The 60,948-nt window shown below is 40.7% G+C and overlaps 2 protein-coding genes across 12 annotated transcripts; one reads left to right on the forward strand and one right to left on the reverse strand.

The window, feature by feature from the left end:
- Positions 1-19,899: 19,899 nt before the first annotated feature.
- On the reverse strand, positions 19,900-29,037 carry OXSM (3-oxoacyl-ACP synthase, mitochondrial). Of its 9 annotated transcripts, none has more exons than XM_030007642.2 (3): positions 28,528-29,037; positions 23,283-24,300; positions 19,900-20,508 (listed from the first exon to the last, which is right to left on the reverse strand). In XM_030007642.2, exons 2-3 carry the CDS (start codon positions 24,263-24,265, stop codon positions 20,106-20,108), a joined length of 1,386 nt encoding a protein of 461 aa, XP_029863502.1. In that variant the 5' UTR covers positions 24,266-24,300; positions 28,528-29,037; the 3' UTR covers positions 19,900-20,105. The 9 variants fall into 9 exon arrangements, with proteins under 9 accessions (XP_029863502.1, XP_029863501.1, XP_029863506.1 ...); XM_030007641.2 differs by lacking the exon at positions 28,528-29,037 and adding an exon at positions 25,959-26,086; XM_030007646.2 differs by lacking the exon at positions 28,528-29,037 and adding an exon at positions 25,959-26,084 and having other exon boundaries at positions 23,283-24,253.
- Positions 29,038-29,061: 24 nt separating this feature from the next.
- Positions 29,062-60,395, forward strand: NGLY1 (N-glycanase 1). 3 transcript variants are annotated; one of them, XM_030007638.1, is made up of 12 exons: positions 29,062-29,291; positions 30,869-30,983; positions 33,122-33,364; positions 36,826-36,985; positions 42,691-42,913; positions 44,822-44,943; positions 45,364-45,509; positions 45,692-45,802; positions 51,321-51,485; positions 52,798-52,986; positions 56,340-56,517; positions 57,043-60,395. In XM_030007638.1, exons 1-12 carry the CDS (start codon positions 29,077-29,079, stop codon positions 57,216-57,218), a joined length of 2,043 nt encoding a protein of 680 aa, XP_029863498.1. In that variant the 5' UTR covers positions 29,062-29,076; the 3' UTR covers positions 57,219-60,395. The 3 variants fall into 3 exon arrangements, with proteins under 3 accessions (XP_029863498.1, XP_040978072.1, XP_040978071.1); XM_041122138.1 differs by lacking the exon at positions 29,062-29,291 and adding an exon at positions 30,241-30,440; XM_041122137.1 differs by lacking the exon at positions 29,062-29,291 and adding an exon at positions 30,261-30,372.
- Positions 60,396-60,948: the final 553 nt, after the last annotated feature.

The raw sequence follows: 60,948 nt of genomic DNA on the forward strand, positions 1-60,948 counted from the left end.
CAGGACTTGCAAGCATCCAGCCAGCACAGAACCATGAGAAATCTTTAAGTATCTTTTTTCATGTTTATTTGTGAATCAGAAGGAATCTCTCATAAAAGCACAGAGAGCTTGCTAGTAAATTTTGAGCAAAGCATGATAAGAGGTTGCTAGGCAAGAGAAGACAGAGTGGGATGGCAGTCATGCAACAAGGTCAAAGCAGCGTCCATTGAGCAAGAGAGATCTAAGGTCAGTTGCAGATATAGTCTGTTTCTAAGGAATGGCAATCGGAAAGGATAAGGGGACAGATTTTCTGCAATTCTTTGACCAATGCTTAGCCCCCAAATGTACCGAAGTAACCCAATGTTACATTCATGTGGCTTACCTAAAACTTAACTGGAAATAAACAAATATCAATTCATTAGTATGGGGTACATTGTAGGATCAGACATTATGCCTTAGTTTTATTTCCAAAATAAAATTCTTTTGCTTGAGAACATTATAAAATACTGACTTAATTAGAAATTGGAATTTCTCTTCCATTAGGAAATTCTGATCCATGAGCATTTGTTTCCATCTCAAGGCAGAATAACATGCTGAAGTACTTCCAATTTTTACTGAATGTGAAGTTGTCTCCTCCCTCCCTCCAAGTCTCAAGGTGTCAAAACATGTTGTCAGAACTCAAGCCAAAAATGCTTCTGTTGCACATAAAACCTCTGGTGAGATGAATCTGGCATCCCTCACAGCCTGGACCTTCCAACCGGACTGTATTTCCTGTGACTGCTGCGGTCATGACACTCCCTTGATGAACATAGCACCTGAACACAGGACAAAGCACTGCCTTGTTTTGTACAGAGAGAGAGAGGGCAGACTACAGCAGAGGAGGGACATGCCTTTACATAGTGTACTACAGCACTTCAGGCAGACAGACTGACAAATAGATTCAAAACATTTTCTCAGTGAAAAATCAATGTTTCAGCCTACCAACATTTTTCTATTGAATATTTTAGTTTTGTAGAAACCAAATGCCCGGTACTCAAATTTACAATCTTTCACCAATATTAGCATATACTTACTGTTTTTAATTAACCCAATGGTTCCAGCTAGTGCATAATAAGGCAAGTGCAACGTTACAAATAACAGTGTGGTAATGCCAGCGGATTTGAATGTAGTGAGAATTTTAGCAGTTTTATCAGGATTTTATCCACAGTTTGAAAAATCAAATAAAACACATCAAAAAAAATAAGAAGGGAAAAGGCACTATTGGAGATAGGGGTAACAATTCATCTGATTCTGTGTCATTTTTATAATGCTAGCTTTTGAGCTTCTGTGGCCTTATATTGATTTTCTCTGTTCTTTCTCTCCTTTTTCTTTTTAAGTTATGGAAAGTGAACACATTTAATATAAAACAGATTTTGCTTTATTTTTTCAGGTAAGCCTGTTAAAAGTAGAAAATACTTCATCTACTGCACAGAGAAAAAGCATAACATTAAGCATTTGACATTAAATCTTGGTAGATAAATATCGTCTCTATTTAATTATCTGTTCAAAATTGATAGAAAGGTAGCATCGGCTTTTGAAAATCTCAGCAGCAAAACTCCCACTGATATCAGTGGGTCTAGGATCTCACTCAAAAATTTTTTTACAACGAATCGGGGTTTTTTTTGTTGGGGTTTTTTTTTCCTTTTTGAACAAGCAACACCTTTGTACAATAATTGGCAGCTATTAGTGTCAGTTTGGCAGATACAAAGCTGCACGGGTCTGTGGGAAATTTATGCCTCCCAACATGCCATGCTAAATTTAAACCTGTTGCATAATATGCAGATTCATTGTTACGCATGTAACATGGCTAAGAATATCTAAAGTTCAAGGGAAGTTAATATGCATGCAGACTAAAAAAGAGGGTTTAAATGATTTGGGGTTTTACCACACGGAATAAAGCATTGATGACTGACTCCCTTTAGTAAAACTATCCATTCTTGCAATCACTTCACTGAACATACATTTCACTCACCTACCACAGTGGTAGAAAGCACCACTGACATTAAAAATGGAAAAACAGGATGAGAAAGACTTGCTTTTTGATTCTATTAAGCTGTCGTTTCAGTCCTAGCTCTGGGGGCACACTGCTCTGAAGTGATTCTGAGGAACTCTGAGGCCTGCTTTTTCCTCCAAAACTAAAAACTGGAAAACTTGTCTTCTTTTTTTTTTTTTTTAATGATACCTATAAGAAAAGGTCTCCTCTCCTGCTTGATCTTGAAGGCTGTGGAAAACCTTTCTTGTAATTCATCATTTTTACTTCTCGTCTGGACCTGAATGCAAGAAAATACAGCACAGGTAGACATTGTGTATATTATCTACATCTTTTCAGAAACTTAAAATTTCACCTTAATCTTAGATGAATGTTATAGCCAATTTTTATTACCAATCATTACAAAGAACATAAATAAAATAAGAAGGTTTGGTGAAGTTCCATTTCTTTGATCTTCATCTCTAGCACATATTCTAAAGTGAAAACTTCTGGAAATCTTGATAGATAAGAAAGGAGAATGGCTAAAAAACCATTGCCAATGTTTGGGGGGTTTGTTGGTTTGAGGGTATTTTGTCATTTTGCGAGGGTTTTTTTGTCATCTAACCATTATCAACAAAACTTTTCTGGAGTAATTTACTGGAGATGAGATAGTTCCTAACCTATAGCCTGATTCCAAGGTCATTGTTCATGTTCCTTTATCATCTTGAACTTGAGCCATCAAAATGCATTTAATATTAGCAGCCAAGACATCCTTTTAATGCACACAAAAATATTCCAGGCCCCCCATCCAAATATTATGCTTCACACAAACCATTTTCCACAGAACACATACTTTAAAATTTAGCCTCCTGATTTTCACTTTCGGACAAATACATATTTCCTTTTGCTCTGTCAAGTCAGCGTATCAGCAAGGCCACTGCACAGGATATTTATTCTCACTTTTTATCAGGTATCCCAGCCCTATGGAAACAACTCACTGGAAAGCATCCTTAGTCTGTGCTAATAGAAAAGAGCCCTGGTGACTACATCAAAGCATTTATTAGTATCACCAGTGTGACATGGTCTAAGACATGAGAAAATTCTTCCCATGCTCTGAACCATTCACCATGTTTCAGTGAGGTGTGATGCTGATGCAAGGCTATTAAGCCCTCTGAACTTTAGATGATATCAGTTTGGGATTAGTGGTCTCTTACTTGGCTTTTTGGTACTACCTGAGTCTGCCTGGATTAAACATAACACAGAATCACCAAGTAAAACAGTCAAGTTAAATATTTCTTTTTAAGGAAAAACAGAACCTGAAGATTTTCAAACAAAATTGATCCAAATAAGCTCAGTATTTCAACGGCAGAAAAAAAAAACAGAGAAGAAATATGAGTATTTTGAAAAAGCACTTGGAAAATTCTGGTGATTATTCTTTGTTGTTGTTATTAATTACTTCAAACCAGAGACGAGGTTGACAGGAAAAGCTCAAAGAATTAAGTCTGTGGCAGCATAGGTGGTGATTGGATCAAGATTAAAATAACCAGAGAGAAGGAAGGATAAGAGACAATTTGAAATATTGTGAATAGTTCCAAGCAAGAACTAAGCACTGGGGGGGATTCACCTGAAATGACGGTGTTTGTTCAGCATTATATAAATATTTCTAGGTTTTATGTCTTGCATACCATTATATTCTTGCCATGATTACTGTACCCATACTACTGAACAAGAAATTCTGACCAAAGGCAATTTCTGCAAGTGCATAGCAACACAGTCTAGGCATGGGCTGAGTTGGATCCCAAGAAATCAACATCTGCCAGCTGTTTGGGCCACAGCTTTGCAGGGGAAGCAGGCAAACCAAGGTGTATCAGCCCCTTGCTTAGCTAATCAGCTGCCAAATGCAACTTTGGCAACCTCAGAAATAACTATGCTAGGAAACCTGGTGAAATGGTGCCATTGTCCCATGTAGATAAGACCTGAAAAAGACCACACAGCTGCAGTCCAGGTGTAGAAAATCCAGTTAGGCACCCACTGAGGTGGCTTGAGCCTAACATGATGCGTCCAGAGAGGTTGAAGGGGTAATTAATACACTGCCAACATTTTTCATCAGAGTAAGGATTCCATAAGCTGCTTGGACAGAAGCAAAATCAACTGTGCCTTTTGCAAAATATTTCAGTTCTTGCTCTCAAGGCCTGGCACAATACAGCATTCAAGTTATTCTCTGCTAATATTTTTCTTCACTAGCTCCCTTTGCTTTGCCCAAGATACTTGACTTGCCTGTTGGTGTTCTTCCATCTGTCTGACCCACCTTTTAAATAGGTCAGTCAAGAAAAATTCTCTTTCAACAAGTCCCTTGTTAAAACACACCTTCCAGAAGGCAGTGAAAACTCTCTTAATCTCATGAAACAAGTGCTTATGAAAACAAGAAACACACAGCAAAATAGTGGAAATGTGACAAATGCAAGTCAAGGAATTCTTACTTTGTCATCTTCTGTTCCTACCCCCCGAGTCTTATATATGCTACGTTGTTTGTAGAATGAAATAACTAGTACTTCATGCCTACTGTGGAGCTATATTAATATTAGATGGGGATAGGATAACAATAACGATAGAGTACAAGGGCTATGACCAGAGACCAGGATAGTAAACACTGTTGATCTAATGCAATAATCACAGGCATTGAGGTTGGATTATTCTACTAATTAACTACAGTTTGCTAGTATCTGGTATATATTTTATATGCCTCTAATTCACTTAATGCTTTTTATAGCACTGCATTAGATAGTTCTAATAGCTTAGGATCTCTTCCACATGAAATATTTGTGACTATCATTTCTATAGGAAGAAATGCTCAGGGAAATAAGGAAAAATCCTCAGATAACAAGAGAAGAGGAGAAAGCACTAGCACTACAGAATAAGAGTTGTGGCACCAGTGAAAGTGTGCAGTGCCTTCATGACAACATACCATGCTCTGAAACAGTGAGATCAGGGCAGGGATACTGCTGGGGATTAACAACTATTTTGTATATGCTTCTCAAAATTGTACCTTTCGGTGCACAAGATAACAAATAGCATTACTTACCCTTTGCAACTGATGTTCTTTCCCTCCCTGACATATCCCATCAGAGGTCTTGAAAGTGCTCAACCAAACAAGACCTCCAAAGTTCTACCCTAGGAGAACATGTTGCTTGGAAATCAACTTATTGGTACCAAATTCAGACAAATTGAGTGGAGCCAGAGAGTCAGAGATTCCATTTCAAATTCTTTAACCATTCAATATGTAATAACAGAAGGAAAACATTTTGGGGGTAGGTGCAAAAGGTCTTACTCTTGACCAATATATGCCTCAATTTTGTATGGATTATGTGGAGATGGATCTATTGAAGCATTACTTTCTAAGTCTTGGTATTCTAAAGGAATGTGGCTGATCCAAGAGGAAGGATAAACACAGGAAAAGAGCAGTACAGGTTTATATTAACTATTGAATTTAGCAGAATTATTTTTGATTTGGACTTGGTAGAGCAGTTTTAAAGTCACAGATAAATTTGGAAAAATATATTTTTAAAATGGGTAGACATGTCTAGCTGTCTCATTGTTTAGCTGATCCCATATTTGTTCTAACTAGGAGTATTAAGCTACAAGATTAATTTTAAGCTTTAAAAAAACCACTCCTCTGAAAGAGGAGAAAACTAGTGTCATGTTGCAGTAGTCTCTTATATTACCTGGAGGGCTGAATGGTATAGACTGGTGGAATTGCTTCAAGACCAACTTTTAAAGTCTCATTCTACTTGCATCCTTCTGTGACTGTCCATGCAACTTTCAGCCTTTGTTCAGTACCTCCTCTTGTGTTTTCTCTCAGTAACAGCCTAGTTATCACAAAGCACAGAATTATTTGATTTTAAGAAAATGTATTGAAGACAAAAATCTATTATAAGCAAAAAGAAGATTAAATGAATTAAAAATTCCTCAGATACTACTATTAGGATGTCTATTTAATCAGTACTTTGTCCTGGTCCATGCATCTCAATCTCAATCTCCTCCACTTTCTTTGTTTGCCTGGCCTCCTGAATCAGAGCAGGCAAGTTAACACTGTTTCCTTCAGCAAGTATTCCTCACTTTGTATCTGGCAAATAATGTATTTAACTGCTCACTAATAAGCAAAGAGAAGAGAATCTATCACTAACATAATCTTGGAACCCTCAGTCTGTTATAGATAGTGTGTTTCTGTTTAAACAAATGCTGGAAATGAACTACTTATTTTTCTGTTTACTTGCTAACCCAAACCCTGTGTATTTCATAGTGATGGAAAAACCTACAGATGAGTAACTCTAATCCCAGAGACTCAATACAATGTATATTTCCAAGTCGTCTATAACTTTAGAGCCTAAACACCAGAAAAAACCAGAGGATCAAATAGCCTAAAGTGCACTTGGTGAGGAGCATCCAGCATTTTAAATTTCATTCTAACGCTCCAGAGCAGAATACAGAAAATTTGAAGGTCCTGCTGACATTTTCTTTGGAGAGTTGGAGAGTTAGTTACTTTGAAGAGTTAATAGCACACTTAGGGTCAATCGCTGTCTCATCTTCTGGAAAGCTCCTTGATCAGTACCAGTTACTTAGATCTTGGAAAAAGGAATACATGTTCAGCACCTAGCACAGCAGTCCTGACCTCCTTCTGGTCCTTTAGTGCTATCCCAAAATAAATTACATTCTTAATGAAATGCAGAAACTGATACGACTGCTAACATTTTCCTTAGATATGGTCTACCCATCAAAGACCTCAAGAGAATAACTGAACACAGGTTAGGGCTAAGACCAGCTCTTCTCGTGTTTACCAGGATTTTTCAAAATTGCAAATAACATGAAACTATTGCATTATTGTAACTGACCTTATCTACCTGTACAGTGAAGCCAGCCTCTTCTTGGCAAGAACGCGCTTGTCTCTCTCATTACATCTGCCATTTTTTATCATCAGCAACAGGTCCCATCAAACATCTAGTGATCATTAGCCAAAGGCCAGGAAACAAGCCAGGGGTCTACCACCAATGCAGGACGTACAGACAGCATCTCAGGAAGTGCTGGGGACTGGAGTAGAGAGAGACACACACATACTCACATCACATAGTTCAAGCCAAGCCTGTGCGCTGGGTCTGAGCTCAAACGGGCTTCTGGGCAGTGGGCAGAACTGGGTGGGGGTCCCAGCTGGGGGCACTCAGGGCAATCACAGCCTACAGGTGCCCACAGGGCCCTAACACATACATAAGCATATCCATACATGTTGAAAGTGGTGGTTAGAGCTTAGAGTTGATAAACAGCCATTCTTGTGTCCTGGATGTGTTGTTTCCTCTGTTAGCACAGAGGGGAGTGGTTTGGTTATGTGCTCCAGAAATCTGGGAGAAAAAAAAGAAAAACACAACAACTTTGATCTCTCAGCTGACTGTTGTTTTTTTTTTTTCTCTGAGAACTGCATGTCACTGTACAAACACACCTGCAGCAACAGGCAGGTTTCTGGGAGCGCTGGAGCTCTTGAGCAGACTGACAGCCTTATTCCCACTGAAGGCAGTGGTACTTTTCCAATTTAGTGAAGGCAGGGTTTGACCAAGGAAGTCAGGAAAGGACCTGAAAGCCTTCCTAGGTTGATCTCCCTAACATCCCTAGTGTGCAGGTGTTGAGCGGCACTGGCTGTTCAAACGGCACCAACTTAGACAAGTGTGAGTCAACCCAGGGATATGCATCCACTTAAATATGTTCCCATGTGATGCATGCTTCATGAACGGGGACTGCCATCGTCTATGGCCTCTCTGGGAGAAGGAACTCCCTCAGGGTGCTGCAGCACTTCGAGAGGTGGCGTCTCTGGGTCAGGCAATCCATGCTCTGGGTCGAGACCGCAGGGGCCATGGTCAGGCCCAAGCCTGGCTGCAACATGGCGGAGCTGCAGCTTTAGCAGGGCCAAGCGCTATGGCCTCAGCCAAAAGTAGCTCCCCCAGGCAGGGGTCCGTCCTGGAGCCTCTCCCCACAGTGGGACGGGGCAGCCCCAATACACTGGCTCTGAGCCGGCCCTGACACCCTGCAGCCAGGAGGGGACTGCTCTCGGGGCCTGGCACTTGCATTAAAGAAACCATGGAAGAAAGTATTTCTGTCTGCCATCAGAGCAGCTCTGGGATTCAGTCTCAAACACCTAAAGTATCTTTGGGGCCAAATTCCTGAATTTTTTGAGGTATATTTTACTTGGTCCATTAAAAACAAGCATAAGCAGTAGCAATGACTGTTTTGTTTGGGTTTTTTATTCTTTCCCTCTCTTTCCTATTTCCTCTAAACAAATATTATGCAATAAATGCTATCATTTGCCTATGAATGCAATTTAGGAATTTCTTTTGAAACAGTTCCCAGGAGACCCTTTCTTTCAGCCTTGTAGGCCACTCCATGCAGAACAGAGGTGCAGGGAGATGGAGCCAGAGGAGGAAAGGAACAAGAACAGAAACAACAGCTGAGTCACATTCAATATCTGGTTAAGTAGAGGAATTCTTAAGCCACCTCAGTTCGTTTGCAATTTACTGTAGGAAATAAGTAATCCTAAGACACTTATGAAGAAGGTCCAAAATAAGAAAGCTGAGTCACAACAAATATTGAGCTGTCCCCAACATATTCGTATTTTCAAACTTTATGATCCCTTCAGGGCTAGAGCCAACAGGGACCTCTCCTGCCTTCTCCATCTCACCAAAGAGATCCAGGTACTAAAGCATCTTAAACCAATTTCTTTTTCTTTAATCTCGTGATGCCTTCCTTCCAGCAAGTATGTATGGATATGCCGCTTAGGAAACACAGAATAATTTCCCCTCTTCGCAGCTCTGCCTGTGCTTCTCCTGCCTGATGCTGTAACATCATAGCTTTACAGAGCTGCTGACCCCTCCAAAGTCTGTGCACTTTAGCAAGTCAGTCCAAACTTGATTTTTATTCACACAGAGGAACTCAGATGAGCTTCATGAAGGGAAAAAAACAAAGGCTGGATGAAGTGTGTTTAGAGTCTTTCTTCCTTTCCCTGCTCAATTTCTCTGTAAGCAATGGCTGGGTGGTGGTTGAAAAGGAAAGCGATGACTAAGGGCAATCAATCATTGAGCTGATGATGGGTGCCCGAGCTTCTCAGATAACTGAGATTTTGCTGCCACCGTGTGCTCACCCTGATTTCGCCCACGGTTTTCTCTGCCCGGGAGCAACCATCGCGGGACACCAGGGAAAAGGGTCCCTCTTCCGAGACGGAGAAAAAGAGGTCTTCATGCAAAACTACTCACACAGGCATGCCCTCGGGCAAACCCTAATCTTAACCCTAAGGCTAACCGGTCAAGCCCAACTGAGTTTGAGGCATATTTGGAGAGCAGGAGTGGCTGCTAGTGGCTCAGTAGCTAGAGGCTCACCAGTTTTGCCCAGTTTCAGAAGATGCTCTTCTGTGGTTTCTGGTGGCTCTGCGCTGGTTCCCCAGCGTCATCCATTAGAGATCGACAAACAGTAGCACTCAGAGCAGAAATAGCTACTTTGCAAAGAAGCAGCTTCAAGCAGGTTTCTTCAATTTCCTCCCATAGTATTGACAATTGATGATGGGTTTAAATTTTTAATACCATTCATAACGGAAATCACTGGAAATGTTTTAAAATAGCATCAGTAGGAGCAGCTCTCCATCACCACATGGTGCAGGGAACAGGCTTTAGGTGGTCTGAAACTGTTCTGACACAGTCCTTTGGTCGCTATGTGTCACAGACACAAACACCCTGGTAAGCCCATCTCTTCAAGAGCATATACTAGCGGTGGAAATGCCTCCAGAGTTTGTTATACTGAGCATGGCCAGAAAACTAAGCACACACATTTTAAGTAAGGGATTTTTAAGGTTTCCTCTGGAGCCCTACTGGAGTTCAGTGGGAGAGGCATTAAACTTCCCTCCAGAAACCCTAAAGCACTCCTCTTCCTAAAGCTATTCTATAGCATCCTGCACGAGGTGCAGACTGATTGGGCCCACTGCGGGACTGGAATCCATAACATCCCAATACAGATCAGTAAGCTGGCAAATGAACCTGGCTGTCAGCCAGCAAACCATAGGCTCACAAATGTAGTGTCAACCACAATGCTTTCTTTTTTTAGCTGTTTCAGAAGAGGACAGCGTTATTCCACAGTGCCAGCAGACCAGGAACCAATCATTCAGCACAATCCCAGTGACATGGGACATAAGTTCTTCCTAGGGGCCCTGTAAAATTTGTGGATCTAAACCATAAATACAGTCTTTAGTAAGCATGATTATTTCTGGCAAGGTGACCCATGGGAGTGAGATCTTTTTGTGTCAGTCCATTTCCTAACAGGCAGACAGTCACATTCAAAACACAACCACTGCAACCAGCACACTCATTGCCAGTCAGAGGAGGAACAAAGACTAATTAATTGAATAAAGGCCAAATTATTCGCTCCCATTATAAGCATGACATTGGAGAGAATCCCAAATGCATCCAGCGGTAACTTCACCTAGTTTGTTGGATATTACAGTTGCCTCTGGGGGAGTATGTTCTGTTATTTTCAAGGGCTTCAGAGACTGTCATTCTGAACATTCTCTTCCACACACATTTGAGCTGCCTAACACAGAACAAAGATGTCCTCTATTCTCATTCCACTTTATATTGCTGAATTATAAAAAGAATATCTCTAAACCAGATGTGAATAGAAAAACTAATATTCCTTGAGTTTGTTGCAGTGGTAGACTCCCTGTACAATTTGCTACCAGTCTCAGAATCTCCTTCTCTTGGCAGTTCTGGCTTTTAAATCTTTTTTTTTTTTTTTTTAACTTCTTCTAAATTCATCTGAATCCTTCAAGCAAAGGTCATTTCCTTTCTCTTTGTTATTGAAAGAAATTCAGTGTGAGCTATTTCTATAAACTCCACCCCCATGTGCTCTGCTAAGGGTGGCATATGTTATGAGTAATTTGCCTACATTAATATGGAAAAAGCACTGACAAAATTTAACTTGCAACCATGACAAAGGTTCTCATTCTCCTCCTTTTCCAAACAGGGGGATGGAGGTGATCCCCTCATGTTCCGATTCAAGGAGTGAAAATCAGTAACATCCCCCACCTAGCAGTTAAATTAAAGGTATGCTTAAAAAAAATTAAAATTAAAAAAAAAAAATTAAAAAAAATCAAAGGTTGACTTACGGGATGTAGATCAGACTCAGTTTTATCCAGATTAAGAAAGTTATTGCATATCCTTATAAACCAGTTTCAACTTACAGGTAATGTGCTTCTGCTCAGAAAAGCCAATGGGACAAACAGCGAGCTCTAATAGACTGCACATGAGCTAGAAAGCAGTACTTCCAGAATTGTATTTCCAGCTCTGACAGATCTTTCAATTTCTTACTGATTCCCAAACCTTACCTCTATACAATGGAGAGAATAATGTTAAGCTGGGATTGTGAGGAGAAAGCAATATGATTTTAATTCTTCATACACCAAAAAGGCACGGAAATCCTCCTATAGCTGGCAAACTTGCTGCTCCCAGACATCATCTTGTTCAGATAAACATGTACTTCATATCTTTCAGTGTACTTCGTATTTAGGTAATAACCCCAGAACACATTTTCTAATTACACTTGTTCATCTCCTTCTGTTTCTGGAGGTCCTTCCCTATGACAGGTCCTCTGGGCTCCACCATCTATTGCTATAGCTGATACTGTGTGTCTCTTCCTAGCCCTCTCCCTATCTTTCTGTCTGTGAGAGGCTTTAATGCGTCCCTTCATTCCTCTTCTCTCTCACATGAGGCAACGCTCCCATCTGTCCAAACTTGGTCCCACTTCCCTTTGCACGCCAGGTGATCAGTGGGACCCATTTCTTTTGATTCCCTCTCCCACACCCCAACACAAGCTTGCGTGTGTGACTGCCATGCACTCAGCTGAGTGAATGAGCTGGGACGTCATGGTTACCCAGTGTCCTCCCCACCTCCCAGTCCCAGCACAGCTATGGCCTTTTCTTTCCATCCAAGAGAGGAGTCATTCTGCCTGTTGATATTTCTACAGACACAGCTGAGACAAGACCAGTCACTGGGATGAGTCAATCGATGTAAGTGCGTAGGCATTTTTTAATGTGTAAGCAAGGGATGGCTAAAGCGCAGTGCCAGGACAAGCCTGGCTCCAGAGGTTGTTTTTGATGTAGTGCTGCCTGCAGTATTTCTCTTTATACACTCTGGCCTGGGTGCAGATCAAGGTTTATTAGATCAGGACCAGCAAAGTGCAACCTCAGCTGTACTGGCCTGGCCTCCTGCACACATGCAAGGGCCTTAGGGTGGTCACCAAGCTTAGAGAAGTTGGCTGGCTCCTGATAGAAACAATTATGGAGGTCGTTGAACCTGCTGGTTCTGCTACCCAAATGACATCCAATTTTCCCAAGAGCCGAGAGAATTCCCATCACTGATTTAGGAAATTCCCTGAGCATTCCTAGGTGATTCAAGACAGCATTCAAAAAATTTCACATTAAATACAGATAGATGATACCAAGTTGCATGTAAGTCTCCCTAGGCCATAGACACCATTCCTGAAAATGACGTCATCACGAAAAAATGTAAGTCTCCCTAGGCCATAGACACCATTCCTGAAAAAATGTCCTCAGGAAAAAACAGAAATTATAATGGCTCCTTTTAAAAAAATTTAAATAGCAGGTAGAATTATTCTTTTCTGAAACCCTTTCAGAACTTATTGTCTACAAACATTCTATATCAAGCCCAATGTCAGCCACCCATCTGCTTTTTTTTCTTTGTTTCTTCCAGCAAACTCAAAACATTATGAGAATTAACTCCTAAATTAACTCCTAGGATTACTTTTATGTCTTGTTTCAGCCCAGAGCATGCTTGATGACATTCTGAACTCCAGGAAACAGTCCATTAGGCATGAAAGAACTGGTCACTGCTTAAAGCAATAACATTTAACACCAAGATCCTGATGATGACAAAAAAGGGAAACTACAAAACGATATTAACTAACATATGGATGTCCAGCTATTTAACATCTGATCTGCTTTATAGCGCTCCAGGAGAACTACAAGACCCACATTAAAAAAATATTCTTCTGTTTTTAAACTATAGTTCCTCTTCTGCATTTCTTGTGCTCTTTAGGAACATAGGTATTTTTTCAATCCTTCTTATTAATATCTTATTTCACTTCACTCCTATTAACATATTTTGCCAGAGACCTTGGGCTGCAATAGCATTATATACTACCAGTTCAGTATTCGTGTATATTAGCTGTCATCCTAAAATTATTGTGCCTCCTACACAGAGGTACTGACTATAAGCAATTGATAGTGGCATATTCCTTTACAGTTCAATAACTCCGGGTAGAAAATTGGCTTTCTACCAAGTTAAAATTAATCATCATTGTTACAAAAGTGGGAATGGTATCTACTGTCCAAGCAGAAACTATTATACATTTTACTTAGGTTATAAAACTGCCTTCATCCTAGTTTTTTCTGTCACAGGTGTTAGCTTTAGAAATCGAATGGGAGTCTGTCTTCCTCTCAAAAAAATGGGAACTAAAGGTATATTCCTAAAATGTGATATATAGAGAATTATTTCTACTCTTAGATGAGCCAATCTATGCTGATTAAACTGAAGAGCCTATATGATCCTGACAGAAATATCCAGAAGGAAGGAATATTTTCACTATGGTCTTGGCTGTGGAAAATGCTAATTCCAGCAATTTCCTATTTTGTGAAAGCTAGCTAGTGAGTTTGGGCCAACATTACTATAGAATCTAAATCTTGAGGGTAGTGACTCTCCCCACATAAGAGGTAGGGAGATTTGATTGTGCCCAGATGATGAGCAGAAGCCCTGGAAGACTTGCCCAAACTCACAAAGGATCAAATGTCTTTTTGTTTCAGGTGAAATGTGATTTATAAATTGAAAACAAAGGAAGATGAGAATATTTATAAGTGCATATTTAAAAACTTGAACCTGAACCTTGGTAACTTGATTGAAGTGGCACAGAAAGCCTCTGACAGAAAAAGGATGTAGTCTAGGTATTTCAAGTACCATGCAAGCACGTTAGTCCATTTTTAGCACTACTGAAGAAATTGTATATTTTCACAAGCCATTGAACAAAGACACTCCAGGAGAATCAGTGTGATTAGGACGTCTACATGCCTTTAAAAGCACTAGTTATTTCCATTCTGCAGTATACTCCACTATTCCAGCTGCACCTGAAACACATAGGGTTTGGCTTCTCTTCGAAATCTGCAATTTTATAAAGCAAGGTTATATACATTCTAAAGTTTGGGGTGTTTATTGCTTTAAAATGATGCACACCTTCATGATTCAAACTGAGAAAATATAGCCAAAGTTGGTTTTTTTTCTTTTTCAGATAGTAAAATCTAGTGGTAATGTATTGTTTACACAAATTAGGAAAAGAGGTAAGAGAGTGAAAATGGAAAAAAAAAGGGGACTGGGGCAGAAAAACTTAGCAATTCCATATACATTCTTTTCATTCTCTGTTACAGCAACATCTATTTTTCACTTCAGAGTAAGACAAGCATATACTGCTGAAGGACCAAATCCTATAGTGTGGAAGAAAAAGGTATTTGGAAACCTTTCCTCAGAAATTGTCCAAGGTAGAACTGTTCCATATAGTGCTCAAAAAGTAGTAAAGTGACTCCTCTGCCAATTATATTCAGATTTGGCCCTGGCTTGTTTCTAATAGAAGCATAGCTTCAAATATAAATATATTTAAATTTTTGTCTGATGTCAACAATCAATATAAAGCTTTACTAAGTAAAAAAGTATGTGTTAAAAAACAGATAGCAAAAATAATCTTTTTGCAAACTTATACTAGTTGTTTTTCACACTACCCGAAAAGTCATTCACTTCTGAAATAGTGCCTTGCTTTGCTTTCCAAAAATCCATTTCCTAGAACACTTCCAACCACGTTTTAAAATCAGTAGAGCTTCTTATATCTCTTATCACAAAGACTTTTCTCTTTATTTCAACAGGCATATTCAACCATCCAACTGTCCTTCAAGTCTGCTTTTGACTTCATTAAAATGAAAACAAACTTGAAGACACAAAAGGAAAGACAAATTAGATCACAAAAAATTGGGAGCAAACCTCCTGGAGCCTTTTGTACCAACTGTTTTCCCATGCCCCATCTGGTCCCCAAACTCAAAAGGCTGGTCCCACAAAGAGGCCACCTCAAATGTTTGACAGAGCCAAGGGACTTGGCACGGACCCCTCACAGCATGGCTGTCCCATCCATGGCCCCAGCTGTCAGGTTGGGTGAGAAGGGTGATGGGACAAGGCTGATCACCAGCCACCCCTGGTTTTGTAATATGCATTTCTCTTCACTACAGGCTCAGTCATGGCTTGAGAAATCATAAAATACGATCCAAAGTAGACTCTAGAGATTCCATGCTAGAGAAAGGCAAACTATCATCAGCTGATAAGCAGGAAAACATGCTGACTTGTGACTAAATAGAGTCATTCTATTAGTTAGCTTTTTGTTCAAAAGGATGCCCTATATGCCTTGAAGTAATTACAGTTTAGTATATACTTATTCTTAATTTTTATTATCATACTAGAAAACTATGAATCATATTTTTACTGAAAAGAAAACCTTCTGCTCCATACTTCTTTCAAACTTTAACTGGATGTTAATTTGAAATAATTTAGGAACTGGCAAGACATCATTTTCTAAATTCTTTAATTAGTAAAAAATGTGCTGTATGTCTGAAAAAAAGGTTATGCACACTGAACTAAACTAACCTGAGTAAACTGAAATTGAGGAATATATTCTCTCTACACTTGCAAAACAAGCTATAGAAGTCCAAAATTAAATGAGGTTTATCATTTTAACAAACTGTTTCTAGAGACAGACAGTAATTAACCCTGAACAGTGGCGTGACTTTTGTAAGATTTCAGCAAACATATGCTGCTTGCGTTTTTTTATAACACAACTTTTTATTAGGTTCCTTGAAATAAATGAGTTCATGTACGTTGTCATAATTCCAATTTTTGTTTCAAATGTATTGATTTCTAAAAAGACTAGTTTAAGTAAAAATCTTTGATTCAAAACAAAACAAGATTTTAAATAATCTATTTTTACCTGGCTTCCACCTCACCAACAACTAAATAACTGGGACTGAGAGATTTCTCAAATTATATTCATGTTCTTAGTCTCAATGCACATTTCAACAAGAAAACCTGACACGATTATCAGTAGCAGCCAGGAATCAGTGTCTGCAGTTTTTTGTTGAGGGGATATGTATATTCAGACAGCTATTTCTTTTAACATCAGTTGGATTGCTAAAAAGCATCACAGTTTCAATGCTTTTGGTACAGTCTCCCATAACGTCCTTATTGACAAATTGATGAAGTATGGACTAGATAAGTAGCTGGTGAAGTGGATTGAAAACTGGCTGAACTGCTGGGCTTAAAGGATTGTCAACAGTGGCGTGAAGTCCAGCTGGACGCCAGACCTCAGCAGAGTACCCCAGAGATGTATTCTGGGACCAGTACTGTTTAATACCTTCATTAATGACCTAGACAGTGAGCTAGAGTCCTCAGCAAGTTGGCTGACAATACAAAACTGGGAGACGCAGTTGATACACCAGGTGGATGTGCTGCCAGCCAGAGGGACTGGGACAGGCTGGAGAAATGGCCTGACAGGTACTTCATGGAGTTCAACAAAGGAGATGCCAAGTCCTGCACCTGGGGATGGATAACCCCATGCACCATTCCTCCTCAGGCTAACCAGCTGGAAAGCAGCTTGGCAGAAAAACACCTGTGGTCCTGTTGGACCAGCCGCCCTTGCAGCAAAGGCAGCCAAAGCCATCATGGGCTGCATTAGGAAGAGCAGCAGCAGCGGGTCATGGGAGATGATCCTTCCCCTCTACTCAGCACTGGTGAGACACATCTGCGCTGCCGGGTCCAGTTCTGGGCTCCCCAGTACATGAAAAACATGGACATCCTGGAGCAAGTCCACTGAAGGGGCACAAAGATGATGAAGGAACTGGAGCGTCTGACATACGAGGAGAGGGTGAGACCTGGGACTCTTCATCCTGGAGAAGAGAAGGCTCCGGCAGGTCTTATCAATGTGTATAAATACTTGATGAGGGGAATGAAGGAGCTAGACTCTTCTCAGTAGTGCCCAGTGACAAGTTAAGAGGCGGTGGGCACAAATTTAAGTATAGGAAATTCCATTTAAATGAAAGAAACTTCTTATAGTGAGGGTGACGAAACACTGGCACAGATTGCCCAAAGAGGTTGTGGAGTCTCCATCCTTGGAGACACTCAAAACCCAGTGGGACACAGCCCTGAGTAACCTGCTCTAGCTGGCCCTGCTTTGAGCAGGGGGGCTGGACTAGGTGACCTCCAGATGTGCCTTCCAGCCTTGGCCACTCCGTGATCCTGCCTGGAGGGTATGGCTCTCACAAGTGTGTTGCACCACTTCAGAAGTAGGCTTGAAAATAAACTATCAGCATTTCCAGGCTTTGCTTATCAGACGGCAAGTAACTCCAAGCTTATGAGTCTAAACATTAAGCTTTTTTAATCCAAACTCTGGACCATTACATCTCTCCGTTATTAAGATGAAGGGAGCATTTTAAGGGAAAACATTTTGGTTTAACATGTTGGTCAATTTGCCCACTTAATAGTTTAGCAACATAGAGAGATCTATTTTCTTCTTATGTTTGCAGCTACCATAATAAAGCAGTAATTAGCAGCAAGTAGTCCCTGATCAGCTCAGTGGGGTATGTGATAAAAAGAGTTGACTCCAAACAAGTACATAAAAATGAAACCTATACAAACAAAATTCAGATAGACAGGGGTTGAACTTTAGCTCTGCTCATTTTTTTTAAAATCTTAATTCCCTACAGGGCACACTATTTACTACTGCATCTAGGTCTGTTAAAATTATCCATAATCAAAACACCTAAAATAACTATCGTCACAAAGCTTTCATGGTTTAAAGGTTACCTGCAGCAGATGATTAAATTGCAGTGAGCTGAAGTGAGGAGAAAGATCTTTTAATCATTTCAGTTTCTGTTTTATTTTTGTGTGACAGTATAATTTGTCTTTTCATGGTTGGTACACAAGAGTCTCCATCCAACACTCCTGGGGCCACAATCTCTGCTATCAGAGGGAAAGGGAAGTGTATGTCTCTGTCACAGTATTAATTACAGGTCTGCAGCTACGTAACAAGATTGGGTAAGTTTAGTTAGACTGTACTTCCATTCCACAATAATGCAGCACTATCTAGTCTTCCCATATTCCACCTTGGATTGCAACTACCTGAAACAATATTATCTCCAGAAGAAACTCGTTGGATTATTTCCTCCAAATTCACAACCCTGCTGCTAGCTCTTTCCTGGAGGCTGAATTCCTTAAGTCAATTCCTTTTTGCATATAATTTGCAGAGTAATGTTGAATTTTTTATTCTGCCTTTTATATTGCATGCAACCCAGATCCTCATTCATTGTACTGCTACAATTATCACAAGCTAAGAGGTTTGTCAGTATTTTTCCCGACAGCAAATTCCTATACTCTCTCTAGTTTGTACACTTTCACATTTTCCCTTTGGTAATATATTCTTTTACTTCCAGGCTTATTATTCATTAATCTGTTTTGGACTGCATTGTTCTGTATGAGCTCAGCTTCTGGAAAGAATCTTAATCATTCTCCGACTGCATTTTTCTCATCATTCTCTTAACTTCCTATTCAGTAAAGACAGCAAATGCAAAAATTATGCTGTTCCATATCAGCATTCAGACCATTTGTATAAATAATGAAGTTTTAGGGTACTGCTAAGCCTTGTGATAGCCCATTAGTAATCTCTTTCCAGAATGAAATTTACTTATAGTACAGCTACTTTCTATGTCCTTTATTTTAAATCCAGTGAGTTACTTTGTCTCCACTTACACAGGTCAAAGGCTAAGACTGACATTTTCAAAAAGAAAATCAGTGAAAAGCTTTTTAATAAACTAACCCACCAATAGGGATGTCCAACTTCATTCACATCTGCACTATTGATCGAGGCACTACTTGGCTAAGATGCTGACTGGTGCCAGAAGAAACAGACAACGCCGTTTACTTGTTCTTTGCAAGAAACAACATAAACCACTATCAATACGTCAGCTTTAGGTATAATTTCCCTGTTCTCGTTCTTCCCCTTTCTCATCCTCAACACAAGACCCAGATTTATTTCTTGCATATGCCTTTTTTTTTTTTTTTGCTAAAAGATTCCTTGTTTTTCCAAGTTTGGCTAGTTCTATTTTTCCATTTTGGCAGAACAACAAGGGGTTTCAAGGGTCTTTTTCCTTTCTGTGTAACTATTTTTTAAATTCTCAATACCTTACTTGAATATCTACCTTGCTATTCTTGTCCAAAATTTCAGAACAAAACAGGTTATCACCTACTAATTCTATCCCTGTGCCACATGGAAGATGTATAGGCCATGCTGTACATATACTTCACTGTTACCACTCCATGCCATGGCTAATGAGGTAATGCAATATATGGAAATTAATAAAGCTTAAAAGAAAATGAACCACTGTCAGAAATCTTATGAACTCCTATACTATTGTCTCCTGAACGTCATCTGTGTGGAAGAATGTGCGTAAGTCTATGATATTTGAAACAATTTACGATGAGGAAAAAGGCAGAATTATAAACGGAACGCATGACAAAGGGAAGCTCAGTCATAAACCTTGTATCATCACACAGTAAGTCATCAAGTCATGACTACGGAGCCATAACTTGTTAGCCAGCCTTCCTTTTGCATAAATGTTTCCAAGCAATTTCTGTCCCGCATGCATATGAAAAATCTATTCTAATGAAGTAAAAACACAGAATGATCAATGTCTTCTCTTCTAGTCAAGAACAAAAACTTCTTTACCACACAAAGGATAGGTCTTTTATTTATTTTTACTAAAATGAGTAAAAGATGTTCCCTCTTTCTAAAAGAATTACTGATGTAAATGTTCGGGTGAATAAAGTTCTTGCAGATCAAGAGAGCAATTCTCAAAGCTGAGAAAAGATCATAGTACACACCAAGGGTGGCAGTACAGAAAATCATTGTCAGTGCCTTTTTTTCATAACATGCACAGCGTAAGTTAAACACTTGCAAAGCACAAAGTTGCATTAGTACCACCAAAGCCAAATGAATTTGTGAGTGCTATACGCCGTTTTTCAGTTTTCCACTCCTGAGCCGTTAACGGGACGTAGTTGAGATCAAACTCTGCCTCTGTTTTCTCTAAGTTTAGAGTAGGTGGCAAAATCCCATGGTAACAGGACAGTGCTGTGAAAGCTGCTTCAATAGCTCCTGCAGCCCCTAAGAGATGTCCTGTTGCTCCTTTTGTTGAGGAAACTGCAATATTACATGAGTGATCTTTAAAAAGTCTCTTGATTGCTTGATTCTCAGCAGCATCTCCTAGAGGGGTAGAAGTTGCATGTGCATTGACATATGTTATGTCTTCAGGTTTGATCCCAGAATCTTTTATCGCTGCAGACATACACCTAAGGAAAAAAAAAAAAAGGCAGAATGCTGAATTTCCCATTGTATTTTTGTCACTAATACACATGTACAAACCAAAAGCAAAAGTACAGGGTGTTTTAAAGTGTTTATCAAATGTGAAAATCTGCATGACATACTTTACCAGAGATGTAAATGACAAGAGATGGATTCATCTAACTAAACACAATAGCATCTACATTTAGCCACTCAAGAAAGACAGTAGTGCTGAGACCCACTATAAAATCAGACTCGCTGCTAAAAATTCCACAGCTGGGAAAAATACGAAGAGAAAGAAAGAAGATATAACAAACAATCTCTACAGACTACATTAATATATCAAGGACCCTTTTCAATGCAAAATTTGAAAACATTTGAGAAAGAAATAACTACCTGAAATTATTACAAAAATTTAGATCTCCTCTGTTTCTCTAGTGTAGCAACACATTAATGTAACATTCACTACAAAGGTTGAAGAAATCCCCTTCCCATTGTAAATGAAAAGAAGATTCCCTAGTTTTTATATTTTATTTTCCCTCATATTTACAGTATTAGGGAATTAGGAATAAAAATTGCTCTATCAAATAAAAATATTGGGAAATGAAAGAAAAATTCTGCAGTCATCCTCTTCATGAGCTTCTTTTTCATGCTTTCTAGAGGCTAGAAGTTGTCCTTGCCCCTGCAACAGCAAGGAGATAGCACAAATTCTTATATATAAAGTGAAATTTACTGAAAGTCACACTCTTCTACTCTGACACTGTATGTTCCATGCTGACTCCTGACTACCTGTGGACTGTGACTGCCTCTATAAAACATGCTCTTTTATGAAAACCACAGAAAGATCCATACAGCTCCATACTGTGATTTTCTCACAGATTTCCCACAGAAAGAAGGGGATGAATTAGACATCTCTCCTTATACATACAGCTTAAGGAAGTATCTCAGAGCAAAGGACCACTGACTCTTCTGAAATTTATGAAAAATAAGTAAATAAAAAAGAAGCTCAAAAAAAAGATAGCACAGGCTGCTGGACAAATTTAACTATCTCCAGTACAGCCTCCTACCCTCAGAAGCATCCAGCTCAGCTTAGGTTGGAGGCCACTGATGCTCACTATCACTACATAGTAAGCCAACACTGAGGCAAAAAAGATTACTGATCAACTGTGAGGTAAACAGATACCTTAATTTAGTTAAATACGTCAGCTGCAAGGAACATATTTACTTAAGGAGATAACAGATTAATTGTGTAGAACACACTTTATATCCACGCTTCTGAGCCTGGCCTTGCCTCTTCTTTCATGCAGGTTTATTCCAACATATGTCTTAGTCTCCAACTGAAGTAGTTATTGGAAGATGACAAAAAATATATTCCCCTGAATTTTTTTGACATGGCAAATAAAATCCCTACAGAAAAGAGAAGCGTATACATTTCAGATTTAATCCATACACCACTGCAGTAACGAAATATTGGTTTGAAGACTGTATTAAAATGTATTATCTCATCTCAGGGGTGGAAAGGCTCAACATTTTGGAGATACGAAGATTAACGTTCAACTACTTCCCACTGTGAATTTAATTTATATGCTACTGCAATCATAAAATATACAAAAATTCTGTTACAATATATTGCCATATCATCTCAAGGGTAAACAAGTCTGAAAATCTGAGATAAGACACTCCTGATTACTCAACTCACACCTAAGCCTGCAGAACAATTAAATACGAGTCCAATAGCATAGAAGGGAAATCTGATATATTACACTTCTTGAAAAATCTGATAATCCAATAAAGATGCAAACACAGCTTTACAATACAATGCAGAAGTTTGATCTATTTGTGCAGTGATACATTGAATTTTGTTATTAAATATTCACATACATTCAGAAAAATGGAAACTAAATCTTTACTAAAGATCCCAATGTCAGCAATAGTATTCAGCCTACAAAAAGCTCACTAACAGTACATATACTTACACATGCAATTTAGCTGACAATTTAATTAGGTCAATGATAAAGACTAGATGAATATCATCTACTTGTGAACTGGTTTTGATAAGATTAACAATGAGGAAGCTTTACCATCTCACTAAACATTACTAAAGTGGATTTCTGCTACGCCCCTCCACCAACTCGCTTAGCTGCATCAGAATGAAGTATTTAAACATGACTGTAGCACCGGTGTTTGATCTAAATACTTCCCCTATGAAGAACTGGAAGTCTTTTCTAAATAAGAATAGCCACGATTAATGCTAATTACATGTACAGTAATTATTCTAACAAACCAGATCCTCCAAGTGCTCTACAGCTTTCATCACTTGGGATTTCTTTAGGAATGCTATTCCCCTTTCAGACCACAACAAATGACATGACCTGCTTTTGCAGTGGGGTCTCTGTTCTCTGTGGACAAAGGGTGATGGAGAATGTGAAAAGGTTCTATCATACCACAAAAATCTTAAAAAAGAGGTTTCCATTGAGACTTATTTGTGTGAACAGCTGTAGGCACCGAACGCAAAAATATTTTCACCTACAGAAAGTTTTCATAACTATGCAAAAAGGCTGATTCTAGCAAGAACTGGCCTTCACCTTGGTATTAAAAAAAAAAAATTGGGGCAAACCTTACCAGAATTGCTTTCATTTTTCAGATTAAGTTTTCAGGCTTTTGGAATATTAATTCAAGATTGAACTGAATTTCTCTAGGAAAAGCATACAGTAACAGAAACACATACACCCACTATAATTAACATATGAAACAGCCATCATAACCAACATATAGCTCTTACCTGAATGCACCATCTCCCTCTGGATTAGGTGCTGTTATGTGGCAAGCATCACCAGAAAGTCCATAACCTAAAACTTCTGCATAGATCCTAGCACCTCTTTGTACAGCGTGTTCATACTCTTCCAAGATCAGCACAGCAGCACCCTCTCCCATTACAAACCCTTCTCTCTGCGAATCAAACGGTCGACATGCCATTTTAGGGCTTGAGTTAAAACTCGTGCTGAGGGCCCGAGCTCTTGCAAATCCAGCCAAGGACAAAGGACTAATGCAAGCCTCAGTCCCTCCAGCCAACATGACATCAGCATCACCAGCGGCGATAAATCTAAAGGAGTCTCCAACAGCATGTGCGCCTGTGGTACAAGCAGTTGACACAGCATGATTCGGCCCTTTCAGTTGGTATTTAATGCTGATCTGGCCTGCTGCCATATTGACTAAAATCTTTGGGACAAAGAACGGGCTGACCTTGTTATAACCCTTTGTTTTAAATAAAGCAGCTGTATCAGAAATCTCTTCCAGTGGAACCATTCCCATCCCAATTGCCACACCGGCACTTAAGCGATCCTGTTCAGACTGGGGAGACCAGCCAGAGTCCTTCATTGCTAGCTCTGCTGCACCGATGGCCATCACAGTGGCAGAACTCATGGATTTGATCTCTGACTTTGACACAAAGCTTTCTTCACTGAACTGACCCTCCTTGTTTCCCCTTGGCACACAAGCAGCCACTTTACATGGGACACCTGCATATTCTTCCCCGTCTAGCGATGCAATCCCACTGTCTCCTTGGAGAAGGCGCTTCCACACAAACTGAGTCCCCACACCAAGAGGGGACACTAAGCCAATACCTGTAACAACTACTTTCCTTCGACATGCAGGCAGTGACTTGCTGAAAGCTCTTCTGTGGTTTCGTAAATGCAGATTTAAATTGAGACCCCGGAGATGAAGATTTGCCATTGTTAATAGATCCTGCGAGCACTGTGAGAACATGGTGGAAATCAATCACTTCAAGCACGTTCCTGTAACTAGCGGGGAAAAAAAAAAAAAGACACAAACACAACAGTAAAGCTGCCAATGTGAAAAACATTCCAAGTACCCTAAATTAATAACCTGCTTTTTACATGAAAGCCTATTTTCAACCCTGCAATTTTCTGCGTCTGTAATCAGGAATAGCATGTGTTATGGCAGACAGGGCATAGAAACACATTCACTTTGTGAATGCCTCTAGTGGGCTCTTCTAGCTTAAGCTGCTAATGAATACGAGTTCGCACCACTGTGGACTGCGAGAGACTCTCAGGTTTTGAGGGACTCTCCGGTTTTGCTGCAAAACGCCCCTCAGGGCTTTAACTACCAGCTGGCTGGAGATATCAACAACAAGCATTAACAGCTTCATTCTTCTAAGGGAGAAAGTGTGTGTTCACCTGAAAGTGTACGTCCTACCATTATCATGTTAAGTATGTCATCATCTCGACCTTTATGTCAGGCAGAATGGTCTACAAAACTCAGAACAGAAGGAGTCAAGAAACTCTTCCTGGTTCCTGCCAGCAAGGCAATTGCATATCTTGGACAAGGCTGCTCATCCTTCTACCTCCACCTACCCTTTATCAGCCTTGGGGTGTTTCGACTGTCAGAGGACAGCACCTCAAGTGCATTTGAGCAAGACGTACCGCAACACCACCTCCATTGAAGGTAACACCGCCAGACCCCACGTATCGTGAGGAGTGTCAAGTGATGGCGGAAGGCCGCTGCTGAGCACAAGTACTTTGGGCAGGACAAGAGGACCATGCCAAGCAGTAACTGCGCCGGTGCCCCTCTACCTCGCCTCGGCCACCGCCGGGTCGGGAGCTGGTTTGACAGCACGCACCCGGCACGCCGGCGCAGGGCGGAGGCTGCAGCACAGCTCCGTCAACACCTATGACACACGCTTCAACCGGTCGCCTGCTTTTCGCCTCACAAGAAGGGCACCGTGGCATTGCCAAGCCTTTGGTAAGGCTCAGGGAGCTGTACGGGGACCGCGCGGGGCCTCCGGGCTCACGCGCTCCTGCTAAAACACACGGACCTGCTCCTTCCCGTGGCAACACAAGTACGCAGCGGTGATATTGAAAAATAAAAAACTAAAAATAGCATTTACTAATGCAAACGGGTTTTTTAAAGGAGACTGCTTTAAATCCTGACCCAGATTTGTCATTTTAATTTCTTAAGCCAGTTAGCCCGGATTTTATAGAAAAGGGCAATATATATAAAATAATTGCAGAGATCTTTAAAGCAGCACATGCCCAACAGCCACATACAGCTTTTAATAAAACACCGTCAACCGGTGTAAAATAATTAGGAGGCCTTGTCTGACCCAAGCAAGGCCACCATACCTACTGTGGGCGCCGAAGAGAAAAACAAGCGGTGGGGAGGGGGTAATTCCTCCCCGGGAACAAGAGCTATCGGACGTCACAGGGTGTTTAAAGGGCATTCACTGCTTTTAACGTTTACACCAGGAGCTAAACCCTGACGCCACGGGACCCGCCTGCACCACCCCAGCTTTCGGCCCCGCCCGGCGCCGCCATTGCCGCCCCGCCCGGCTCCGGTAGGGGCAGCCTCTCCCGCCGCCCCGCCGGCGGGGGGGAGCCCTCCCGCTCCCGCAGGGGCCGGCGAAGCCCCCGCCTCCCTCCGTCCTAGCCCTCAGCGGTACCTCCGCCGGCCGCGATCCCCCCACCCCCCGCTCCGCGATGGTTGGCTCTGCCTGCTTCTCCTGTTCCGACGGCGCGGGGCCGCACCACTCGGAAGGCGGGGGGGGGGGGGGGCGGGCACGCGACGGCTTTGTAGCCGATCCCCGATGTCACGATTGGTGAGGAGCCGCGCGAGCGAATCGGTGACGCGGCGGTGGACTGCGCGGCCCGGCGGCGCTTCCCGCTCCCGGCGGGCGGAGGAGGGCGGCGGCGGCGCGGCGGGGCCCGGCCCAGCGCAGAGCGCGCCCGCGTAAGTAGCCCTGAGACCCGGAAAAGACAAGGAAATCACACCACTCTCCCCGCCCCCAAATCACGCATTTAAAACATGCAAAGGAAGAGTAAAAAAGACTAAAAACGCCCAAGCGAACACACGGTCTTAGTGGAATAATACGCAAGAGGGTGACGCTAAGGTCGTGAGGGAAACCTTGTCGTTTCCCATCGGTTTCCTGAATGCTGCATGCGTACTGCAGCACATTTCAGCACTGAGCTGGTAGGAACTGTGAAAACTCCGGCAGCAAACGGTGCATAACCATGTAATTCAAGGCTCTCACGCAGACGTGCATGAGGAGCTCTTCAGGACCTTGCAGTCTCTTCCAGGCCCATTTTGTATTCCACCACAACTAATTCCTTAGCACAGTTTTCCTGCCTACACTTTGTTCCCTTGCTCTAGTCCGAATCCTCATCTGATTCCTCTTCTGCTGTCTGCATCCATCAGATCCCCCATCCTTAACCAGCTGCCAGCTTTGCTGTCACATTCCTGGCGGAAAAGGACCTGGGGGTGTTGGTCGACAGATGCCTGAATGTGAGCTGGCCGTGTGCCCAGGTGGCCAAGAGGGCCAAAAGCATCCTGGCTTGTATCAGAAATAGCGTGGACAGCAGGTCTAGGGAAGCGATCGTCCCCCTGTACTCGGCACTGGTGAGGCCGCACCTCGAATACCATGCTCAGTTTTGGGCCCCTCACTGCAAGAAAGACATCGGGGTGCTCGAGCGTGTCCAGAGAAGGGCAACCAAGCTGGTGAGGGGCCTGGAGCACAAGTCTTACGAGGAGTGGTTGAGGGAACGGGGATTGTTTAGTCTGGAGAAAAGGAGGCTGAGGGGAGACCTTATCGCTCTCTACAGCTACCTGAAAGGAGGTTGTAGCAAGGTGGTTGTTGGTCTCTTCTCCCAAGTAACAAGCAATAGTGAGAGGAAATGGCCTCAAGTTGCAGCAGGGGAGGTTTAGGTTGGATATTAGGAAAAATTTCTTCACCAAAAAGGGTTGTCAAGCATTGGAATAGGCTGCCCAGGGAAGTGGTTGAGTCACCGTCCCTGGAGGTATTTAAAAGACATATAGATGTGGTGCTTAGGGACATGGTTTAGTGGTGGCCTTGGCAGTGCTAGATTAACGGTTGGACTTGATGATCTTAAAGGTCTTTTCCAGCCCAAACGATTCTATGACTCCATGAAAGTGTGCTCTTCCACATGGGTGCTGAAATGCTGGTAGAGAAGACAGAGTTAAACAAAGACAAGTTGATCACTGACTTTACATGAGTGTCTTGAAAGTACATGTACAAATATGCCAACAGCACCAATACACAAAAATAAACCATTTGTTATGGCTGCTGCTTGCAGATGTAGTGCATGATCTGAACTGAGACCAAGCTGCTAGCTATGCCTGAGATGACATGTAGGAACAATTAAGTTTTTACTTAAGAAAGACAGTGGCACCATAGCTAAAATACATCAAGTCCAAGAGCTATCACGGCAGAGCATAAAACATGTGCCAAAGTCTCATCAACAAAGACTCGAAGCACTTACTGCAGGAAAAAGAAAAAAAAAAAAAACCCAGATGCCAAAAAGGAGGGAAATGCAATATTTAATAAAGAAAAAATAAACATTTGTGTAAGTTTGGTGTTTTGGTTTTTTTTCTAAGTGAAAAGTCTGTATTTAATTTCCCTTTAGAAATAACATTCCTTGGACATTTAAGGTGTTAGTCATTTGTTGGAAGTTCGTACTTGGTTTTCTCATTTTTCACACCCCTTTCCTATGACCACTTCCAAAGCATTATTTACAAATGGTATACTTACATGCATCATGTACGTATGTTACACGTACAGCAATATAGTTAATCTTTAAATTTGAGAGGGCAGCCAACATTAACAGTCACACGCCTATATGAAAAGCATGGGAAGGAAGTTAAAAGCTGAAGCAGCAGCCAAGGAACATGGCATTATCTTAAATTAAAATTTTATTACTTTGCTACCAATTCCATGATTTTGAGGGCTGAATTAGTGACTTTTAAACTATGCTAGTAGGAATAATAACAGTGATCTCAGCAAAAGTGAATTCCCTTGGGTTAAATCTCAGCTCTTGTAAGGGTTAAGTACCACCTTAAAAAATCACGGAAGCTAAGCAGAGTGACCTGTCAGAAGCAGACAGCAGAGCTAGAGCATAATGTCAACTAATAACCACAAGCCAGCCTGAATTTTGCAGACCTCTTGTACTTGGAACTTTTAAAATCTTGCATTCTTTAGAAAGCAAAGCCCCACAGACCTTTTTGTCTGAGATGCTTCATCGCAGTTCTTCCACTAATAGCACAAACCAGACGACTAGGAAAAGCAGAGACAGAAAGTAGGGTGTTTTTTTCTTCCATGTGGACAGGCTTTGGGTAGGGCTGGACGAGGCGGCAAGGCGGGGGCGAGCAGCTGCAGCAACCTTCCCACCCTGGCAGCCCGGGTGAGGCCGAACGCGGGGCGCCAGCGGAGGCCGCAAGCACGCTCGGACGGTATGAAAGGGGATTTATACCCCTCGGTAACATCACCGCCTACCACGGGGGCTCCCGAGGGCCCCGGGTGACCGGGAGGCCCCACTGCCCTGCCCAAGCGGGTCCGGATATCGATTGCAACGTCATTCAAATCGTCAGGACAAAGTAGTTCAGCAGCTCCTGTAACATCGCCGACTTCAGCCGGGGCAGGGCAGGCAGCCGGGGAAGGCCGGACCCCCGCGCCCCACGCACTCCGGGCCTCCGCGGGCCTCCGCCGCCCCGCCCGGCGGACGCGGGAGCGGGGACTGAGGGCAGTGACCTCACCGCTCCCACTGCGCATGCGTGCTGCCGCGCGCTCCCGGCGCAGCGCAGGGTACTGGCGGCGCTCCCCGGCTGGGGCATGGGGCGCGTGCCCGGGCGGCGCGATGGCGGCTGCCGTGCGCCCCTCCTCCTCCGCGGGCTCCCCCGCCGTGAACGAGCTTTGCCAGAACGGGCGGGAGGTCTTCCTGGAGGCTTCGCGGCTGCTCCTCACCTACGCCGACAACATCCTCCGGTGAGCGGGGCGCGGCGGGAGGCGCCCTGGGTGGCCGCCCTTTCGCGGCCGGGTCGGGCTCGGTGCGCGGGCCGGCGGCCGGGCGGCGGGCGTTGCCGCAGGGCGACTGGCCGTCCCGGCCGCTCGCCCGCCTCCGCGCGGCGGCTGTGAGGGGCCTGCCGCTTCAGCCCCCGTGGCGTCCGCGCTTCGCCTGCCCCTCTCGTGGGGAGCAGCCGGCGGGGCTTTTCGCCGCCGTGTCCCGAAAACGGCCCTGAGGGCGGCAGCGGCGGCGGCCGGTGCCTCTGCCCCGCCGCGGGCGGTGGGGTGAGGGTCCGAGGGGCTCGGCTGTCCCCCCGTACGGCCAGCGCCCGGTTCCCGGCCGTGACTCGCTGGTCTCGAGTGTGCGTGGGTGCCGAAGGGGTCAGTGGGCACGGCGGGCAGAGGTCGGGCGGCAGCGGCGTGGCGCGCCCGGCGTGTTGACGGGCGCGTCCTTAAGAAAACAGAGTCCGCTTGTGAGCTTGGTAATTCCTGTCGGGTCGCTAATGCCGCTTCAGAAGCAATTTATCACAAAACTCTCGCAGGCGGCAGTTTATTTCTGGGCTTGCAGACGGACCATCTCCGAGACGAGCCATATGATTCAATTTTGTTACGTAACAGTGAAGTTGAAAAACGTCTCGCTTCTTCTTGTCGTTATTTAAAAATAAGATTACTTATAAGTGTGTGGTGGCTTGGGTTTTTGTTTCTTTCTTTATTGCTGGTTGGTTTGTTTTGAGGGCTTGTTTTTTGTGTTAAACATAAAAGCCTGCATTGGCCCTGATTCTGCAAGCATTTAAGCAGCTGAAAACTAGTGGATGCATAACAAGTAATGCTGAAATAGTAACTTGATTTTTCTGTTGCCTTTCTCTTCTGACTCGGTAAGATCAGTATCAAGGGTTAATTATAGCTGAATTTTTGCGAGGTGTCTCTGTAGGGTATACATACACACCAGTATGTATGATTGACCTTGATGTCTTCAGGCAACTCAAGATGTGTGAGCAGCCCCTCCCTGTCTATATCTGGTTTGTCAACCACTTGCAAAAACTGTGATGTGTGACAGAGAACAGTGGGTCCTGGGCTGACTCCTTTTAAAGGAAGAGGCGAAAGGGGAACTGAGGGGTGGCCCTTCAAGAGGTAAAGACACCACAGTAGTTTCACCCACGTACCAGGAAGTTTAGGGTAGCTTCTGTAGTGGGCATAAAACCATCTGGCATCCAGCTGAGGAGTTCAATTAGAATGCTACCAGGTGGAGGGGGACGTGAAGCTGTCTATAAGTGTCACTGCAGACTAAGCCCTGCTGGCTAGGACTGCAGAACATGTATTTATGGACTTAGGTTGCAAACTAAAATTTAGAACCAGTTTGTAATTCTCAAAAGTTAAATGCAGAAGGACATGAATTAAGTCAAAGTTTTAGGTAGGCTTCACATTCTGCCTACATGGTGTGAATGAAACTAAACTTTTAAAAAATCTCTCATGAATGACTAATGCTGCTTAGTGCAGTTACCCAGCTTTTAAGTGTTCACTTAATTTGCAAACATAATTAAAACTTCCAATTTCTTCAGGAATCCTTATGAAGAAAAATATAGATTAATTCGGATTGGAAATCCAGCATTTTCCACGAGGCTGGTGCCTGTCAGAGGAGCTGTTGAATGTTTATTTGAGATGGGGTTTCAAGAGGTGAGTATAATTTAGTAATTTCTGGTGTCTTCATCAGTTTACACGCTAAAATTTAAAATTGGAATTTTTTTTCTGCTTTCCCAGTTGCGAGGCACTAGGTTTTAAGCCAATTGCTATTGTCTTTCAGTCCTGGTTTGCAGACACCTGCAGTTAACTAACAGGAAAATTTAGATGAGGCTAATTCAGAAATCTGGTGGAGCTAGAGCTAACCTGATCTGTGATAAGACTGGCTTTCTGCTGTTCAGGTGCACTACTACTTTGCTTAACGGTCAGATACATATCTATGCTGGCACAAAGGAAATGGTGGGAAATGGGGTGAAAACCCCTTCTCTGAGTAGCAGCCCACTATTAGGTGGATGTCAGACTGCACCATCAGACAGTAGTTTCCATACTGTAAATCTGTGTGTTCAAACCGTCATTTGGAAGAGGGGGAAAAATAAAGTCCTGCTCTTCTGCTGCTTGTTCCTACCGTCAGTAGGCCTTATGTGGCCCCATGGTCAGTTAGATAAGGTAAGCTGATCTGATTAAAAATTAACCCACCCCCACCCAAAGAAATAATTTTCAGTCAATTCACAGTGCAGCTGCACAAGTACTAGTGTTGTCATGACAGCAGTGGAGGGCAACAGACTATTGAAGTAGTGGGAGGGTGGGACTTTTACCCATTTAAAACAGTTATGAAACTGTATCCTAAAATAGTCTTGAGTGAATCTTGATTCTGTTGCAGTCAAAAAGATGTATTTTGAAGATTTGTGTCCTGACATGGTCCCTGTCTTGGTGGAACTTAAACTGCCAAAGCTTGTTAAGCTAGAAGCAGCCTTTGTAATTACAGGAGAGCCGGGGTGAAAAAACAACTCTTGTTTAATGGTGCAAAGCTCTTGCTCTAGCTTTGCTTTAATTTGTCTATGTTATACCACACTTCTGTATGGGTACATACATTATGTTATTTAGGTCCAGCTGTCATGAGGCCTCTGCCTTCTCTTCTGGTGAAGTTATTTAGTGTAGTTGTCCTAATTTAAAAAAAAAAAAGTATGCTGAAATAAATGGTGACTGCAGAGGAAGAAATGGTCTGTGGATTTATTCTCATGCTGGTGCTCAGGAGATGACTTCTAATGATGTGTTTTGGCCAAGAGGTAGTCAAGGTAGCTAGTGAAGCACTCAAGCAGTAATAACATAGTCATTTTAAACATGTTATAAAGAGCTACTCCCACTTCTGTCAGATCTTTAAGAGCATGTGGGCTCAGTCTTATGGTTATTGTGTCAACTGAGGCTAAAGCTCACAAACTTCTCTTCAACTGCAATAACTAAAATTGTTCCTTTTGTCTCTGTTCGCTAAGCCAACTTTTTCAATTAAAAAATGAGGACGCTGCTGGGTTGGTATGTTCCATTTAGTTTTGTGGTGATTGTAGGTGTTAAAGTGAAGCACTGCGTCTGCAACGTTAGGTGACCTAAGGTTACTGTGGATAAACAAATTACTCAGTTTAATAAATAGAAGTGCTGCAGCAGTAGAAACTGAAACTCTTAAACTATGAATTTTTCAGGATATTCATGTTTTTGGTAACCTATTTCTTCATGTTAAGTGCACTGATACTTTGCTTCTGTCATAATTACTGATCTTCTGTTATGCTACTAGCAATCGTGTTGCAATCAAAAATAGGAACCCGGAAATCGTGGTGTGTACAGGTCTAAATAAGAATATTTCCCATCTGAAAACTCACAAAACCTAAAAGATATCAGTATAGAAGAGAATTACCAGCAGATGCCATTCTAGGGGCTTCTTCCTCCAACATAGGGTATCCTCCTGTGTTGCCTAGCGTTTCACTGCTGTGCTGTGAGAACTGAGCATTTGTTGTTCGTTTCTGTTGTTGCTTTCTCTGCCCAACCATAACTGCGTTGTCCATGTGTGTCTCTGCAAAATAAGTTACTAATAAAAGCATGTTATTATGAGCCCTTGTTCTCTAGACTGACTGTAGGTTCTTGATCTAATAGCTTCTGCTGTGAGGGACCTAATCTGAAGGCTGAATCGTGCCAAGCCTTAGTGTGCTAACTTCGACTAAATGAGATAGCTGTTAGCAATAGATACAAACCGCTGACTAGCTTAGACCTGCATTAACTGCTGAATTAATTTGTCTAAATTTCAGGGAGAAACTCATCTGGTTTTCCCTAAGGAAGCTTCGATTGAGCAGCTATGTAAAATCAGAGACTTAATTGCTGGAGAGAGGAATAGCAAACTGAATGAGTCAAATGAAATCCACAGATCAGGATCCTCTGAAACTGTGACCAGCACTGAGACAGTTGCACATCAGCCTTCAAGACCTGCTGACTCTGTTCTTGCACCTGCCCATCAGCAACCAGAAACATCACTTGTGCAACCTCCTGAAATGGTAATTATAACCTGAAAACTTCATAGGCACACTAATCTTGGATATAAAGATTGAAGAAGAGTTAACTGTTGGGACAGGTTGCTCAGAGAGTCTGTGTAGTCTTCAAATGTGGGCATTTTCAAGACCTGACTGGATAAAGCCCAGAGCAATTTGGTCTGACCTCATAGCTAACCCTGCTTTGAGCAGGAGGTTGGACTAGAGGAATTTTTTTTTTCCCAATTGTTTGTGAAGTTTTTGAGAGTTTTCTTCAGTCTCTATGCAACTTCAACATGAAACATGCCATAAATAGAATATTAGCAAGAGATTTTGTTGAAGATGTCCATAAATGTTTTATTGATCAGGGTGTTGTGGAAATAAAAAAGCTGATTTGTATTGGAAGAGAACAACAAGGTGGAGGAACAAAATTGTGGGGGAAGCTAAGACTAGGACTGTATACTGTGTTTGATATTTGAGAGCCAGCAAAAGAACAGGAGCATAACTGTAATCTTTATAATCATTGGTGTCTCAGTTAATGCATTATGACCTCTGTGTAGCCTGTGAGGGCTTTCTTTTTTCACATGACTGTTGTGAGTGACAGGAATTTAGCCAGGCAAGGACAAATCTGTAGTTACGTAGGCTGTGTTTCCTTTGTCCAAGAGGTTGAGGTGAAGTTCCCCATCAAGACAGAGAGGCAGAGTCCTTTCATCTGACATTACCTGGCCTGATGGGAGAAGACTCTTAACACCTTATACAACTTTGAAAAAGGAAGTTATGCCTTTTGATAGAAGGTTTGAAGGATGCTTTGGTTTAACTTTTTTCTGAAGAGTTTTTCCCCCTAGAACCAGTGTCACTTCGGTCTTAAAAGCTGGTGTAAGATGAAGCCTTCTAAAAGCTTTTTTCTCATACATCCCTAAATAGAGTTTGTCTCTTTTAAATGATATTATCAGTATATTGTTGGATGCCAAACTATGACATAATATTTCTTTCCAACACCTGCCCAAGATCAGTGGAAGATAAATGGCAAAGCATAGATTGAAGTGGTAGCTTTTGGGGAAAGGGGGCACTCGGTGACCCATCATCACCCATAATGTCCCTCGGAAAAGGAGCTGTTGTAGTCGTCTGAATATTGAGCCATTTTATCTAATTATGTTAGTATGGCAGTAGTTGCCTTTAAAATAGACTGGCTGGGTTTATTTGGAAAAAAAAAAATATTTTTTTTTTGGTCTGCTTGTTGGGTTTTATGGTTTCAGCCACTTCTGCAATAGTGGTTGGAAGTGAATTAGGAAACCTCTAGAGTGACTTGCTGCAGTACTGGTCAGTACTGAATGCTCTAAAAGTTGTGTTGATCTTGAATGAGAAAAATGTTGCAGATTTCAAATTGACACTTGATGTATTCTGAGGTTAATCCTTCTCATTTGTAGTTATTTGGCCCTGTCTTATGCTAGCCATCAGAGTTGTGGATCCATTTCTCTGCAACTATTATTTTTCCATGCTTCTTGAGATTCAACATAGGTGGTGGGACCAAACTTACTACAATTTAAAGGCATTGCTAATGCAGTGTTGGCACTCTATTAGAATGCTTTATTTCAGCTGATCTCTTCAGGGAATTAGACTGATAGCTCTCTGAGCCATTGAATTTTGTCTGTATAGTCTGGAAGGAAGTCCATAAAATACCTTCTGGCTATGACTTGGCCATTTTGCTTGCACAGCAGTAGGTGTTTTGTTTTTCAGTGAGTATACTGCAGAGGGATAGTTGTATTATTGTTGTATGTGCGGCTGTCAGATGTCAGAGAGATTTAGAGTGGTTTTTGTAGTGCAGGCGTTTTTATTTCTTGCCTATGTGTTAAACCTGTGGTTCATGGGAGTCCTAGTAAGCACAGGGAAAAGTGGATTACTTGAGACAGCACAGGAATATTCCTAAATGGCACTGTTCTAGGGACATTACTCATCATTATTTTGCCTCATCTGTGGTTCTTCTGTGTTTCTTAACATAAGGCGTTCTTGAGACTCAGAAAAAGGAAAGCTCTGGCTAGTCATTATTCTGGTGGATGCTTTCTGATGCCTTCCTGGATGACATAGTGATTATAGGAGGAAAGAGGTATCCAAAGTTAGATTTGCAGTGAAGTTCACCACACATCTAGATGTTTGCATAAGACTTCATTGGTATACAGTGGCTTCCATGAAACCAGTTAAGCACTTCTGTAACACTGATGGTGTTTGGCCGTGGGAAAACTGAATTGTCAAAGAATCTGGGAGAGTTTCTGCTGTGCTGAGCAGTATCTCTGAACACTCTTTCTGGAAGCTGACAGAACATGAATATCTATAAGCCATTGGCAGTCCCTAACTTCCCTTATTTCAGTTCTTTCAACTTGCGTTAAAGTGAATCTGAACACAATTGGATTTATGATGTTAAACCAGTTACCTACAGCTGACGAGCTCCAGGAAGAGTGAAACCAGTTCTGTCCCGTTTCAGCAGTTATGAAAAGTAAGGACTGGTCCTGTAGTACTGTCCAGCATGAAAATGATTGCTCCTAATTTAAATGCTCCTTTGAAAGAAGTTATCTTCTGAGGAGTTCTCACATCTGTGTATTAGGTTGCATTTGCTGCTAGCATCTCAGGAAAGTATGGATTTTTGATGAAACAAACATGGTAGTTAGCAAGGCTAAAGACTGAAGCATGATCTAGCAGTAGAGAAAAGGTAGTTTAGCCGTACTGCAGGCTTCCCCCCAAAATGTGGCAAACTCTCAATTTTAAAATCCCATTTCACTTTCTGTGTTGTCCCCCTTTAAATGGGAGTAAGTAGTTTGCTGAGCTACTAGCTCCACTACTATTAACTTTAGCTATTTATTTTAGTAGATACGGGTGTACTTCATTGGGTGCAATATGTAGTTGCCACTAAGTGACACTTAGGATAACTGACTGAAGAAGCCTAGTTCTTATGTTTGATTTCTAGTGAAATAACACTGTTCAGTATATGGTCACAGGGCTATGTATTCAAAACTGTATCAGAGCTGATCTGTGAGAGAAGGAAGTAGAAATAGACAAGCAGCATTTATGAATAAGAAATAGGAAAGCAGTGTTCATCAATAATAGAGTTCTGCGAACTGGCACAGCAGTGTCCAGGAAATGGAATGAATTACAGGTTCTTTTGTGGATTTCAGGTAAAAGGTGTCCAAAAGAAGTGGGGGCAGAAGTAAGTCAAAAACTTTGCTATCAGAGATGTGTTTTCTCTTCTCCCTGAATCAGTATGCTTTTCACTCAGGACACCATTCAGAATGCTCCAAGATTACAAGGCTGGCTTTACAATTTGGGTGGTGGTGTCTGCAATTTTTATTGATATCTTTACAAATAAACATTTCACCTACAAAGAAATGTATGATGTAATAAGTATAGAATTGTGATTGACAAGCTAAAATAGGAGAGCTTGGTTCTTCTGGTTTAAGGTGTCATAAATCATCTTTTGACTGAAAATCCTTTTGCAGGCTGCAAATATCTTGAAAACAATTCAGACAAAATTTGAGCATCTTGTGTTGATGTATGAGAATCCTTCTATTCAGCAGAAAGCACTAGCTTCAATTCCCCTCCAGCAATTGAAAGGGAAGGCTCAGAAAAAGCTAGCACAAGCTACAAGACTGGACAAAGGTAATGCTACCAAGTTATAAAGTGTATGAAACTAGAAATATTCTTTCAAACATCTGGTTGATGCATATATCTACTGTGCTCTGGGTGTGTGGATTTGGTCATATATCTGCGGGTTCCAAATGCTGTCTGTAAATTACAATTACCTTCTTCCTAATTTTCAAATTTTCTACTCTTCTCTCCCCTCATTTCTGTTTTTTTTTTTTTTTATTTCATTTTGTCATCCATCCTTTATTGCTTTCACATAGAAATTTTGAACTCTTAATTTCTGAATTAGTAGTAAACAATGCTAGGGAAACAAATGGGCTGAGTACATACTGTTATATTCCTTGCATCCAGAGTGAAGTAGCTACAACAAGAGGAGGCAAGCTTCTTGTTTGAGTAGTCATTGTTTTAAAATTGTCAGAGTGCAGTTTTCCCATATGTACTACAATGCAAAATTCAGAATAAAATTTCAAGTGCTCATTCTCTTTTTAAAGTGATATTATTGGTGAGATTTTGCACCAGACCTTTCCAAGACACAACTCGATACAAAGAATCGCCTTTCTTGCTAATGCTTAAATAAATGGTGTTGTTCACATGCCATCCTCTTGGAGCTAGAAGTGAAATATAGGCATAAATATTTGTGGCATTAGTGGCTAAAATTTATATTTTCTTCGTAAATGCAAATTTGTTTTGAATGTACAAAGTCTTTGTCAGTTAAAAATGGCTCTTTCTATTTTCAAGTGAGTTCTAGATTTGTTTCAGCAATATAGTGAAATCTTACTTGTATGAGGTAAATATTAAAAAAATATATGCTTCCAAGACCGTATTTAAACAAAAAATCATTTTTACTGTGAATCTTTTGTAGAAGACTGTTTGAAGCAATTCTGCTAACTTGATGGGAGTGCTGTTAATTTGCAAACCAAAAATAAGCTTTTCTCATAATTTTTATAAATGACTTTGTGATGTCTTATACAACCACACACTAATATGGAATTGTGCCTTTGGCATTAGGGAACTTTTTGACACTGGATTTTCTTAGTAGTTTTTCTCTTTATAAAGCTATACTGTGAAGTAGGAAGACAAGTACAAAGCATTCTCATTCAGCAGCATAGGACAATGCAATGGGTAAAAGAGACTTAGCAGTAATAAATGAAAACTGTTTAAATTCCTTTAAAAAGGAAAATAAATAGAAAATACCTCTGAGACTGCTCTAATTCTGCTGTGCACATTATTAAAAAGGGGAAGGAAGGAGGAGGGTGGTGTTTCCAGGTGGTGCTTCCCAAGCCATCAAGCTGATCTATTCAAAATGGCTTCCAGACCTTAATTTAGATACAATAAAGGGGAAGGGATGGATCTGCACTGTTTTGGATTGTGACAGTTTGAAAGCATTTTTAAAGAGCTTTATAGAAATGTTCCTTTGGGAATAGACTGTGTATGAGATGTACAGGTAATTGACCCTTTCAGCTTATTTGGTTTATCTGTATCGCTGTATTAAGACTGTCACCTGTGGAAGTAACTGCTTAGTGCTGGGGGACGCTTGTTTTTAGGACTTCCCTTACAATGCATAATAGGTATTTTTGGCTCATAAAGGCTAGGAAGATTACGGTCATTTGGTTAGAAGTGTAGACTTTTTTTTTTTTTTTTTTTTTTTTTTTACTGTTTCCCTTTACTACTTTCCATTAGAAAGATGGATTGTGCAGTCAAAAATAGCTACGTGTCACAGCCAACTGTTTTCTGTTCAAATAAATCACGTTTGTCATTCTTTCCATGCAATGTTTTCATGAAGGATTCATTTTACAAACCAAGACAAGAATATTCATATGAGAGCAGTCATATTTTCAGGCATGGGTTCTGGTTTGTATGTTGTCATCCAGGAAAAGAGAATATGGCTTGTGCTCAAAATCTTCTTGTTCAGTATTTAGCAGAAAGTTTGAATATACAAGCATATCCATTTTGTAAGCAATAACACCTTGTCTGACAGTTTCAGTAAAAGTGTTTTTTCACATATAATAATTAAAAATGGAAATTTTACTGCAATCAAAAGTCAGGTTTTCTTGCAGTGATTAACAGATCATCTTTTCTCATGTGCTTCATAGTCTTGGCAATCTGTTTAATAGAGTTAGGGCCCCCCCGGAGTCTTTGGTACCAAAGACAACTACAGCTTCAGAGGAAGATGTGAATTGAGCTTAAATAAGTAAAACACACATCTTACCTAGCTTTTCTTCACCATCCTGAAAAAGGAGCTGGTGCACAAATTTGGTGCAACTTCCTTTAAACTGCATTTTTATAAATTATTTTTATATCTTCATAGTCATTAGACCTGTCCACACTGTGACTACAAGCAAACTGTAGTACATAAAATAACGAGGTATTAATATCTATGATTGAAGTGTGGCCTAGGTGATGGAGTTAATAGGAGGACTTATTTGAATGTCTATGAATCTGAGAAGGAAGAGTATCTCTCTGGGCATTGGAGCACAATATACATTTAAAGACTGTAAGGAGTTAGGAGGGGTGGATCACTTTTGGAAGACTGGATTTTTAATTTTTTTATTTAGGTAAAGTGGGGTTATTTCCAGGTGGTGGAACAGTAACAGTGTGTGAGTAGATTCTAACACCTGTTGTGAACACAGGAATATGGTCCAGAAGAATATGGTGGTCTAGAGTGATGAAATCTGCTAGAGTAGAGAAATAAAGACATCCTGTGTCTATCTTGGGGAAGCTGACAAAGGTGTTCATTTGCTGAATTTATAAACAAACTCAACTTGTTCACATGGAATATGTGTATGTTCTACCATAATTAAGCTGTGTTTGTAGAAAGTATGTTTGTATTACACCTGGCTGTCTAGACTGCTACCAGTGTCTGGTTCTTTGCGATTATGAAATCAAAGCAATTGTTATCCCTAGTTTAATAGCTAAGAATAGGAAAAGATTATTCATAGAATCATAGAATTGTTTAGGTTGGAAAAGACTTTTAAGATCATTGAGTCCAAATGTAAACCTGACACTGCCCAGTCCACCAGTAAACTATGTCCCTAAGTGCCACATCTACCTGTCTTTTAAATATCTCCAAGGATGGTGACTCAGCTGCTTCCCTGGGCAGCCCGTTCCAATGCTTGACAACCCTTTCTGTGAAGAAATTTTTCCTAATATCCAATCTAAACCTCCCCTGCCACAACTTGAGGCCATTTCCTCATGTCCTATCGCTTCTTACGTGGGAGAAGAAACTGACACCCACCTCGCTACAACCTCCTTTCAGGTAGTTGTAGAGAGTGATAAGGTCTCCCCCGACCTTCCTTTTCTCCAGGCTGAACAATCCCCATTCCCTCAACTGCTCCTCATAAGGCTTGTGCTCCAGGCCCCTCACCAACTTGGTTGCCCTTCTCTGGACACGCTCGAGCACCCCGATGTCTTTCTTGCAGTGAGGGGCCCAAAACTGAGCATGGTATTCAAGGGGCGACCTCACCAGTGTCGAGTACAGGGGGACAACCACTTCCCTAGACCTGCTGTCCACGCTATTTCTGATACAAGCCAGGATGCTTTTGGCCCTCTTGGCCACCTGGGCACACTGCTGGCTCACATTCAGGCATCTGTTGACCAACACCCCCAGGTCCCTTTCTGCCAGGCAGCTTTGCAGCCGCTCTTCCCCAAGCCTGTAGCATTGCATGGGGTTGTTGTGACACAACTGCAGGACCCGGCACTTGGCCTTGTTGAACCTCATACAGCTGGCCTTGGCCCATCGATCCAGTCTGTCCAGATCCCTCTGTAGAGGCTTTCTGCCCTCAAGCAGATCAACACTCCCACCCAACTTAGTGTTGTCTGCAAAGTTACTGAGGGTGCCCTTGATCCACTTGTCCAGATCATTAATAAAGATATTAACCAGAACTGGCCCCAGTACTGAGCCCTGGGGAACACCACTTGTGGACAGCCACCAACTGGCTTTAACTCCATTCACCGCAACTCTTTGGGCCTGGCTACCCAGCCAGTCTTTTGCCCAGTGAACAGCACACCTGTCCAAGCCATGAGCAGCCAGTTTCTCCAGGAGAATGCTGCGGGAAATGGTGGGAAATGGTGTCAAAGGCTTTACTGAAGTCCATGTAAACAACATCCACAGCCTTTCCCTCATCCACTAAGCAGGTCACCTTGTCATAGAAGGAGATCAGGTTAGTCAAGCAGGACCTGCCTTTCATAAACCTGTGCTGACTGGACCCGATCACCTGGTTGTCCTGGATGTGTTGTGTGATGGCACTCAAGATGATCTGCTCCATAACCTTCCCTGGCACTGAGGTCAGACTGACAGGCCTGTAGTTTCCTGGATCCTCCTTCCAGCCCTTCTTGTAGATGGGCATCACATTTGCTAACCTCCAGTCAACTGGGACCTCCCCAGTTAGCCAGGACTGCTACTGAATGATTGAAAGTAGCTTGGTGAGCACTTCCACCTGCTCCTTCAGTACCCTTGGGTGGATCCCATCTGGCTCTATAGTCTTGTGTGTGTCTAAGTGGTATAGTAGATTGCTAATAATTTCCCCTTAGATTATAAGGGCTTCATTCTGCTCCTGGTCCCTGTCTTCCAGCTCTGGGGGCTAGGTACCTGGAGAACACCTGGTCTTACTGTTAAAGACTGAGGCAAAGAAGGCATTAAGTACCTCAGCCTTTTCCTCATCCTTTGTCACTGTGTTTCCCCCTGCATCTAATAAAGGATGGAGATTCTCCTTAGCCCTCCTTTTGTTACTAATGTATTTATAGAAATATTTTTTTATTGTCTTTTACTGCAGTAGGCAGATTAAGTTCAAGTTGGGCTTTGGCCCTTCTAATTTTCTCCCTGCATAACCTCATGACATCCTTGTAGTCCTCCTGAGTTGCCTGCCCCTTCTTCCAAAGGTCATAAACTCTCCTTTTTTTTTTCCTGAGTTCCAGCCAAAGCTCTCTGTTCAGCCAGGCCAGTCTTCCTCCCCGCCGGCTGGTCTTTCGGCACACGGGGACGGCCTGCTCCTGCACCTTTAAGATTTCCTTCTTGAAGAATGTCCAGCCTTTCTGGACTCCTTTGCCCTTCAGGACCGCCTCCCCAGGGACTCTGTCAACCAGTCTCCTAAACAGGCCAAAGTCTGCCCTCTGGAAGTCCGAGGTAGCAGTTCTGCTGACTCCCACTCCTTACTTCTCCAAGAATCAAAACCTATCATTTCGTGATCACTGTGCCCAAGACGGTCTCCAACCATCACATCACCCACAAGGCCTTCTCTGTTTGCAAACAACAGGTCCAGCAGGGCGCCTTCCCCAGTTGGTTCACTCAGCAGCTGTGTCAGGAAGTTATCTTCCACATGCTCCAGGAACCTCCTGGACTGTTTCTTCTCTGCTGGAAACAGGAGCAGAAAAAGCATTAACACTCTCTTCTGAAGCCCTGGAAGAATATGAGGGGCATGAGGAGCTTCACGGGGCTTCACTGTATATTTAACTTGTTTTTCTGAGCAATTTCTTATTCTCGCTCTAGCTGTAGTGTTTAGGGGAGCAGTTTTTTGTTCTTTGCATATGCAGTTTGATGTTATTCAGTTTTGAGAATTTAGATTTTCTTTCTTGTGTGTGCTTAAGTAACATATGAAGCTTTTTTATAATGAGACTTCTAAAATACAATAAAGGCCTGGGGATGGTGGTTTATGTAGATACTGGAAAGTTCAACTAAATTATTTTTCCATTTGACCTAATTGTGTGTTGTGTAAATTTTACAGGTGCAAATGTGAATGAAGAGGACTTCTTATTGTTGGAGCTGTTGGACTGGTTTAAGAATGACTTTTTTCATTGGGTAAATAATCTTCCTTGCAGCAAGTGTGGTGGGCAGACAGAGTCTAAAAGTGACTACTTATTGCCTACTGATGATGATCTAAGGTGGAATGTCAGACGAGTGGAAAATCATTACTGCAACCAGTGTCAGTTCTGTAATAGATTCCCAAGGTGAGCACACAAAGATTTGCTTGTCCTTTTTCTTGTCTTTCAAGAAACAGCTTTGCATTTGTATGTTTTGTGAAAAAGTGATAAGTTGTTGGTTGAAAGATTAGCGAAGCCATTTTAAGTAACATGATAGGATGGTTGATGAACCAGCAATTGCTCTATAAGATTAGAGATTTTTAAAACCAATATATTGCTTTCTTTTATGTGGCCTTGTTCTGAATACTTGTCTGATTTTCTTCTTTTTTTTTTTTTTACTGTTAATTTGGTAAAGTACAACTTCTAAATAAAATACGTTAATATTGGCATAGTATGTAGGTAGGTTTTTGTTATTTCAGGGAAAACTTTAGCTTCTATGAGAAATCACAAAGGGTAATCCACATCTTTTGCTGAGTCTATAGCAAAAGAGAAAATATCCAGGTTTTTGATATTTTTGCTAACTATCAAAAGCAGCAACGTACAAAAATCATATTTTAAGTTGAAGTTGTCATGGTTTAACCCCAGCCAGCAACTAAGCACCACGCAGCTTCTCTATCACTCCCCCCCTCAACTGGACTGGGGAGAGAAAATACACCAAAAGCCTCATGGGTCGAGATAAGGACAGGAAGAGATCACTCAACCAATTACCATCATCCATCAGACTCATCAGCAAAACAGACTCGACTTGGGGAAAATTAACTTAATTTATTGCCAATCAATCAGAGTAGGGTAATGAGAAATAAAACCAAATCTTAGAACACCTTCTGCCCACCCCTCCTTTCTTCCCAGGCAGAGCTTCACTCCTGAATTGTCTACCTCCTCCCTTCCGGCAGCACAGGGGGATGGGGAATGGGGGTTGTGGTCACTCCATTACACATTGTCTCTGCCGCTCCTTCCTCCTCAGGGGGAGGACTCATCACACTCTTCCCCTGCTCCAGTGTGGGGTCCCTCCCACAGGAGACAGTCCTCCACGAACTTCTCCAACGTGGGTCCTTCCCCTGGGCTGCAGTCCTTCACAAACTGCTCCAGCGTGTGTCCCTTCCATGGCGTGCAGTCCTTCAGGAGCACACTGCTCCAGCGTGGGTCCCCCACGGGGTCACAAGTCCTGCCAGAAAACCTGCTCCAGTGTGGGCTTCTCTCTCCACGGGTCCACAGGTCCTGCCAGGAACCTGCTCCAGTGTGGGCTTCCCACGGGGTCACAGTCTCCTTCAGGCATCCACCTGCTCTGGCGTGGGGCCCTCCATGGGCTGCAGGTGGATATCTGCTCCACCGTGGACCTCCCTGGGCTTCAGGGGGACAGCCTGCCTCACCATGATCTTCCCCAGAGGCTGCAGGGAAATCTCTGCTCTGGTGCCTGGAGCACCTCCTCCCACTCCTTCTTCACTGAACCTGGGTCTCTGCAGTGTTGTTTCTCTTACATGTTCTCACTTCTGTCTCTGGCTGTATTTTCTGTGCCCACAGCAACTTTTTTTTCCCCTTCTTAAATCTGTTCTCCCAGGGGCGCTACCACTGTCACTGATTGGCTTGGTCTTGGCCAGCAGTGGGTCCGTCTTGGAGCCGGCTGGCATTGGCTCTGTCAGACATAGGGGAAGCTTCTAGCAGCTTCTCACAGAAGCCACCCCTGTAGCACTCCTGCTACCAAAACCTTGCCATGCAAACCCAATGCAGAAGTCTAAGTCAATTTTGAAAACTGAAAAAAACCAGGTTCATTTTAGTCCTGCTATAAACATGTGATGGAGTCATGTGAGTCAAAGTAAAAGTGGCATTCTGCTTGCCCTTGTTTTGTGCAGTACAGCAATCATTTCCATTATCTTCTGTGGACTGAATGGCACTGAAATCTGTTCAAATCATGACAAGGACAGTCATGATCTAAAGATTTTGAAAGGTGAAATGCATTTTCAATTATTCTGGTTTGGTTTTGTTTTTCTACTGTAGGTATAACAACCCCGAAAAACTGCTGGAAACCAGACGTGGACGCTGTGGCGAGTGGGCTAACTGTTTTACACTGTGTTGCAGAGCTGTAGGTTTTGAGGCTAGATACGTCTGGGACTGCACAGGTATCAGTGTTCTAGAATATTGTAATGTTAATACAAACCTATGCAAAATGAGGTTACATATTTTATGGTTCTTAGATTATATTAGTCATCAGGCAGCATATAGAGTTATGCAGTTCAGCTAACAAAGACAATATAAATTCAATTTCCTGTCTTGCCTAATGAGATGAAAAGTAAGTTCTGCAAGTAAGGTTAGATGATTGACTTCAGAATGGTACAACCTTTAGTTGAATCTAAGGGACTATGATCCTAAGATAGAAAGAGAAAGCTCTGGTAACTTTCCTGAATGTAGATGAACAGAAAACATGTTCTTTCACCTGTTCCTTCATTTAATAAATCAGGAAAAGTTACAATATTCTACAATATTAGAAGAAAGGATCTATCCTTATAATTCATTGTTTATTCTTGACCTTTGTTATATAGATCATGTGTGGACTGAAGTGTATTCTTCATCTCAGAAAAGATGGCTTCACTGTGATCCCTGCGAAAATGTCTGTGATAAACCTCTTCTTTATGAGTCTGGGTGGGGAAAGAAGCTCTCCTACATAATTGCATTCTCCAAAGATGAGGTAGGAGTAATGATGTTAATAATAAACAAGCTTGCCCTGAGGCAAGTGTGTGATATATTCCATCTTAGTGTGATTTCCAGAATTATAGAAAACCATACTTTGATTAGCTAGCCTCTTTAAATGAAGCAAGATATATGGGAATTTCTGGTTTGTTTTATTTTCTTCTTCAACTTGTGCTTGAGGTTGTTGATGTCACCTGGAGGTACAGCTGTAAACATGAAGAAGTACTCTCTAGAAGGACAGCCCTCAGTGAAGCTACACTGCGTGAGACAATTAACACACTAAATAGAACGGTATGTAGCTTTTCTTAAATTGATTTTTTTAAGTGAAACCGAAGTGTCTTTCCAGAATGTGAAGTCCTTGAACAAAAGAATGCATTTAGTAATCTGATAGGAGTGTCCATGCACTATGGAATATAAAATGCTGCTAACTATACATACCTCATTTTACACTGAATACATAAGAGTCAGTCACAGTGCTGAAGTTATGTGAAATAAGATAAAGAGTGGTATGTAAGAGGATTATCGTATTATCTCTTACATAGTCAAATGTGTGTGTGTGTGTATATATAAAATAGATACTGTGTGTATGTATTTTTTTTCTTGATGGCTTTGGAGTAGACTTGTGCATCAACAGATGTTGGGGGTAAACTACAACTGCTTTGTGACTATGTGGACTCCTTGAGGGCAGCTGAGCATTTTCCACATTAATAATGCTACAACTTGAAAACAATAGCATTTATAGTTATAAGAAGTGTAGGCCTAATTTGTTTTCCATGACTTTTTTACAAGTGCTGGGAAGTGGGAGGAATAATTCACAGGCTGTTTCCAAGACTTTCAAGAAGCCTTGATACCATGTGGCTCTGAGCCAAAGCTCTCCTGATACACTGTTCATGCCTAATGTCCCCAGAACACATGGAGCCATTAGCACCTGCATGTCACAGTCACAGAACCCGAGTGCACTCGGCATCTCTCTGCGAAGCTTTTACCACTCTCTACTTGGGACAGGATGAACTTTTCTTGACTCAATATACTAGAATACCACAAAAGCTTCAACCACCTATGAGGTTCCATTTTTGTCCCCACTTCCTTCCAGGGGTAATTCCTGTGCATAGAAACTTTAGTTCTAGTGATAGTATACAGCTGATGGCTTAATAAACAGATTATGCCTTTGCAGAGGCCTGCTGACTTGAGGGTTATAGCCAGGCAGTTAAGAGTGTGAAGAACTGAGCTGAACTTGTGTTTGAGGCCAGGGCTTGAAATCATTTTATCAGGAATGAAAAATTAGAGTCACGTAGTGGAGTGGAGCATTGAGAAGGCTGACCAGAGTAGCAAAATAAAAGGAGGTAAAGGATCAGAAATTCAAGCTGAGGAATGCATGCCCTTTGTGCAGGGTTGCAGGAATTTAATGGCATCCTCTCCGAGCATTGAACCCTTGCTGGCTACAAACTGATCTGAGGGGCCTTTCTTCTGATCTACTGGCAATAGAAACAAGTCACCAGACTCTTCTTCTCCACCAGTTGTCTGTAGAGAAAGAACAGTGGAAATGGGGCACTAGTAAGTTGAAAAATTACTCTTGACAATATTGATGGAATCAGGAAAGTATATGCAACTGACTCATGGGCTGGCTTGCCTGACCTCCTCCTTACCTCAATGGTGTCACTGTAGGATCATGCTCTTTCACTTACAGGAGTTTAGAGAACTCCAGTAAAAAAATGCATTGCCATCTCCAACAGATGGTGCTGCATGTTGTTTCTTGGCCTGTTTCTTACTCATTTCCACCTGCTTCATAAGACTGTGCAGCTCATGAGCTGACATGAGCGCTTTTCAAACAGAAAGAACAGGCATTCTGGTCATGTCATAAGTGAAGATTTCATTAAAAACTGAGTACAGGGAAGAAAGCTATACACGTGCTTCCAAGACACTCTTGTATTTCTCCTATTTTGTTTCTCTACAGGTGGAAAATCCCAGCCCTTTTTTCTCTATGCTGCACACTTTCCCTACTGCTTTCCAGTATTATTAAAGCTGTCATATGATTTTATTAGAACACCTTTTTCAGTCTTTTTTATGGTATCTTATTCTGAGGAACAATTTACTCTCCCTTTCTAGAAGCTGAATGATACTTACACTCCCCTGCTCCCACACACACTTCCTTTTGCCCAGTAGCTGTTCAGAATGTTTGATTAATTTATTAAATTAATAATAAATTTAATCCCTGTAAGTAACTGCTCTTACTCCTTTTTTTCTTTTGTCTGTTATAGCTGGAATTGGATTTCAGGCGCTTAGAGGCAGTTTGCCATCAGATTGCTACAAGAACAGAGTTGTTTTCCTACATTTGTCCTAGTCAAAGGGTGTTTCCTAAAGTTCATACTAAGGTGACAATGCAGCGGGACTCAAGGGGCCATTAAAAAGTTGCTGTCTGAGGATCTCCATGTCGTATTCAGCAGCTTCTGTGGTCAGTAGGGGCGTAAGGCAGCTTACCCCTGGAACTATCAAGACATCTTATAGCAGGTTGTCATTACTCTTCTCAGTCACAAGTCTCTGTTTCCGCTAGTATGCTGTTTCCTTCACTGCAACCTGTTCAGCAGATAACTGATGTAGGCAGAGGCCTCCACTAACTTTCCCTTTTCCCATCATCTCCTACAGACTGGTTCCACACTAAAAGGGATTATGGTCTTGGTATCTTTTGATGCAGAGTTCCAGCACTGCATCTTTCAAGCTCAATTCTTCTACTTTACAACTAAGGAGAAGCACAGTACACATTATCACCTATACTGCAATGTTAGTGAAAGTGGAATCTGAGAGATCGTTATTGTTCTTTCCTGCATAAAGAGCCATAGCTGTGGCCATTATTTCTCTGCTTGTCTGTCTGTTCAGTGGCCAAGCGGAGACCACACAACAGTTCAACGACTCGCGGATAAATGGAAAAGAGGCAAGGATAATTAAATCTATTCAGTACACTGTTTTACTCCTCAGAAATACTGTGTGTATTTTATTTGGGTCAGGCATTCCTAAATGGGTGTGTAGCCTCTGGATTACCAACCATCTGATGTCATTCTATAGTACCATATCACACCCTGCCTACAAATTTTCTTCACGTATTTTGTATGGGCACTGCCGTATTCCAGTCCATTGTATGTTACCTCTATAGAAAGGAGGGAGAGGACCCTGAAATTTCCACTGCTTTCATTGAAAATTGGACGGTGGGGCAGGGAAACAAATTATTTTTTTGCTTCAGGCCTCATTTTTTGGTAGCGATTGTGAGTGGTTATAGCTACAGCCAGGTCAGCTCTTAAAAGGAAAACTAGTAATTTAGGTTGAATTGCAACCGTTTCATGGTGACTGACGTGATATCATCAAATTATAGAATGGTTTGGGTCAGAAGGGACCTTAAAGATCATCTAGTTTGAACCGCCCTACCTTGGGCAAGGATTGGGCAGGGACACCTTCCACTAGGCCAGGTTGCTCAAAGCCCCATCCAACCTGGCCTTGAAACAGTTCCAGGGATGGGGCATCCACAACCTCTCTGGGCAACCTGTTCCAGTGCCTCACCACCCTCACAGTGAAGAACTTCTTCCCTACATCTAATCTAAATCTACCTTCTTTCAGTGTAAAGCCATTACCCCTTGTCCTGTCACAACAGCCCCTGTAAAAGGTCCCTCTCCAGCTTTCTTGTAGGCCCCCTTTAGGTGCTGGAAGGCTGCTATAAGGTCTTCCTGAAGCCTTCTCTTATCCAGGCTAAACAACCCCAGCTCTCTCAGCCTGTCCTCATAGGAGAGGTGCTCCAGATGAGATGAACCAATACTCTTCGTTTAAAGGTTTAAAATTCAATTTCTATCCTCAAATTACCTGTTGCTTACCCAGCAATGGGTCCACTTACATCACAGGTTATTGATCTCCTGAAATCACAGTCCTTCAGGAAGCGTGAACAGCATAACTTGCACATGATGCAGAACTGATTTTAAAACTGCAGTTCACAATCCCTCCTCCTTCCTATTCCCTTTGTCTGGCAAGGAAAGGTAGAGCCTGAGCATTTATGTAGAGGGCAATACCTTAAGGAAAAACAAAAGCAGGAAGTTTGAGCCATGGCAGTTGATGGGAGTTCTTGGAATCCATTTCAGTACATGGATGCTGTTCATGACAATGTCATTTGTAGGAAATGTAGTTACAGGCAGTGTTGATCTCTGCAGAGTCTGACCATTATGCATGTCTTGCATGCTGCTAGCATTTATATGCAAGTGTCTACTGGGTGGGGCGGAGATGACAAGAATTGACATACTCATACCCTTAACAGTTGAGGAACTTACTAATTTCTTGTATCATACATAAAAGAGGCCTGTCTTCTGAAGCACCCTTTTTGTGTTGAAGCACTGTTCTCTAACAGGTTTTTTTAGATACTGTTACAACAGCTGCAGAACAAGGGCAACCAATTCTCAGTGTGGCATCACTGATTTCAGTGGTGATGATCCCTGACAGTGGGTTTCCCTACATCAAAGTGGCTTGAAGAAAATTGTAGATTGGTATTGTTAACTTAGGATAAGCCATATCAAACTTCCTCTGAGCTGGAGTGAGATCTGTAGTACTGTATATGGATATCCAAAGTGCCCAGGCAAGTGTTAGATTCAGAAAGGCCTGGTGTTTCATGAGGAACTGCTGGAGTCCCTGCTTGACATCCATCAACACAAGCAGAGGTGTATTGCCCCCTTGCTGTGTTAGAACTGGTATTTGGCAGCTGGAATTTGTTCAGCTGGAGCTGTTTCTCATAATTTCTCTGTATCTACTTTCCTTTATCCAGTTCCAGATTGTTGTCTGGAACAAAAACTCTTCAAATGCCTTTTTTCTGATCCCTAATAGCAAACCTTTCTGGGGTCAGGACTGCTTTTGAGGTAATTGGCATACTTATTGGCCTGAAGTTTCAGGTCCTAGTGGGCTGAGTGTGCATGCCTTGGGCGATCGCCGAAGTAGGAAAAAAAGATGATGTGTAATCATTTGCATACTCAATGTTGAACTTAATTTTCCAACCCTGTGGGGGTGTATCCACAATTAAGGAAAAAGGCTTCACATATCAGCTATGTATATTTGACATGAAAATCATGGAGATAGAACCCCATCCTCTCACAATGAATTTTTTTTTAAGTTGTGTACCTAAAAAATGCCCATAGTTTTATTCATGTAGGTAAAGAAATCGTGTTATGTAATTCTTTCTCTTTTCCACTAATTTACCTGGAAGTGTAGGTGATATGCTTTTGTCAGTTTTCTGATATCTGCAAAAATATGAATGTCATTGTTTGTTTATGATAGAGTCATTCACTGTGAAATAACTCTTTCAGGCACTAACTGAATCTTTTTTTCGGCCTTAGTCACAAACCCAAGACTGTTGCCAACCAAATCACTCCACCTCAGAGAAGAAAAGTTTGACCCCAAAATTATGCTTGCTTTCTCTTTCCCCCAAATAGTATCAAGAACAGCTGTGGTATGGAATACAAATGAATAGCTATGAAATATGCTATGGAAGTGTTTTAGCATCCAAGCAAATGTATTACAAACATAGCACAAACCTTATTTTAAAAGAAATCCATGTAGTTAGTTCATGCAAGTTCACAGAAATAGCAGTGCTGTCGAATAACTATGCAGTTATGACTGATTTATATTTGCACCTGTGGTATAAGATTAATGTTTCTAACAGTCAGTCTAGACTTTAAATGTTAGTCTATTTTTTCAATTCTTTTTTCCCTATTGGTGTCACTGTAGAGCAGAATTATAAATACCATTTTTTTGAATTTTTTACTTTGCTTCTTAAATGTATTTTCAGAGACAACGATCTTTGTCAGAAAATAGAAGAAGAGAGCTCTTGGAAAGAACAATTGTGGAGCTTGTTGAATTTATTTCTCCCAAAACACCTAACCCCAGAGAATATGGTGGAAGGACATCAGGTTCAATGGCTTGGCGAGTAGCCAGAGGTGAAATTGGTCCAGAGGTATTTAACTTTTGCACTGGTGACCATCTTAGAGGTAGCTAAATAGAGGTTCTATGATTATGGTCTGCAGAGGAAAAGCACTTCATGGTAGGTAGCCTACAGATTAGTTCAAACAGTGAAACTTGCAAAAACATTAGGTGCAAGTGTGATGTGAATTCAGCAGAGGTCCACAAGTAATTTTTGAGGATTGATGGTGGTCCGTTGATTCTAAAAATGTTTGGGAATCCTTGATCTAAAGAGTTTGCTCTTACAAGTTAATAAAAAATACTTCTTTTCCTTTTACTTAGTTACAGTGTGACAGAACTAGAAAGTTTAAGGCAGTTGAAAGCAGTTGGGAAAACTTTAAAAAAAATGTTTATTTGTGTTATTAGTTACTCTTGGTTAAAGCCTGGAAGTAAGTTTTGACCAACTATTTTTGTTGATAAAACAATGTGGGAGCAATTAGGATTGCGTAAATGGAACAATCTCTTAAATAATAAACTCAATTGATTTTCGTATCAATGTTTTTGACTATTTCTGAAAGCAAGATTTTATTTTTAATTATTTTATGCTAAGGTACAGTTTCCCAGAACTATAGCCATATTTAGCTTGAGCCAGCATGCAAAAGTATGAGTTACGCCATCACTCGTTCCATCAATTTTGTAGTGATCCTGTCATGTGGAATTCCTGACAATCCTAAATAGAACGAGTTAGGTGAAATTAATGAGTTTCATAGGATTGTCTAAATTTGAGAAACTAAGAGTTTATTTCAGTTCTCCATAGTTTAGAAGATTTAATTTATGCTTTGCTGAAACTCATAAGAACAATGACAAATCTTTAAAAAAAAAATACTGTGAAGTTATGAAGTTTGTATCTTAAGTTTTTTGAAGTTGGTTTGTAAACTGTCATATACAAACACCTGTATATGGTAGTCACAGAATTAAGTTTGCTATTTGGAACAACCATTTACTTTCGATTGTACAAGAAATATACTCAACATACAAATTTTCTATTCCTAACATGTTAATCTCTTACTTAAATTTGCTAATATTTGATATTTCATTAATAATTTACTTCTAAAAGTAATTACAAGAAAATCTAAAAAATAAATTTACTGCTCCTCTCTGGAGGAGGTGCAGGTCTGTTGTAGGAAACTGTTTTAAAACTTCTGTTTTGCAGAAATGCTTTTGTCCATGACCTCTCTTAAAAATGACATTTTTTTCAGTTGACAGCAAAATTGAATTGGGAAACCATGGCATGCTGTTTAAAAGTAACATAGTCTTACTGAAATGTATTGGGGAATGAAGGTGCTTGTATTTTTTGTCTTTTTCAGAAAAGAAAAGAAGTACTTTTTATTCCCTCTGAAAAAGAGAAGACATCTAAACTTTTCCACCTCATCTACAATATCGTAGAAGATAGTTATACACGGATTTCCAATAATAATGAAAAAATAAGTGGCTGGGAAGCAGGTGTGTGGAAGGCAGAGTCTATTTGGAGAAAGGTTGAAACAGATTGGAAAATGGTAAGGATAGCAATTATTAAAAGCGTAGAATCTATCATAAAAGTATGATAACTCAAAATAGAAAACCCTTGCCAATGTTTGGTATCAAAACCTCTCTTGGTGCACATAGAATTTAGCTGATGTTAGTTAATGTTACTGTTAAGCTTCAGGTAAGATTGCCATATGATTTAAGAAATTAGAAATAAATTTAGCTTTTCTTTTAGAAAGGATGACCAAATTCTCTGCAGATAGGTAAAATCCTTGCTAAAGCACCAAATTTTTAAAAAATGGCTTCCTTCTTATGCTTTTGGGCAAATGTACAATACTGTTTTATTGGAAAGCAGTACTTCTCTCCAAAAAAGATATTTGTTGTTTTGTTTTGGAGAATAGCTTTATGGTGTGCCATATCTCTTTGATACACAGCCAAAGGAAGAAATTGTCATCCTAAGTATTACAGTTCCATCTGCAAGAAGGCAAAAACCTGTCAGTTATGCAGATTATTGTATACCCTGCCCAGAATCCTTCCCATCTGTCAGGACGCAGAGCAGCAGAAGAGTCATATGCTCTAAATCTGAGAAGATAACTGATGCCTGTAAGATGGGAAGGGGTCATTTACTAGCAAACGGCTTTTCCTGCAGCAGCTCCCAACTGTGGAACTGAGCATTCCTGTCAGGGACTGTAGCATGTTATTGCTTTGTTCCCCTGTCAGTTTACTAGTCTGAAAGATCTCTGGCCAAGCGTTGTTCTAGCTTAGGCAATGGTTTGCTTCCATTGATGAAAAATGGAGCTAAGTATATATGACAGTCTTCTGAGGTTTTCTGTGCTGGGTGTATAGATAACTGACTTGCAAAATGCAATGGGGGAATAGCTTGGAGAGGTTGTTCTACATAAAAGGGAAGGAATAAGGGAAGAAACCGGAGAACAATACAAAAGATGTTACAACAGTGTGGGCTAATAGGAAAAGAGAAGTAACAAAAACTCAGAATGAGGGACAATTGTTCTCTGCTTCCCTAGGATCTGCTAAAAATCTGATAGCACATTATATCTTCAAGTCTCCAATGATCAGTTATCCTCACTTTTGCAAGAAACATACTGTCTTTGCACTGAAACCAATTACAAGTCTGCTGTTCTGCTGAGTTCTACTAATCAGATAAAACAGGGAAGGACCAATCTATAGGATCAGACAGAAAGCTTTTACCCTTGTATTCAACAGCACCTAAATTTTTCTAGATAAAGGATGAGAGGATGGCCTTGCGAAATTAAGAGCTACAGATCCAGGTATATCTTAGGCTTGTGGGTAAGGCATGTTAGTTCTATGGGAACACCATCCTGCAGAAAGTCTGTGTATGAATCTAAAATGACTTTCCATTGAGGGTTGTTTGTATGATGGGTGACAGAGGGAAAGGTTGGTTGGGGTTTGCCTGTTCTTTTTGTAATGCCTCTGGTAGATCTGCAAGGTACTGACTGGAGTTTGATTCAGCAGCTGTCCAAGAAACTTAGCAGTCAAAGGAGCCTTCACAGAAATACTTTGTTTATCATTTAGTATGTGATGAATGGAAAGAAATTTAAATACAAAAGCCCCAGTAAAGGCCACTATAGGTATTAGCCCAGGAGTAACAGAAAAGAACCATCAGTTATGTATTCTCTCTTTGCAATGCTGTTGATCAAAATGATTCAGATAGGTGATCATCTTGGCCAGTCTGATAGTAGCCATGTCCATCATATTTGTGTATTTTCTTGCTATTCAGTGTCACTTGACTTCATGGTACACAACTCAAACAGGTACAAAACACAAATTTAATTAGATTACCCAGAGATAACTTGGCATCCAGGGCTCAAACAAGCAGACCACAGTAGGTAATAATAAGAATGTAAGAATTTGTAGATTTGAGGTCCATGGGTTTCTAAAAGCTTGTTTTCCAGAAGAATTGCTCCAGTGGAAAAGAATTTGAATGAGGGGGTTTTTTCCCCCTAAATTCAGACTTTTTTTAAATAATACTGGAAAAAGAGGAGCCAGGTGTGAAAGTTAGAGGACAGTCAAAAAGACATAGAAGGAGACTTTAACTTCTGTTTTGCTGATTAAATGCTTGGATATTATAATGGAAGATGAGACAGGCTGATGTTTTAGCTTTTATCCCTAAAAGCCTATGTTTAGTGCAACTCAACCAAGTAGTAATTAATGGAGTGTTTTGGCTTCCTTACTCAAATAAGGCAATTCAGTAGGATCTGATCAAGGGAAGTCTCTTGCTAGAGCTAGGAGGTACTTAAAAAAAATTGTGTGGAGATCAACACTTTCATGAGCAGTAAGATTATATTCACATGAAAGCAGATTAAATTGTTACATCTTCGTAGGTGATCTTCAGTTTAACACCTCACACATTTGGGGGTTTTCTGCTTTCTTAAACATGAGAATTAACATTTTTATGCCTGGTGCATAGTAACACTAAAATTCTGTTTTATAGTCTGTCAATGACATTTCTGTATTAGAGTGGGACCTTTAGTAAAACATACTACTGTGTTTTATTATCATTTTATTCAGGGTTGTTCTTTCCAGATTAAAAACTAAAGAGCTGCCTAAGTCCATTCAGTATGACATTAATCAGAAGCCTGGACATGACAGAATTTTGATAAGTTTTCTTAACTAAGGATTCTGAAAGGATCATGGCAGTTTTGACTCTTTGATCTGTAATGTCTATTATCTTGGTTTGCTGATAATAGATGCTAGACTTCAAAAGACCATCAGACGCTTATTACAAAATTCTTATGAGGGATCATAGTAACTTTAATGAGTGATAACATATGAGCTTCACTGTTCAGCCAGGTGAAGTTTAGAACAGCATTGGGACTGCATTTAATTATGCAAATTTCTAACAGTTAAAGGAATGTTACTACAGGATTTATATACGGCTAGCGTGTATGATTTGCTTTAACGAAGACATGTCAAGTCTTAGGAGAAGTGGTGTGCAGCCAGCAGCCACATCTGAAGAATCTAAAATACTTTTTACATGGTTTTCTTCATCAGCAATACTGAAAAACCAAAATGAACAACCAAAGTGTGTGGGCCTGTGCATTTAAATAAAAAACAGAAGTCTGCTTTTTTTTAAAATAATAAACTTAGGTATTTTTGTGGCTTAAACTTCACCAAGCATGTTGAAATAGATTAGTGTTCCATTACCTAACTGTGGAATAGACTTAAGGATTCAGAATGAGATTATATACAAAATTGTAGTATGTACAGTTTTAAAGGTTCAGAGGCTTGATAAAGAATGGAAGTGTATTATCTTAAGGTTTTATGTCCCTGTTACAACGATTAATTAAATGTGTGTTGGTCATCTCAGTTTTTGATATGCTGATTATGTCTTCTTTCCATTTAGGTTTATTTAGCCCGAAAAGAGGAGTCATCCTCTGCTTCCATCAGCTGGAAGTTTGAGTGCAAGTCAGTCGGTCTAAAAATAGATAACATTTCAGTTAGGACAAGCAGTCAGACATTTCAGAGTGGAAGAATAAAGTGGAGACTTTGCTCTCCAACAGCAGAAATTGCTCTGATAGGAGGTAAGTGTGGAATTCAAATAATGGATTATATCATGCAGCAAAGGTGTAACTGGAAATAAATAGTTTATATAAAGAGAGCACAGTGCAAATACTGAAAATGAAATGCAAAGGCATTTTGACTTTTCCAACTCCATCTTTCTTAGCAAGGTCAAGAAGATACTGTGCATTTAAACAAAACTGGTTCAAAACCCAGTTCTATTAGTATACACAGCCCTGTCTGCAGCAGAGCAGAGTTAGCAAGACACAGAGTGAATACAAGATACTTGTGTGTTTTACTAGGAAGGATAGATGCTTCTATGTGCGGCGGCTTCAATCTTGACTAGGTCCTCTGAGCACAAGCACTAAGCAAATAACAAAAATTTGCAGCTGTTTTTTTTCTGCCACTGATTGACAGATGAATTTGAGTAGTTGCAGCTGAGATCCTTAAGCATTCATTACAACTTACCCTTTTTAACATGCATTCTAGCATTATATGCAGTCTGGAGCAGTGGCTTACTGAATTGTGTTTATCTTTTCCTCCAATAGATAAAAATCTTTGCTCCTATTCAGATTTTACTGGTGCAACTGAAGTTGTATTGGAAGCAATTCTAAATGGAGGGGATGGTGAAGCTGCATGGCAACACACACAGCTTTTTAGAGAGAGCTTAACAGGATGTGAAGATAATTCCTTGGAGATAATTATAAAACTCAGTGACGTCTGAGAACCTGAACTGAAGAGATGTTCTTTGGATTCCTTGAAGACGTTATACCATGGATACAACATGAAGATTTGGTTGGCAGTTCCTGTTCATACTGCTGGGAGCTTATTTCCTGTTTCACTGCTTCCATTTAACCAACTTGAAACTGCACGTGTAATGAATAGGTAAACATCATAATGAAAACCTCTTCACTTTAAAAACAAACACCAAAATTAAGTGATTGAACCATTAAATACCCTTTTCTTAAACTTTATGATGAAAAGGGAACAGTTTTTAGGAAGCAAAACATGATCATAAGAGCACAGAGCAATTGTAAGTGATTTTGATTTGGAGTTTTGGGGTTGGCTTGCTGGGGTTTTTTTTTTTAATAATCTACTCCTTGGAAAAACAGTTTTAATTCCATTTTGCTATTACAACAGATGCTTGTGATGATTTTAAAATATTTTAAAGAATAATAGAAGACTTAGACATTTTAAAAGAAAATTATGATTTTGTGTAATAACCAGAAGAGCTGAAATTAAGATAAATTTTGAAGCAGTCTTGAAATTATCTTGTTATATATCTAAGTATTAAACTTGTGTTTAATACCTAGAAATGTTTGGAAATATGATGGTGTGCTAGGAAAATAAACTGATTTTGAAAGAAGTGTTCATTATGTACCGAAAATTTATGAATGATATGATATGAAATTTAGATTTAAAATTGAGTAAGAACATCAGAATTTTTTTCTGTGAAAAAACAGATTATTCATTATAAATACTTTTTAATGATATAAATTAGATTTGCCCACTTTTTAAAAGATTTATTAAGCATGTAGGTTGAAATCACTTTTTAAGCTATTGTCTTGAGTTGCCTTGAATACTATTCCCAAATTTAATGTAAAAGTATATACAATTTTTCTGTTCATTAATGCAATGTTTAAATTTCTTTTCATTGAATATAATAAAAACTGCTACCCAGAAGGTGTCAGATGTAGCAGTGCTGTGAATAAAGTATGGAGTGAATGTTCAGATTAAATAGTCTTTATTAGAGAATTTGAGGAAAGCTGTGGCTGGATTGTACAAGAAATTTTCTATTACAGGACTATAATGCAAAGTTCAAACTGTAGTTTATTTTAAAATAAGTGAAAATTAGGGATTATATTCTTAAGATCAGTGTTTTTAAGGCCTTTTGTTCCTTTTTCTGACCCTTTCAACCACTGTATTGATTTGAAAAGATTGTCAAAAATAATTTACATTGAAAGAAATGTTTGCTGACCTTTCAACAAATCTAAGCAAATATAAGACTATTCAGATTTTATTAGGAAACTGCATATGCACATTGAGCATAGGCATCAAAATTATGCCACAGGCATCTTAAAAGGTAGCAGTTGATGGCAGCTCGGGAGTGACAGGATGATGTATGATGGATTATATACTTTGCTTCAGAATGTAAATTGACAGTTTATGAGGGGGATTAGAAAGAGATAGTCTCACTCACTTAATACAGAACAACACAGTGACAGGGAACTGTATGGAAGGGTGTTCACTGACACTTGACTGATGCAAAGGGAATTTGCTAGTCTCCATTCAAAACTCCTCCTGTATTTAGTTTCAGCTAAATGCTAGTTCTGAGGTTTTGAGTGGGAACCCAATAGAAAAGTATTTTAGACTAATCTGTATACTACGTTGGAAGAAAAAAGGCAAAAAAAGACAACTTAGTGACACCAATGAACAAAAATGTTTCCGCTTCATAATTTTGATAGCTGAAAAAGATACTGCTTTAAGACAGAAATTATTTCTTGCCTTCTATTTCTTAAAATAGAGGACTAGGAGGAATTGCAGAACAGCTTAACTGTATTTGATAATTTGAAAGCAGGAGGCAGAATAAATTTAAAAGTAGTAAGATAAAAGTAATTTTCTCACAATTTTGGTCAGAATCTGTGGGGGAAGAGTAATAGCTGCAGATAACTTAATAAAATCATCCACTCAAATGGTAGAGTAGTCAAAGTCCATTATTAAAATGTTTGAATGAGTTAAAAAGATTGAAAAATGCCTCACCCATCTAATCTATCAAGAAGTACTTCTGTATTTGTAAGATCACATGCAGTGAATAAAAGTGCTTATTTTAGGAAAGAACGAGTAAAAACCTTGGACTGAATAGAACTAATCTGAAAAAGTTAAATGGAACTCCTCCAGGTGTATTTTAGAGTACCCTATAAACAGTGAACATTTTTAATCCTTTCCTGCATAAGCTGTTTTAAAGGCACTAATTTTCTCTGTTGGTCTCTATTTCAGTGCAACTCTTAATACATTTTTAATTATTTTTTGAAACCAGAGGTAATTCCTCATCAACAGTTGCTTAATAATAACTTACAGTATCCTGAATTTGCAATATTATACTGCAAATATAATATAATGGAAATTATATTATATTATAGTGGAAAGATCTGTGCTGCAATGTGCTCTAAAAGTATGGATATTAAGTTATACTGGCAATGATGTGATACTGGTTGAGTTGTAGGAGATCTTGATCAGGGCATAAGTATCTAAAAGTCAGTGCTTACTCAGCTTCTTAGAAGTTTGAGGAGGGGGAGGTTAAATGGGGGAAGAAAAAATACTGTTGCCTAGAAATGTATGGCTTAATGTCAATATAGGTAAAACCAGCAATGTTTTCTAGAATTCAGTTTTGTCTGCTGCATTTTACAGAATTACCAGCTGTCCAGTGTGCCATGGGTGCTTGCCAAAGTTGCACTGAGATGTAACAGTGAAATCTTTTCAATCAAATTTTATATATATACTATACTATCCAATTAATGCTTGCAAATTGATTCTGGAGTGCATGGTTTCCAACAGAACTATGTGGGAGCCTGTGCACAGAATTCCTCCTTTCAAACAAATACTTGTTTTACTGCACTGTTGTCTCTCTACAGTTGATCATACAGCTGTTTGTTTCTTCATACCCTGTTTTGACTCTGAATGCTGCATACAGAATACCAACCACTAGTGGCAACCCACAAAATTGAAGTAGTAATTTCCTACACCCCAGGAAGTTGCTGGGAAAATGTATATTTAAAACATATGAAGGAAGCCCCTTGTAGGCAGTGTAGAGAGAAAGCACAGGTATACATGAATCAAGCAAACTTGCGTATGAATTATATACTTGCACTGAGAAGTAGGTAATAAAAATTATCTCATCTGATCCTGTGTGATAATGTCGCTTTTACTCATCAGTTATCCATGGAAGATTTTTCACATATAGTGGCTTACACATGAGATATAATCCCTATTATGTGCAACATCAGGAGATGTAAAACACTAAAAATAAAATATGTTTGTCTCCATAGCACAGTGGAATGAAAACAGATGGTAGGCAGCACATATGGCTGCCAGAAACTGGGAACACCCATTTGCAGAGTTCTTGCAGCTCAAAACAAAACAAGCCAAAACAAAGGAACTCCAAGGGGGGGGGAGGGATTGTTCCAGGCAGATATCAGGATATCTGTCCTCTTCTCCATGCTCACGTTCCCCATCTCCTTACCTTTGGTTGCTTAAGCTAGAACTAGAAGTATACTACCAGTTAAGAATTTGATGTACCTTGTCAGTATTTGTCAAAACTTAGCATTTGTTAAGTACAGACGTTATTTAAAATAAATCTCTAATTTCCACCATAGGTTCAAACCCCTGATTTTGGACAAAATTTAAGATTTTGCCAGTGTTCTGTAAGCAATTCAACAACTTAAAAAATGTGTCGC

This window comes from Aquila chrysaetos, chromosome 3 (genome assembly GCF_900496995.4).
Source record: "Aquila chrysaetos chrysaetos chromosome 3, bAquChr1.4, whole genome shotgun sequence".
In the NCBI taxonomy this organism is placed as follows: Eukaryota; Metazoa; Chordata; class Aves; order Accipitriformes; family Accipitridae; genus Aquila; species Aquila chrysaetos.

Coding starts and splice junctions, on each gene's coding strand:
- OXSM (XM_030007639.2), bottom strand. CDS start 25,060: ATGGTCCTCTTGTCCTGCCCAAAGTACTTGTGCTCAGCAGCGGCCTTC. Junction 24,254..24,916: donor CTTGCTCAAATGCACTTGAG/GTGCTGTCCTCT, acceptor ATGTTCTCACAG/TGCTCGCAGGATCTATTAAC. Junction 20,509..23,282: donor GAGGGAGATGGTGCATTCAG/GTAAGAGCTATA, acceptor TTTTTTCCTTAG/GTGTATGTCTGCAGCGATAA.
- NGLY1 (XM_030007638.1), top strand. CDS start 29,077: ATGCGTGCTGCCGCGCGCTCCCGGCGCAGCGCAGGGTACTGGCGGCGC. Junction 33,365..36,825: donor TTGTGCAACCTCCTGAAATG/GTAATTATAACC, acceptor ATCCTTTTGCAG/GCTGCAAATATCTTGAAAAC. Junction 44,944..45,363: donor ATACGTCTGGGACTGCACAG/GTATCAGTGTTC, acceptor TTTGTTATATAG/ATCATGTGTGGACTGAAGTG.